Source organism: Lissotriton helveticus, chromosome 2_1, assembly GCF_964261635.1.
Source record: "Lissotriton helveticus chromosome 2_1, aLisHel1.1, whole genome shotgun sequence".
NCBI classification, from domain to species: domain Eukaryota; kingdom Metazoa; phylum Chordata; class Amphibia; order Caudata; family Salamandridae; genus Lissotriton; species Lissotriton helveticus.
This window is the reverse complement of record NC_136059.1, coordinates 1992962161-1993034249: the sequence shown is the minus strand read 5'-3', so window position 1 is coordinate 1993034249 and position 72089 is coordinate 1992962161.

The following is a 72089-nucleotide window of genomic DNA, read 5'->3' as shown; positions in this document are numbered from 1 at the left end:
CATTATTCCTATTGTCTTGAAATATGGGTGGTTTTAATAGGCAACTTTACAAGTCTGTTTTGTTGCAATCTCTCAGTTTTTATTAATTTGATATGTTATGTTTTAAATAAAATATCAATAAGTGATCTTTCACAACTCTTCTTTACAAAGGCATGAAGGAGCAAAGAGTCATAGAGAGTCTGTATTTGTGAAATCTATCTTTCTAGCAAAGTGAGGGAATACCACAACTCCATTGATGAGCCTCTGGAGCCCCCCCCCCCAATTAAATAATGCTTCAGAATAATGTTAATGAATATTTACATACAACAGAATAATAAGGCAAACAGTAAATAATGGTCTGTAAAATCTGAGCACTTTGGAACTCCTTTGTATGCCTGACCAATAACTCCTTGATTCTTCTAAGAGATGAACTCTGTTGGATCCTTGTCCTACGTCTCACTGTTTCTTAAATTAGATTATGCAATGCCTGTCTAGTTTCTCGTTTTTATATCAGTATTGCTGCAATGGAAATTGATCTGATTTGGAACATTCTGGATTCAAGCTTTTCAAAGGCCTTAAATACCTGGGGCCTCATTTATGAGGCCTTGCGTCAGTTTTGTGCTTCCGATGCGTCACTTTTTGTGACGCATCGGCGGCATAAAACATGCCTCCTGTTGCGCACTATTTACAAAGTGACGCATCTAAGCAGATGCGTCACTTTGTAAACCCCTGCGCTACATTATACCTGCGTCAGGTATAATGTATGCAGAGGGGGCGTTCCCCCGCAAAAAGCCTCGTAATAGTGACGCAGTGAAATCTATGAGATTTCACTGCGTCACTTTTAGGACGCTGTTGCGTCAAAATCTTGCACCTGCCTCACAGCAGGCGTAAGACTGACGCAAGCCCTTTCACATGGGGCTTTCCCCATGTGAAAGGACGCATTGCTGGAGTTGCGTCACTTTTGTGACACACCCCAGCAATGCGTGACTTTTGCGCTTACAGATACGTCAGAAAAACTGACGTATCTGTAACTCCTTGCGACATGATGCGTCATACTGTAAATATGACGCATCAATCATGTCGCAAGGAGTGCACACTGAGAAGTGACGCATCGCTGCTTTCACGCAGCGATGCGTCATTTCTCATAAATGAGGCCCTTGATTCTTTTGAAGACTTCGAATTGAACTCTGTGAACAGCAGGGTATTAAGATGTGCTAGCTACATTTGCTCAGATGTGTCACAGGTGTTAAAATGTTATTAGATTACACAATAAGGGTTGCACATAGTTCTCATCTATGAATATGTTATAAAATCCAACATTGATCATTTACCTCAGATAATTTCTTTATATCTGCCCCTTAATTTTAGTGAAATCAATCATCCCCACTCCCTGAATTGGATATTAGAAAGCAATATAAAGGTATCACGTAGAATATATATTTAATACATTTCTAGAAAACATTTATTTGTGTTTTCGGACAATGTGGTACTGAAAATATTGGACCTGTGTCATTCTCATCGTCGTATCATGACGATTTTGATATCAGCAGACCGAAAATGGCCAGTATACTATGCACAAGCATTTTCGTCATATTCGAGTGACGATTTCACCCTGAAATCGTCATTTGCGTCCTGAACCCTTGGGTTCCATTTTGTGTATAGCAGCCATTTTGTGATTGCCCTCCCATAGGCCGGTGGCTAAAGCCAAAACATGATTCTGAAGGACACGTACACCTTTGCTGACTTCTCTGCGACCTGGGCAAGCTGACTCCACTGCCCAAGGCCGAACCTGTTTGGGCAGTTCCTCTCCCAGTGGCCGGGCGAGATAGCATCAAGGCACAACATACCATAAACCTTTCATCGCACACAAACCCTTCCTAATCTTACACACACCTGCCTCTGTTTCTTTCTTTATGACTTGATTTACTAGGAGGAGGTGCCCGTTTTTATTGGGGTCCGTCGATATCTGATGAAAATACTGGGCCTTGCCGGGTAATTGATTGTGGGCTGAACAAACTGAAATGTGGGATTGTCATCATGACTCTGCTTTTTCTTTGTAGTGAAAATATGTGAATGGTCAACGGTAAAAAATATAGGAATGTTTGCCTGAAGCATAATATTTTGTATAAAAAGAGAAGGCTGGCTTTGTAAGATTGAGCAGTCTCCTGAGAATATACACCGTGTTGTACTTCTAGGACGCCTGCTACTTGGTTGCAGCCAATAAACTCAATCTTTGACCTCACCTAGAAGACTCTGTGTTCCTGTAGTCTGAAACAGGAAGGACCCGAAGTCTTAGGGTGTTGTCCCTCGCACCGCTGGGTTACCGGTTCAGTACCGGTTCTGAAAAACCCAGTACTTTAGTTGGCGCCCAACGTAGGGCGATATCAGCGGTACCAGTCCAAGCCAGAGGTTCGTGAGGAGCTTCGTGTGAAAATTCTGGAGGAAGGCCGCCACTTCATCGACCCCTGCATGTCGACGTGGTCCGAAAGTCTTTGCTGCGAGGTTCCCTGCTTCCCGACGGCTACGAAGGACTGCTGCCCTGACTATCGCCTTGTTTTGGACCCTTGATGATTGGTAGAGTGAAACGATAGACGAGTCTTCTGGTGACGTCATCGATACCTCAGTTAAGTATAAGTGGAGCGTCTCCCAGTCCTTAGTTTAGGTATCCCCTTGGGATCTTTGATTTGGAACTTGCAAGTACCAAAGCCGAGGGACTCGTGTATTCACGAGACTATCGTAATCGATAATCCTTTGAAGTTTGAAGCTAGGCTAGTGAGCGAAGATGCCTGGTCTTAGCAGACTTGGAAATTTGTTTTGTCTTGGTTGTAATAGGGATTCCCGATTGGAGGACTCGTGTCCGGTTCCTCCGATTGGAACTCCAACCTATGAACTATATGTGAAACATGGCGTTGGCCCCATCGCATATAATGAAGTATGGATCCGATACACCAGAAAAGATGGTGTTTTAAAATGGCCCCAATATGGTAGCTTTGACACGGAAATCTTAGATAATCTCGAAGTTAGACTTTTTAAGAAGAAAGCCCGGCTGGCGATGTTTGACTCTTTCCGCCTATGGCGAAAGGAAGCCAAACCGAAAGAAATTAAATTAGCTAAAAAGAATAAAAGAGAAAAGGGTATTTCGATAATGCAAGCTGCCATGCAGTTTAAAGAAAACGAAGAAGAACAGATGAATGAGCAGTTGCACAGGCAACGTAAAATGGTGGTCGATAAATGTTATCCGGTTTTGCCGCCTCTTCAGCAAGATGCAGCAAAAGAACTTGAAAAAGATCCCCTAATGTCGCATTTATTGAGTTCGCCACCCCCCTATGCGCAGAATGCTACAGCACCTCCGCAACCTCTAGTCGTGCAACCCCCGATTGTTGTGCCTCAAGTTCTTCCACAGCCACCAGCTGCTCTTCAGTTGGCTCCTACTCTTCCGGTGCAGCCTCCTCAAGGGCCACCGGCTTTGACATCTGTTCTGCCTTTACTTCCTACAACTTTGACCACTATATCGACTACCACTCCTGGTATTCCTTCTGACACTGCCTCTGCATCTGCCTTGCCTCACTCCGCTTTACCGCCTGTCCTTTCATCGACCTCCCCCTCTGTTCGCCAGAGAATGACTAGCACTGTTGCTAGCCTGCTATATCCTCTCTTTGGAGCAACAGGTGTAACTCCTGTCTCAGAGCGTAAACAGTTACGTAGCCAACTGCCTGATTCCAGGGAGAAGGAAACATTGAATTATTTGGCACATAAATGGGTTACTGACCCGGTGAGATATGAGCTAGAGTCTGTTATGGATGTCTTCCATCAGTGGGAAGCACCAAAACAGAGATACGTTTTTGAGAAAATGTGTACTTTCCTTTGTGAGGATTTAGAGGAAAATGATTTAGAGCCTAATCCGCCTGAGTTGTGTCGTGTCCGGTTCGATTTTGCAAAGGCACGATTGTGGGTTCCGATATTGAGAAAGCAGTTGCGACATTGTTATCATTCAGGAGTGAGGGTGTTTCTCGGTCGTTGTTTGAGTCTGATTCCTCTGTTAAAAAAAAGGTAAGACAATATCCCATGAGAGAAGTTCCCCCACAATGGAGAGAAGGGGACCCAAATGCTAATCCAGCCATTCCGCCACATTTTCAGCGTGTTTGGGTACATGTTCCATGGAAAAGAGCTGAAGTCTTGGCCCTTAAACAGACATTGCCTGATCCCCGTAAAAATCCTGCAGGATATTACAAGGAACTGTCACAGACTGCAGGCTCTTGCATTATGAATTTAGCGGATATAGACATGTTGTTTGGAAATGTTGTTCTACAGCCTTTGTGGGGAAAAATTCGTCATGCAGATCATGATCAAGAGTTAGGTGACACATGGGCTAATATTAGTGCTGCAAATGACCGACAAGTTGGTGGTGCTAAACCAGAACCTTTAGTGGCAGACCTCCCTGGTAGGATCATTACTTACATGAAGACTTTAATGCCTGCGATGCGAGTGAATTGGGACAAGTTGTCTGCATGTAAGCAGAAGAAAGATGAAACAGTGTCTGATTTCTTCACTAGGTTTGAAGAGACGTTTGTCGACCACAGTGGTCAAGATATGAGTACAGAAGGTGGTCAACGGTTGTTCGTTGACAAGTTTGTGCATAATTTGCTTCCTGAGTTATGTAAAAAGTTAAAAGATTCAGAAAGTTCGTGGGCCGTTTCCTCTTCAGCACAGATATTGGCTACTGCGCAGTATTACAAAAATAGAGACAAGGACGAGAAAGATAGAGTAGAAAAGAAAACGAAAGAGTTAAAAACGAAGGTCCTACTACAGCAGGCGTACCCGCCTCGTGGTGGTCAGAGTAACTATCAGCAGCCTCAGCAGTTTCAGAGAAACATGCAAAGGACCGAATATCCTCAACAACGCTTTCCTGTAGGCCCTAATCAGTGTGCATATTGTAAAGAGGAGGGCCATTTTAAAAGTAGTTGCCCTGCTCTGCTACAGCGTATGAATGGTGTTTCTAGCGCAAGAGGTCGAGGTACTCCACAAGCGCCTAGAGGTAGAGGACGTGGAAATTTCCCCCAGAACGTGCGATCTTTTCTGCCTCAGAACTCAATAAATAGTTTTGATCAGCAGAATAACGCGTCTGGTAGGACGCCTCAGTATTATGCTGATGACTACTATGCAGAAGATGAGAATATGGAAGGTAATGATTGCAAGGACAGCCATAGACAAAGAGAGGGAGTTGTTTCAGTTCCAGTAGATCAGAGTGGACCTTATGTTGAGGTGATTACATCAGGTGTGTCAGAGCCTTTTCTGTTGGATACTGGTGCTACAAAGAGTTCCATTATGCACTCTAAACTCCCTGGCGCACCTTTGTCTGGCGAAATGAATGTTTCAGTAGGTTTTTCTGGCGCCCCGGTTAGGAACCCGATTTCTAGTCCTATGTCCCTTTCTGTTGGACCTTGTGAATTAGAAGAACCCCTTATTCTGACAACAGGTTGTGGTGAAAATTTGTTGGGATTGGATCTGTTGAAAAGATTGTATGCGACATTGTATTGTTCTCCTTCAGGAGTGCAACTTACACTAGGTAAGAAAGTGGTCTCCCCAATGTATTTGTCAAAGGATAAACTTCCGACAGAATTGTCGCTTCTTCCTGATATTCTTTGGGCTACTGGTCCTAATGATGTGGGTCTTTTGGAAATACTGCCATATGTTGTGACATTGAAAGCCAATGTTAAAATGCCACGAATTCCCCAATATAAAATATCTAGTGAAGGTGAAAAAGCTTTGCTAGCGATCATTTACGATTTGATTGAAAAAGATGTAATTGAAGAGACAAGAGGCAACGTTTGCAATAGTCCTGTTCTGCCTGTTTTGAAACGTACTGACCCTTCTCAGCCACCCGTTTACAGATTTGTGATTGATCTTAGAGAGGTGAATAAAATCGTTGTGCCACAATTCCCAGTTGTCCCTAATATCACTGCCCTATTGACTATGATTCCAGCTTCCGCTACTTGGTTCTCGGTGATTGACTTGAAGAATGCTTTCTTCAGCATCCCGATTGCCGAAGAGAGTAGGGATAATTTCGGCTTCAGTTTAGGAGGTTGAAGCTTCCGCTTCAATCGCGCTCCCCAGGGCTACTGTGAAAGTTCATCGATATATAGTCAAGCTTTAAAAACACAGCTTGACACAATTGTTTTACCTGATGGCGCTACCCTTATTCAGTACGTTGATGATCTGCTTGTTGCTGCAGATACGGAGAAAATCTGTAAAGAAGCCACGTTGTCGTTGTTGCATCACTTGTCTGAGTTACATCACAAAGTGTCCCTTTCGAAATTGCAATATTGTCGACAAGAAGTGACCTACTTAGGTCATCTCTTATCGAAGGAGGGAAGGAAACTGACCCCAGAAAGAATTCAGGCAATAGCGAAATTGAGTGTGCCTAGGACACAGAGAGGAGTGCGTGCTTTCTTGGGTATTACATCATATTGCAGACAATGGATACGAATTTTTCTTTGTTGGCCAAACCTTTTGTGGCATTAACTTGTAAAGATACACCGCATCCCCTCCCATGGCCTGAAGAGTGTCAGAAAAGTTTTTCCGAATTGCGCGATGCATTATGTTCGGTTCCTGTGTTGGGTACCCCCGACTACAGTAAGCCCTTCACATTGTATGTCCATGAGAAAGAAGGTTGTGCATTGTCAGTGTTGACACAGTTGTTCGGAGGCAAACAGCGTCCATGTGCATATTTTTCGTTAACTTTGGATCCGGTAGCTAAAGCGTTGCCGAGTTGCTTAAGAGCCACAGCAGCAGCAGCTGTTTCTATTCGACAGTCTGCTGGTTTAGTCATGAATAATACATTGATTGTGATGGTTCCACATGCAGTGGACACGTTGTTAAACAGGACCAAGACACAGCACTTAACTAGTGCTCGGTTTTCAGGTTACGAGTTAACACTGTTAGCGAGTCATGTGCACATAAAAAGATGCAACACGTTGAATCCAGCCACGTTGTTGCCGATTGAAACAGAGTTAGATACTTCTGAACAGCATGATTGTTTCCTCAGAACAGAAGAAGAAATGAAAGGGAGAATAGATCTTAGTGACACTCCTCTTGCAAAGTGTGATGGTACCTTATGGGTGGATGGTTCATGCTTCAAGCTTCCGAATGGAGATACGACTGCGGCATATGCTGTTACGACTTTGCATACGATTGTTGAAGCTGCACGTATCCCACATAGTTCAGCTCAAGCAGCAGAGTTGATTGCACTTACAAGAGCGTGTGTGTTGTCGAAAGGAATGAAAGTGACTATATATACTGACAGCCAGTATGCATTCGGTGTGGCTCACAGTTTTGGACGATTGTGGAAAGAACGTGGGTTCCTGACTTCGCGTGGAACTAAGATTCAGCATGGTCAATTGGTGAATGAGCTCCTTGAATCACTTACTCTGCCGTTGCAAGTCGCGATTGTAAAATGCAGTGCACACAAGAAGGTGACTGATGATGTTGGTCGTGGAAATGCATTTGCTGACGAAGTCGCAAAAGAAACAGCAAGGGATGTGATGAGTCGAATGTATGTTGCAGGCCCTGCAAGATGGATTGGTGACATTGGAATGTGTGAAGTCACAATAGAGAGTGTAAAGTCTATTCAAATTGAAGCTACAGAGAACGAGTTGAGTACATGGATAGAGAGTAAGGGGAAATTGGATGTGAATGGTTGTTGGGTTGAATTGTCGGAACATCAGAGATGGTTATTACCCGATGCGTATGTGCCTGCAGTTGTTACAATGGCTCATGGAATGGCTCACATCAGTCTGAAAGGGATTTGTAAGTTGTTGGCTCCAGTATGGCAAAATGCTGGAATTCCCAAGTGTGCAGAGAATGTGGTCAAGAATTGTATGGTGTGTCTGAAATACAATCCTGGTAGGGGAACCCCAACTCCAGCTGGTCATTTTGCGCCTCCAACGTATCCGTTCGAGGTTTTGCAGCTAGATTTCATCCACATGGAAAGGTGCAACAATCTAAAATACGTACTCGTTGTTGTTTGTGCCTTTTCAAGATGGGTAGAAGCGTATCCCTTAAAGGACAACACTGCCTTATCCACAGCTAAAGCCCTTGTCAAAGAATTTTTCCCTAGGTTTGGAATGCCGAGAATGGTCTGGAGTGACAATGGGAGTGAATTTGTGGGTCAAGTGATGAAGAAAGTATGTGAAGGGCTAGGCATCCAACAAAAATTTCACGCTGCAAATCACCCTCAATCAGCTGGACTAGTAGAGTGCTACAATGGCACGTTAAAACTGAAATTGGCCAAAATCCAAGCGAGCTCTGGCCTTAAATGGCCTGACGCTCTGCCTTTGGCACTCCTATCAACCAGAATCACTGTGCATTCGCGAGTGGGACTTAGTCCGTATGAAATTGTGTTCGGCCGTCCGGCCAACATATGGGGAGTGCCAAGGCCGAAAAAAATAAGTGAGATCGAACACCCTGTACTGCTTGAGTATTTGTATGAATTGACGGCTAAATTGCGTGTTTTACACCAACAGGTTCACGATACTCTGCCTCAGGTCTCTGAAGCTCCAGGACATCCGATTACTCCTGGATCCTGGGTTTTGGTGAAGAATTTCCAGCGGACAAAGAATGATCAGCCTCGCTGGACAGGCCCCTACCTAGTCCTGCTATCAACCAGATCAGCTGTGCGAGTGGAAGGGAAAACGAACTGGATCCACGGCGTACATTGTAAGAGGGTCCCTTTGCCTCTGCCGTACGACCGGTGGGTCCAGGAGGGTTTTGCTGACTCTGAGACTGAGACTGTGCCTCGTTTTCTGCCCTTCAGCGATGCACGCATAAAAGGAACAATTTCTGAAAAAGAAAGTGACAATCTCTTGCAAGAAGCTGTGCCACCATCAAATCGATTGGACACTACAGAGCCTGAACTCCTGTTTCAAGACCAGACAGTATCTGGAAGCAACGCTATAATCTGAGGCCGAGAACTATGGACAAATAAAACTTTCCTTTTCTTTGCTAAATTTTGAAAGTGCAGCTCTCTCATCTGAGAAACTTTTTTATTTTTGTTTTTCGAACCACCATCCGGGTTCAGCTCTAGGGTCGCGGTTGCCCAAGTCTTTGGGGTGCAGCCGAAGACGTTAGGTCGACGGTTCTGGTTGGTCTAAGGGAGTTGCCCTGGACTGACAGAAGCATCCTTTAGCATAGAACACCCTACCATCGCGAGCAGCATTTTAGAGAGGATGGAGTTTTTCGAGATGGAGAGACCTGCCAAACGAATGAACTTTAAGACTACAATTTGCAGAATGATGACCAAGAAACGTTTTTTGATACTATGCATTTTCATGTTGTTCAGTGTTATGATGTTTTTAATAGGATATGTTTTATTCTCTTTTCGAGTGACATTTGCACCCATACCTCCTCCTACTGTTTCCTCGCATTCTTTCCAACCTCTTCCTGAACATGAATCCGCTAGGAGATTAGAGTTTAATAATAACTCCTTCGTTCAGCTTTTGCACCAACACCAACTAGTAATGAACACAACTAACTGTTGGGTGTGTGGTCTTATGCCTCACACAACGGATAAAGGTATCCCTTATCTGGTCCTGCCTTTCAGCCATAATGGTTCTGTGTGGGCATACAGAACAATGTTCATCTACGCACATGAAGTCTACCCCCTACGTTCTGAAAAAGATAATCCTAAGAATAGTGCTCTAGTTAAGGGTATAGGGACGATACTTCCTATGAGACTATCCCAAGAGATGAGACACTAGCATACATTGGATGGAACGTGACCGGATATGGAGTTACTCTGGGTGAGAAACAGCGAGCTAAGAGATCCTCCCCGATTTGGATAGTACCCCATCAAGGTCACCTATGTCTACAAGGTAATGGCAAGAATCCCAGAGCTCAGTTAGGGAAGAGTACCTGCACTGAAACGTACGTTTTTGCGTCTCAGACTTCCCCTTCGTTCATAGGAGCTAAGGGTACCTATTTCATCTGCCATGACAGAGCCTATACATGGTTGCCCCCTGACTTTTCGGGCACATGTTTTGTTTCGTTCCTGTTGCCTCCCACCTACACCGCTGCGGCAGATTATCACAAGACAAGGATAGTTAGAGGTGTCTTCAGTGGAGAAGACACTGCAGGACAAGAATTGGGAGACTTCTTTAAGGGTTTTCTGCCGTTTTGGGGACCCATGGTTAACAGCAGGAACATAAGGCAATTGACAAGGGTGATTGAATCCACCATAGTTGAAACTACCGGTGCCCTTAGTAACTTGACTGCTGAGCTCCAGTCGGATCGTCTTATGACCCTTCAGAACAGGGTCGCGTTAGACGTCATACTTGCAGACCGAGGTGGGGTATGTAAGGTGATCCAATCGAGTTGCTGTGTTTTCATTCCAGATAACGCTCCAACAGTGTACCAGGCCATCTCCAAACTGCATAAGATTTCCGAATCTATTTATTTATTTATTTATTTAGTGTATTTGTAGAGCGCAAAACCTGTCACCCAAAGGGCATCCTGGAGCTTTGATCAAGAAACCGTACACTTTACCAGCTCAGGCCGTTTATGGAAACAAGTGAGTCTTCAACGCTTTTCTAAACGGAAAGTAGTCCTTGTGACTTCTCAAGGAGAGTGGTAGGGAGTTCCAAAGTTTGGCCGCTGCAACACTGAAAGAGCGGCCACCCATCCTCACTCTATGAAACCTCGGAACTACAAGAAGATGCGCCGAAGAAGAGCGGAGGGGCCGTGAAGCATAGTACCACGTGAACATATTTTGCAAAGGAATAGGGCCCTGTTGGTGTACAGCTTTAAACACCAGACACGCAGCTTTATACTGTACCCGCAAATGTACCGGGAGCCAGTGTAGGTCTCTTAAAGCAAGAGTGGAGGAGCTAGACCAGGGGCGGGAGAGAGCCAGCTTGGCGGCCATGTTCTGCACCCGCTGAAGCTTCCCCGTCAGGTTTTTTGGGGCCTCCAGAAGAAGCCCATTGCAGTAGTCGAGACGACTTAGTATGGTCCCACGAACTACTTCCGGCCTAACTTGAGCGGGGAGAAGGGGCAGAACTTTGCGCAACATGCGCAACAGCATCATACACGTAGAAGTGGTTTTATTGACGTGAATGTCAAGCTGTAGGTTAGGGCCAAAGATCACCCCCAAGTTACGGGCTGATTCCGCCGCCAGCACTGGCTCGAGGAAGGTACTAGGCCAAAAGTTCTCTGGAAGTTCCCGCGGAATCCGGTCGATGGAACAATGGAGCACCTCCGTCTTGGAGCTATTAAATTGTAGGGAGTTAGCTCGTAACCAGTCCGCTGTAGCTGCCATGCAGCGATGGAAAGTACCTAGCAAAACCGCATTATTCCCTTCCAGAGAGAAGACCAGCTGGGTGTCATCGGCATAATTAAATGCCGAGACACCAAAAGATTTTATTAGCTGGACAAGAGGGCGAAGGTACAGGTTGAAAAGTATAGGGCTGATGGCCGAGCCCTGTGGAACCCCCTGTCCTACACTCCTTGGCTCAGAGCTAAATGGCGGAAGTGAAACCAACTGTTGCCTGCCACCAAGATAGGATATCAGCCAGTCTCTTGCCCCCTCGGTGACCCCGCACTCCTCCAGTCTCCTGACAAGGGTCTGATGGCAAACCGTGTCGAACGCGGCCGACATGTCGAGCAGCACTAGAAAGGCTGCCCGGCCACTGTCGACACGCGAACGAAGATTGTCCAATACGGTCACCAGCGCGGACTCCGTCCCGTGTCCGGGGCGGAAGCCAAACTGGGCCTCATCAAACCAACCGATGTTCTCCAGGAAACCTGAGAGTGAGCGAGTCACCCATTTTTCCAGAATTTTAATCGGAAAAGGGAGCAAGGAGATAGGCCTATAGTTGGAGAGACAGGCCGGGTCCAAAGTTGGCTTTTTAAGCAAAGGTGACACTACTGCTAGCTTCCAGCACTCTGGCACCGATGCCGACTCCAAGGATTGGAGACAGATCGAAAACAAAGGCAAGAAAAGTTCTGCGTGGAAAGCCTTCCAGAATTTGGGGGGCAGTGGGTCAAGCGGGGACCCCGAGGACACTGTGTGAGCCACATTACAGAATTCCTCAAAGGAAGGGGGAGGGAAAAACCTTAGTTGGGGTCAACTGGAGGGGGTACCCGGAGCTCCCAAGCAGAGGTCAGGGGCGTTCAGCTGGGGTCGACTGGATGAGCTGCCCGGAGCTCCCAGACCAAGGTCAACGGCACCCGTCAGGGGTCGACTGGGCAAGCCCACCGGAGCTCCCGCACCAGAGACTCCCGATATGCGAGCAAAACCGGTCGGCTGGGGTCGACTGGGTGAACTGCCCGGAGCTCCCAGACTTGGGCCAGAGCCATCAGTCCGGGGTCGACTGGGCAGGCCAACCGGAGCTCCCATACCAGGCGCTCCTGAGAGAAGGGCAGGAACAGTCGGCCGGGGTCGACTGGGTGACTCGGTCGGAGCTCCCAAGCCTATGCTGGAAGCAATTGGCTGGGGTCGACTGAACGAGCCAGCCGGAGCTCCCGAGCCGAAAGCAGTAGGTAAGGGGTGCGTTAGGCCCTCTAGAATCTTAGCAGTCTTCTCCTCGAAAGCAGTTGCCAACGAGTCACAAAGAGCCTGCGACGCACGGACCGTATTAGCCGCACAAGCAGGGTGGGACAAGTCCCTGACAATTTTGAACAGGGCTTGAGATTTGTTGGGCGCCTGAGTCAAGGAAGCTTCCAAGAAGGCCGCCTTGGCCCGCTTAATCTGTACCTTGTAGCCTTGCAGTGCGAGCCTAAACGAGGCTTTTGCCGAGGTGGAGTACTGCTTCCTCCACACTCTTTCAGCACGTTTACAGCTCAGCTTCAATTGTCTTAGCTCTTCCGTGTACCAGGGAAAAGCCCGGTTTACTCTCCCTCTAGATTTACGGAGGGGCACCACCTTGTCAAGCGTATCAGTAATCGCCCGGCACAAAGAGGAATAACTTTCCTCCACCGAGTTACTCAAGCGAAAGTTAGCAGGTATTAGGGAGGGCATAGGGGAGGAGCTGAGTAGTCGGGACCAAGGTCTACCCAGTTTCGAAAGTCCTACCCCGGCGCCTTCAGAGGAGTAGTCCCCTAAGCATAGGGAAAAAGCCACAAGCGCATGATCGGTCCAGCATTGGGCTGAGATGTCGTTAATCACTGCCGATTGAGCGTCAGCGAAAATCAAGTCCAAGACATGACCACCCCTATGTGTCGCCGAGTGGACCAGTTGCTGCAGTTGGATGTCAGCAAGAGCTTGGCAGAGAGACGTGAACGCTCCGTCTGATGGACCCCCCTGCCATAAGTTGAAGTCGCCCAGTACTAACAGCTTCGAGTGGGTATTAGATAAGTCGTACACTAGGTCAAGGAACTCTGATAGAAAGGGAGCCGAGCCCGGCGGCCGATAACACAGCACACCCGAAATCAGTGTTTTCTCCAAGTCTTTAATGGAGAACCCCATCAATTCAAAGCCCGATACCTCGCTGATTTTAAGCTGGAAAAGACCCAGCCTTTCACGATAAATAATACCGATTCCACCACCACGGTTCTTCGGCCGGGGGGTGTGGATGATTTTAAAACCTGGGGGGCAAGCCAAACCCAGTTCAACTAGACAGTCCTCCCGAGTCCAAGTTTCGGTTAGGAACAACACGTCCAGCCCTGAAGAGTCGATCAGGAAGGCAATCTCAGTATTATTATTATTATTATTATTTAGGTTTTTATAGAGCGCGTAGTCACCCTCGAGTATCCCAGCGCTGAAACCTCAGACTCCTAGAGGGGGGGCACAGGGAAGCTTCGAAGAAAAATCAGGGAAAAAGGAGGGTTTTGAGGGACTTCCTAAATCGTAGGAGGTTTGGTTCAGCTCTGAGGTTCGAGGGGAGAGCGTTCCATTTACTGGCCGTGTTTACCGAAAATCTGCGGCCGCCAATGCGGGTTTTCTTCACCCTAGGGACAACGATAAGGTTTCCCTGTTCAGACCGGAGCGCTCTCGGCGGTCTGTATGGAGTGATCCACGTGCTCAGAATGGGGGGACCCGCATTGTGCAGGGCCTTATGTGCCAGGCAGAGGGCCTTGAAGGCGACTCTTTCCCTCACGGGGAGCCAGTGAAGTTTTCTCAGGGCAGGTTTGGCCGATGTTCTTGCTGGGGTGTTTGTGAGCAGGCGGGCTGCGGCATTTTGGGTTTTTTGTAGTATTTGCAAGGTGGCTTCCGGCGCCCCGAGGTAAATAGCGTTGCTATAATCCAGCCTTGCTAGTACTAAGCCTTGAATTAGCAGGAGGCGGGACTGGAATGGTAGAAGGGGGAGCACCTTTCTGCATGATCTAAGGAGCCCATAGCAGATGCCGGCTGTTTTCCTAGCCTGTGTCCTGAAAGTGAGATCTGTCTCTAGCCACACTCCCAGACTCTTAACCTCTGTCTTAGGGGAGGGGGGGTCACCCATACAGGCGAGCCAGATGTTAGGGGGGAGACTCGAAGTTTTGTGACCGAGGAGCAGGATCTCTGTTTTTGACCCGTTAAGCTTTAGGTCAGAGTCGCCCATCCATTGATGGACGGTGGAGAGGCAGTCTCGCAGGTTGGAGGGCTTTAGCTTGGGGTGAGAGAGGGTCACCACCAGCTGAGTGTCGTCAGCTTAGCTGACGATCGTGACTCTGAATGGGGCGACCAGCTCCTCCAGTGGGGCCATATACACGTTGAAAAGCGTGGGGCTCAGTGAGGAGCCCTGGGGCACTCCACACCGGAGGGGGATTGAGGGAGAGCGGCTTTCTCCTTCCCAAACTTGGAAGGAGCGTCGGGAGAGAAAGGATGTGAGCCATCTCAGCGCACTGTCTTGTACGCCAGTGTTCTCTAGGCGCTGGGCTAGGACCTGGTGGCTGACAGTGTCGAATGCCGCGCTAAGGTCCAGGAGGACCACTGCCACTGATCCTCCTGTATCCATGATTTCCCTCGCTTTTTCTACAGCCGCCAGAAGGGCAGTGTCTGTGCCCTGACCTGGTCTGAAACCTGTTTGGGAGTTTTTTAGGAGATGGTTTGTCTCTAAGAAGTGGGACAGCTTTTTATTTGCGAGCTTCTCCGCGACCTTACCTATCCAGGGGAGGAGCGAGATGGGTCGATAGTTGGATAAGTCTGCGGGGTCTAGCGACGGCTTCTTCAGAAGACCTTTAACAACGGCCTCCTTCCAGCTTTGTGGGACTTCTCCTTGGGCAAACGAGGTGTTAATGAGGGCCGTGAGTCTAGCTGTAATGGTCCGAGCGATGTTTTTAGTGAACCGTACGGGAACTGAGTCGCTGGGGGCCCCACTTTTCGTGGCTGCTAAAGTAGTTGCCACTTCTTCTTCTGTGACTGGTCCGAATGAAGCTAAACAGGGGGATTCGGGTTTGTCCATGGGGTTTCCTGACGTGAGGGCACAATCCTTGGCTATTCCAGGGGTGGCCTGATTGGTGGCAGGTAGGGAGGAAAGGATTTTCTTAATTTTATTGTCGAAGAAGTTAGCCAGGTTGACGCATTTCTCCTCGGCTGCTTTGGGGTCCAAGGGTATCTGCGGGGGGGCTGGGACATGGAGAAGCTCTTTAAGAATGGAAAAAGTCTCTTTGGCGGAGCACGAGGAATTCTGTATTCTTTCCTCAAAGAAGGAGCTTTTTGCGCTGTGGAGGGCTTGTTTGTAAGCCTTCATGGCTGTTTGATAAACGTTTTTGTCCTTCGCTGATTTGTTTTTTCTCCATGTTCGCTCCGTCTTTTTGCACTCCTTCCTAAGAATGTTCAGGGGCGGAGTGTACCAAGGAGCATGGTTGATCCTTTTTACATGCTTAAGAGAGCATGTTAATGGAATGAGGCTGTCTAGGGGGTTGGTGAGCCAGCTGTTAAATTCTCTATCAGCGGTGTTAGGGTCAGTTGAGAGGGGGCCGTCGGAATCCCTAAGCTTCACTTCCCATTTTTCTGGACTTAACTTGTGCCAGCGTCGGGTTAAAATCCTGGTTTTCTGTTTAGGGACCGAGGCGGGTTGGTAGGACCAGTGCATAGGGACCAGAAGGTGGTCAGTCCATGGAAGGGGGGTGGGGTCTTGGGTTTGGAGATTCCTAATGTTGGTAAAAACTGGGTCTAGGAGATGTCCTTTCTCGTGAGTGGGTTTCGAGTTCAGGAGCTGGAGGTCAGCTGACATAAGGTCTGCTAGAAGATTCGCGGCAGTGTTGTCTGCCGGGTCTAGAAAGTGTAGGTTCAAGTCCCCTAGAAGAAGAAAGTTGGGCGTTGCTATTGTTTTTAAAAGGATGTGATCCATCAGAGTGCTTGAGAAGTCACCTATCGAGCCTGGTGGTCGGTATACCAGAAGACCCGATAGTGAGGTGGTGGGGGAGATCTAGAGAGTGAAATTACAGTTTTCACAGTCCTTGACCGTACCGTCGTTGATCCTGCAGCTGAGATGGTCTTTATAGAGAATGGCGAGCCCGCCACCTCTTCCGAGTGGTCTATTAAGGCAGCAGATTTGGTAGCCGGGGGGGGTTGCATTGACCAAATCTGAGCCGTTGCTGGGGGTCAGCCATGTTTCGGTCAGAAATAGGGCGTCTAGCGAGAGGGTTAAAGTGAGGAGGTTTATCTCGTGCGAGTGCTTTACTAGCGACCTGCAGTTCAGTAGGCCCAGTCGAAGCGTGTGGCTGAATTCCGTGGCTTCGGGGGTGTCGCAAAGGGGACATCCTGTAAACGGAGAGTCATCCTTGAGGATGAAATCACACTGAGGATTTTTCTTTGTGTTCCAGAGACGGAGGATATCCGGGGGGTAGGATAGGAGGGGCTGTAAATTGGGCATAGTGTCTGGTCCTAGGGCCGTCTGGGCCCGGACGGGCCCAGACGGGCTTGCCTTTGGCGCGCCTTCGGCGCGCTGCCGGCGCGCCCGCTGCGCCCGTCCGCTGCGCGTCCGGAAAATGCACATTGTATATGGATGGAAAAGGGGTGGGTGGGCGTGGCCTCGGAGTAGGCGTGGCCTCTCTACCTCGCCGTCAATGGCGGCCCAATTGTTTGGTTGCAGGTTCCTATGTTGCAGCGAAGGGGTCGCTGTTCGGCGTTTCTATCGCCTGCTTCCGTGATGGCAAGGGGGTGAGTGCAGTTTTTAAAATACAAGAAGTAATCAAGTGGTGACACACAAATACAATTTTAAAAATCAAGAGGTCTCCCGGCTTCCGCCTCAGGAGATTACGAGGTCTAATTACGTGGCGCTGAAGGCAGCGTTTTTATACTGTGGAGGGCGGGTGGGGGTGGCCTCGGAGTAGGCGTGGCCTCTCTACCTCGCCGTCAATGGCGGCCCAATTGTTTGGTTGCAGGTTCCTATGTTGCAGCGAAGGGGTCGCTGTTCGGCGTTTCTATCGCCTGCTTCAGTGATGGCAAGGGGGTGAGTGCAGTTTTTAAAATACAAGAAGTAATCAAGTGGTGACACACAAATACAATTTTAAAAATCAAGAGGTCTCCCGGCTTCCGCCTCAGGAGATTACGAGGTCTAATTACGTGGCGCTGAAGGCAGCGTTTTTATACTGTGGAGGGCGGGTGGGCGTGGCCTCGGAGTAGGCGTGGCCTCTCTACCTCGCCGTCAATGGCGGCCCAATTGTTTGGTTGCAGGTTCCTATGTTGCAGCGAAGGGGTCGCTGTTCGGCGTTTCTATCGCCTGCTTCAGTGATGGCAAGGGGGTGAGTGCAGTTTTTAAAATACAAGAAGTAATCAAGTGGTGACACACAAATACAATTTTAAAAATCAAGAGGTCTCCCGGCTTCCGCCTCAGGAGATTACGAGGTCTAATTACGTGGCGCTGAAGGCAGCGTTTTTATACTGTGGAGGGCGGGTGGGCGTGGCCTCGGAGTAGGCGTGGCCTCTCTACCTCGCCGTCAATGGCGGCCCAATTGTTTGGTTGCAGGTTCCTATGTTGCAGCGAAGGGGTCGCTGTACTGCGTCTCTATCGCCTGCTTGCAAAGCGACCGAACGTCTATTCATGTAGACAAAGGAGATTGGTCATTAATGGGATGGTTCTGGGAACTGGTATCCGGCTGAGGATGGAAAATTCTGATGGTCTTAGCCATTCTTTTCCTGTTCTGTCTATGCATACAGTGTGCTCCTGCTATATGTGGCCTCTGTGCTACATCGTGTGCAAGGAAACCTGTATCGAGGGACGAGCTAAGTAATAGGATGATGCTACAGCAACATCTCAATGATTTTAGGAATACAGACCTGGACTCAGATTAGCATGAGTATAGGTTATTGCCTATGTAAGGGCAAAAGGAGGGTATGTGGTACTGAAAATGTTGGACCTGTGTCATTCTCATCGTCGTATCATGACGATTTTGATATCAGCAGACCGAAAATGGCCAGTATACTATGCACAAGCATTTTCGTCATATTCGAGTGACGATTTCGCCCAGTGGCCGGGCGAGATAGCATCAAGGCACAACATGCCATAAACCTTTCATCGCACACAAACCCTTCCTAATCTTACACACACCTGCCTCTGTTTCTTTCTTTATGACTTGCTTTACTAGGAGGAGGTGCCCGTTTTTATTGGGGTCCGTCGATATCTGATGAAAATACTGGGCCTTGCCGGGTAATTGATTGTGGGCTGAACAAACTGAAATGTGGGATTTTATTCATAACTCTGCTTTTTCTTTGTAGTGAAAATATGTGAATGGTCAACTGTAAAAAAAAAATAGGAATGTTTGCCTGAAGCATAATATTTTGTATTAAAAGAGAAGGCTGGCTTTGTAAGATTGAGCAGTCTCCTGAGAATATACACCGTGTTGTACTTCTAGGACGCCTGTTACTTGGTTGCAGCCAATAAACTCGATCTTTGACCTCACCTAGAAGACTCTGTGTTTCTGTAGTCTGAAACAGGAAGGACCTGAAGTCTTAGGGTGTTGTCCCTGGCACCGCTGGGTTACCGGTTCAGTACCGGTTCTGAAAAACCCAGTACTTCAACAATTACAATGTGCAAACTGACAATCAGTTGAAAAACATTTTTAACTAAAATATACAATTATTACTCCTAGGTTAGATGGCAGCAAGAAATTGTGCATTGCAAATCCATTCCTATTCAACAAGGTATTGGGGAAGCCTTCATCCAAGATTGAATTTGAAAAGAAGACAACCAACAATGTTCTTTTCAGCATTGTTAAGCAGAATGCATGTTCAATCAGTTATGATGAAGGATGTGCCAAAATGCAAAGGTACAAATATTAGTCAAGATATTCTAGGAGTCAAAATAGATTTACAGCCTACTGATATATGACAATCTATTGAATAAGGTCTATAATTCTGTGTGGCAAATGGTGGCACTAGAAACATTAACATGAATTCCACTCGTTCATCAGTACCCTACGTTTCAAACAGAAAAGCAAACATCAGTTTCACTGAGTCACCCATGAGTCGCAGAGTGTAAAGAAGGGTTTCTACAGCACTAAGCATTTTCCCAATCTTACTGGAGTCTTAGACAACTAGCACATCCTATTGCTCCATCCAGCTGCAGTAGAATACATATCGATAGAAATATTAGGAGCCAATATTCAACGAACATGCAGGTTGTTTGTCATGCTAGTTATATCATCATGGCATGATACTGACATTGTACATATTTCCTGTATTTTTTGTCACAGAGCAATGCATCGTTGGCTGGTAGGCTTGGTGATGGGTGGCTTTTTAGTAAGAGCTGACATGAATATGAATTTTGACGGCCATCCGTTGCCTGCACATATTTAATGACAATTTACTCTTTCCAAGTAACAGCACTTATAGTATATGTGAATATCCTTACAGCCTTCTTACAACCTTCCAGGTGCTGGCAGTACAAGTACAACAGTGTACGAAGAAGGATAACAAGTGTGGTTGAGCATGACTTTGGATTCTTTGCACCCTTATTTAGTTATCTTCACAAGCCTGGTAATGCATTGCAGTTCGTCTCTGAACAAAATCAGAGCTTCATGTGTTATCTTACACTGAAATAGACAATACGTTGTAGGAGGAGAACATTTTCTGAACAGACATGCGCATGATCAGGGTGATAGATTCATGGAGTAATGTACTATGAGGAATGAAGTTTCAGGAAATTATTTCTGAGGTAAGTGGAAATGCAGTGTATGACTTGCACTCACTTTCTGGATTCTGTACATGCAGGAATAGTGTTGTTTCCGTTATTTTTTTTTAATATACTTTATTGGGATTTTCAATAAATAGAACATATATATAAGCAACAGTTTGACCAGTATAAATCTTAGAATTTGCAGTTTCCATCTTACTGTTTGTACAATACCAATTGTTAAACCATATCTTCATCAATAGGCTTCCGAAGCATTGCTTCATACTGTCCACAATAAACAAGGACAATAACTCCCCCCTTCCCCTAGTCGGCATCCCGTTCGTCTACTGAACTCCCTGTCCTCCATATGCGGTCTCTGTGTTCTGAGTCACTTGTTCTATTAACCTCATTTAGTGTGTTCCTTAGAGTCTGTGCACTGTCTGTCCCCGTCTGTGAGGTCTCTACCTAAGGGGTTGTAGTTCGGTTATCATCATCGACCATGCCTGGAGAGCGTCCTCTAGTTTTTCATCTCTCCTAACGTGCGCTATTCGTACTCTCTCGGCTATTGCCCATTCATTCATGTCTTTCAGCCATCGGTCTATCATTGGGGTGACGTTTTTTGCCACTCAATGGCAATGCGTCTCTTTGCAGGTTTTAGGCCCAAAATCACAAATTTCCTGCTCAATTTTCTGTTTTTCGGCATTGGTAAAATTCCCAATGTTACTGTCCGTGCTTCTTTGGGAACCTCCCACCCTGTGGCAATTCTTATTTTTTGTAGAACTTCCACCCAAAACGGTTCCACTGGCGGGCATGTCCATACCATGTGTAAGAAGTCAGCCCCTGAGGCTTGGCATCGGAGACACGCATTGGAGCTCTCTGGGTAAATCTTTCTTAAGTTTTTGGAGTAAGATAGACCTGGTGGATATAATTATATTGTATTACTTTAAAGCGGGCATTGGAGCTCCCTTGTTTTACCCCTTCATGAATCCTACCCCACTCTTTCTCTGTCACATGCTCACCTGTCGTTTCTTCCCATCTCGCCTGGATTGGGAGTGGTTTCTGTGGTGAGTCCTTGCTGATTGCCTTGTAGAGGTGGGTTATCATATGTCTTCCTTGCGCCATAGACAACATCACCTGTAGGGTTCTGGTTACTGGTGGTTCCTTTGGGAATGTTGGCCATATCTTTCTGGCCACCTGAGAGATCTTTGCCTATTGTAAATACTGACCCGCTCTTAACGCAAAGGCGGCCTCTGCGGTTTCCCTTGTGATAAACTACCCATTATGATATAAATCCCCCATAGACAAACAGCCGCCCCCTTTCCATTTGTGAATCAACATTGATTCCGCCATTTTAGCAAATCCTGGAATTGCCCATAGGGGGGCTTCTGGTGCAAACGGTGCATGTCCCACAACTTTTCTAACCATATTTTCCCAGACCTCCGCTACCTGTCGAATAAGGTATGGCGCGGTTTCAGGATTTCCTCTAACCTTCATTAACAGTTCTGGAAGAGAGCCTCCCTTGTATGACCACTCCAACAAACTCTTTTCCCAGTTCTCCTGTTCATCCAACCAGTGGATTGAATGATGTAGGTGTGCGGCCATATAGTAAAATTCCATACAGGGGACTTCCACCCCTCCCATCTGCCATGGTCGCTTCAGCGTTGACAACCTAACACGCTTGCATTTGGAACCACACAACAGCTCTATTTTCAGGATATCTAGTTCTCGAAAAATACTAGGCGGGATTGCATACAGCGAGTTTTGCAGTACATATAAACATCTTGGTACTATGATCATTTTCGTGATTACTACCTTTCCCATCAACGACAGGGGCAAATCCCTCAAGAAGCGCACCGAGCCCCGAATCCCTTCTACCACTCTATTCATATTGAGTCCCAGAAATCGTTACGCCGATTGTGCCAATCTGATCCCTGGATATTTAGGGGGACTGTCGACCAGGGCAGGCCCACCACAGGTAACGTATCTGCCGGCCGGCGCGCTAAATCCCCCATTGTCAGCAGTTTCGATTTTTATGGATTCACCCGGAGGTGGGATACCCTCCCAAACTCCTCCAATACCGTCAACAAGACCGGGAGCGCATCGGTCAGTTGTTTGTAAATCACCAGGGTATCGTCGGCATACATGGAGACCACATGGCTAGTATTCCCTACCTTAATGCCCCATTCAGCTAACTGATTCCTGAGCGTCCCTGCCAGCGGCTCTATTAGCACCAAACGGGAGAGGGGACAACCCTGCCTCATGCCCCTCTCCAAGTGGAACGCCTTAGAGATTCTCCCTCCGGTCTTTACCCTCGCGCTGCACCTAGTATAGAGCAGCTGTACCCAGTTTCTGAACCCCGGGCCCAGTCCCATGTTTTCCAATACTGCCCATATAAAGACCCATGCCACTGAATTGAACTCTTGTTCGATATCCAGAAGAACTAGGGCATGGTCCCCCTGTATCAAATTGGGATCATGCCATACATGGGCTAAACGTCTCAGGTTATGCATTGTGTTTCATCTTGGGATGAATCCTGCCTGATCTGGATGGATCAAGTGTGGCATGTGGGGAAGGAGTCTGCTCACCAAAACGCCACTTAACAACTTCACATCTATATTAAGAAGTGAGATTGGTCTATATGAATTGGCTAGTTGTGTGTCTCTGTCTTGTTTTGGGATCTTAATCACTAAAGCTTCACTCATAGAGTCTGGCAGCCTCTTCTCTTGCAGGGCCTCGTTATATACCTCCACTAATCAGGCTTCTAAATGTGGTGCGAATTTTTGATAGAATTCCACCGGGAAACAATCATTTCCCGGTGGTTTCCCTGATTTGAGCCATTTAATACCACCCAGAATGTCTTCCCTCGTGATCGGACCCTTAGCGATTCTTCCATCCCTTCTGCCAGTCGGGGTAAGTCCACCAGCGCCAAAAATTCCTCTATTGCGGCAGTCGCAGGCTCGTTCCCCCCATATATTTTAGCCAGGTGTTCTGCAAATAGGGCTGTCATCTCCATTTGTGTATACACTAGCTTCCCAGCTCCATCCATAAGAGGCAATTCCCTTTTCAATAGTCTCGCTAACATGGCTCCCGATTTATCTCCCTCCCGGTGAAGTCGCTGCCGGTACACCGTATAGTCATGCTTTTCCAGCCGCTTCCATACCTCCAACAATGCAACCCTGGTCTCGCACCACTCCCGCCTTCTCTGCGGGGTTTTTTGTAGCCTCTTCTCATGCTTGGCCAGTCTATGTTCCTGCTCCTCTATGTCTCTTATTAGGTGCTGCCTTACCCTGTATGTTGTGTGCATACAGACCCCCCGGAGGACCACCTTCATGGCATACCATTCATATGCTCTGTTCGAGGCCAACCCCCAGTTTTCTGTGAAATATTTGTCTAGCACCATCTTCACGGCCCTCTTGAATTGAGTCCTGTAAAGCTTCTGCCCTAAGGCACCAAGTAGGAATAACCTTTCGTGGTCTACAGCCCCCAAGGCATAGTAAAAGATGAGAGTGGTCCAAGAGATATCGTGCTTGATATGCTACCCCCTTTACTTCTTGAGCTAGTGATGGGGAGACAAAGCAGTAATCTAGACGACTCTGTGTGTTCGTGGCTGGTGTATGGCTTGAGAATGTTTTTTGTGTGGGGTTGCGTTCTCTCCATGTATCCGTGAGCTGCATGTCCCTCAGCATGTCCGTCAGTGTACCAGTCATGTGAGGTTTTGTACGGAGCCGTGGCAGCTCCCGGTCAAGGTTACCATCAATGACACAATTTACATCCCCAACCATAATGGTCACCTCACCTATATACGGTGCGGCAGGTTGTTTCTGTTACATTTGCACAATTGATCAAATTAAGCCTGAATCGAAATGGACATTTGTTCAATGATGACGGCTTTGGTGGTACAAATTCACCCAAAATGTTAAACTTTGCTAAATCAAATGTAACCCTAAATAATTTGTAAATGGAAAATATATGGAATTATCGTTTTCCTCAGCGATGCATGACTAGGCCAACACATGCATTGGTTACTTTGAATTTGGTGCAGTGGGCCATGGTGACTGGCTGTGCAGACGGTGTAGTGGTCTGCTGGGGACCTCCCTCGCACCTGGTGTGGATGCAGTGTCATGGGTTGCAGATATTGCTGCAGTGAGCTGGGTGATGTAGTCGAACCCTCTTTCCCAATCTTTTCACCTAACAATATCCTCAGCAGCGTTGATTGTGTGGCTGTTCCAGATGGCAGGTGCGTTGGCTGCTTGACACACAGAAGTAGCGGGTCCTCATTTGTTTCTTCTATGAAGGTGTGCAATTGGAGAGCTAGTTGTCATACTTATCTAGACCTGCTTAATTCCCTGTAATGCCTCATGCATGTGCTGAAGGGCATACTTTCTGTCAGTGTATACACCTATGAAAGCTGAGGCCATGTCATTCCCTAGCCTACGAATGGCATTCAGAGATATATATTGCATTGATGTTCGAAACACTGAAAGTTCAGAATTGCTCAGCAACTGGAAGTGTTCATTGCAGTGGGATGCCTTGGCCAGGTACCACCCTTTGTGTTCAGATTTGTGTATGACCACTTCCTGCGTCTGCTCTTGTGGTACAGGATATGGGACTGCTTCCTTTGGAATAAAGCCCTCTATCTCCATGGTGACTCCTTCCATTGCCTCAGCCACGGGTACACTATCACGGGCCGGGGTTGTATGTGGACATTTGCTACAAGTACTATTCCCTTTCAATACTGGTATTTATATTTATGATGTGAGGTGTCTGTGGCCATTGCAGTATCTGTTTAATTTACTTTCATGTATCATTATAATGCTATCGTGTCCTGCCTGGATTGAACCCCACTTTAACATGTCGATTTCCGGTACATTTGGTCTCTGTTGGTATAATAATAAGAAGCACAGTCACCGGCTATGGAAGCTGATGGGCCCATAGGTTTCACAGCAGATGTGTCCACACAAGAACGTACATGCGCCGCTGCCAATAGCAGTGCACCCTCTCCTGTGACCTCTGTTGTTGCGGTAGGACGTACCGGAAGGGCTTCCACATGTTCTGCTGTAGTCACCTACATTGATCGTAAACTTCTCTTTGACACAGGACAGGAACGTACCACTGCTTTTGTGGGTCATCCATGTCATGGTGTGTGGTGGTCATGACATTCATTTTCATCTGGAGCCTTTTCTAGGTCACTTGTTTGTGCTCAGGTGCCCATAGCGAAGTTTTAACGAAATAGTTTGTCATTTTCATTCTCCACCAAAATGTCATCATGTAATCGTCGCTTTGTGTTACTTGCTTGGCTCACCGTTATCATGGTGACCATGTCCACTCAATTCCCTTACATTCAGGTTATTTGTGGGCACTTCTGTCTACTTGAATCTAATAAGTCTGAGATGCAATGAGGTCATAAGGCTCTAATTTCATACTGTCTGTATTTTTATATCTATGATGACTTTTATCAGACATCCATTTCGGTTAACATGTGTAGGTCAGTGGAATGAAGGCCAACTCATTTTGACAACGGAAAAGAGACACAAGCAGAAAAGGACGAAAGGAGGAAGAGAAAGGTATGAAATTAGTGGCAACTGCTGAAAGCAGGGATGAAAAGAACATGCAAGAGTGAGGTAAAGAGGCTGGAAGTGTAGAGCCGTGAGAGAAACAGCAAGTTCCTCACAAGGAGGAGACAGATTAGTCAAAAGTCATCAAGTCCAATGATTTCAGGGACCTGCGCACCTGCAGTGTCTATTAAGGAAGAAGCTGCGAGCTTGGCCAACCTCTAGATGAACACAAGATGCTGGAGTTTCTTTCAGCAGAACACATTTTGAAACAGTTAGGGCATGATTACGAGCTTGGCGGTCCGAGGACCGCTAGACTAGTGGTGGCATGCCGGTCTAGTCATGGCCGCTCCAGTGGTCCGACTGCCCCATTACGAGTCAGGCAGTTAGGCCGCCCTGAGACCACCACCGCCCTCAAGGGACCACTGTTCCCTGGAGGTGGCACAGCAGTCAGAGGCCACAATATGACGGTGGTCCTGCCAAGTATATTACGATTTTTCTCTCTGCCGGCAGTGACATGAAGGTTCCTCCTCCATGTCTACCCTGGTGGAATGGAAACAAAAGCTAGGGTCCTCTGTGCCTCCTCCACTTATGCATGCACACAGGGGGGGCATAACATGTGCCCACCTGTGTGCATGAACAGCAGACCCTGCATGGCATGGACTTTTAAGCCCATGCTGTGCAGGTTCCTTGTGAAGTATTCCCATTGGGGTGCCTTAAAGACACCATGGACTTTGAGAGAGGTACCGCCCTGGGAACACCACTTTGCCCGTCAGGCTACAAATAAGTTGTAATCTGGTGGGCAGTAGCGGCGAAGCTTGGCAGTGGGGGGAATGGTGGTGGACTACCACCCCCCTCGCACAGCTGAAACTTATAATCGGGCCCTTAAAGTGAATGCCCAGAGGGGCCTGGCATGAGTTTTCGACAGCCGCGGTTGGTAGTGGGAGTACCTGCCGGGCGGTGACGTCGGAAGTGGGAGGGGCAGGGTGGGGGGTAGTAATCTATGGAATACGGAGCTTTACAGGTGAGTAAACATATAAATAAATAAAATGAATTTTGTTGCGCGCACTGCATCGCATTTGGGGATGCAGTGCCTGCAACAAAATTCGTTTTATTTATTTATATGTTTACTTACCTGTAAAGCTCCGTAATCCATAGATTACTACCCCCACCCGGCCCCTCCCGCTCCCCACATCACCGCCAGGCAGGTACTCCCACTACCGACTGCGGCTGGTTTTCGACCCTCTGAAACACCCGAGAAACAGACATGAGGTCGAATCAAAGTTAGGTAGCCTCTAATCAGCAACCTCGTCTCCGGCTTTGGCCACAGCGAGGTCCTGAGACACACTTTAGGCTATTGCCTGTATTTAATTTTTACAAATAAGCTTTGGAATTGCCGTTCGAAATGTTGAGATGGAATTATTTTACTCAACAAGGGATAGATGACAGACAGTTGGTAAATTGTTTTTATATACTAGATAGGACAAGATGCGGGTATCAATTCGGCCTGGTGAAACTTCAGTTACACCAGCATAACCTTGTGCAATTTTAGGAATTTCACTTTACAGTTGTTATGCAAACTTCCCATAATTACACCTTGGAGTTTTAGTACGGGACATTTGGAACAACTTGCCTGTTGCTCATGTCACTTGCGTTTTTTGTGTGTTTTTTTAGTGCGCAGTACAACCTCGCATCCAAAATAGACACAAGGACATATTTCACCATATTATATAGCACATAATACCAAATTTGGCTTTCACATAATTTGCCAAACTTTTTGCTATGGCTCGCTTAAGTACACAAACACATATTTCGCTAATTTCACACACCCCTATTAAAATATGATTTTAGTTATTTCCTGCAGTGAAATATTAGATGTTTACTAAATGAGTCATGAACTTTCAAAATAACAACTAATTGAGGAATCAAAGGACCAAGTCGTAATGAGAGGTAAGCAGAGAATGAAGAATTGGGAAAAAGTTTTCATAATTACATTTGTTCTAATTTACAGGGGAGAAAAGCTAAAAATGTATAGGAGCTTTGACAAATTGCATACTATTCCTAGCAATAAATCATGGATGGATAGGGTCTCAACCGACTCCACCAGAGGTCTGACGCATGGCACTCAATGGGATTCCCGAAGTGAAACTTAAATGCCTTACTCAATTTTCCCCTCCGCCTTCAAGGGACATTTAAAAATGAGTTCATGGATGTGGGAGAGAAGGATTCCAAGAATGATTTGGAAGCTGTTTGAAGAGCTTGAAAAGAGGGGAAGAAAGAGGAAGCACGTGTGTTCGATAAATCATGCAAAACGAGCTCAGAGCACGGCGACTATTAATAAGTTAAAGCAGAATTATTACCATGGCGAATATTGAAAGAGAAGATTGTTTGGAATGCTGAAAAAGATAAATCTCTTTGCGGGTTTGAAAGTATTTTTTCAAATCCAACTGACCTTTCCCGTTAATTCTCCATTCTCCATTTACAGTAGAACCAACATATTCTTTGTATTCTGACCTCTGGAAACAGATGTCAAAGCCTATTGTATTTACTGAAGAGGAGTTTAAAGAATGATATCATGTAACCTTCCCAGAAAAGTATTTTGTTTTTTTTTAATGCTGGAGACCATAAGGATGTCGTAAAAGAGTGATGATTTGCATGAATACAGAATCAGAAGCAACTGGGAATGAAAAATGTCCTACAATTGCAAATAAAAATGCGCACATTTGGCAGTCCTTATAACCGTTATATTCTGCAACTGACCGTGCAATAATGAAGCCGCTTCTCATTAGACTCAGCAAGAGACAGAAAGGAAAAATATATCCAGGTTCCAAGATTTCATTAATAGTCAATTGCTCTGTATTTCATGATTAATTTGCAGTCAAATTCACATTTGACCACAATAAATGATTCCACACCGTTACACGGAGCACTGCCACTTATATGCTCACTTACACTATTAAAATATATCAACATTAATTGCTCTCCGTAAAAAGGTAACGTCCCCACAGCCTGTTTCTGGATTTTCAGGAGCTTGTGGGGTAGGATGTAGTGAGAAACTTACCTTTGACATTTTTTAGAAACATGCCATTCCACTGGTCCACAGTATGGATTGCTTTGAGACCCTTGGAAGGCGGAAACTGGCAGAGGGAAACCCTTTCAAAGTCAAGTTATTAATTGTTCAACTTTGAAATTCGCTTTCACTAAGCCAATGGTCTTCACATTTTTAAATGCTGTAACCTCCCCCCATGAAAATATAAAAAAATTATTGGACCCACTGAGAATGACAACATTATTTCCCACAATAATTGTATAACATCGACAGCTATTAACACATGTGACAGATCAAACATTTTAGTTATCCCTTTTAAGAATGGAATCAAATATGTGATTTCCAACACGCTGTTGGCAGCCTTGTCTCTCGACCAGTGTAAAAGTATTCACAGTATGAGGGACTTTGAGGGTTATTTAGATCTCCCGCCCTGCTTTGACGCCTACAAGACAAAAGCATTACTGATGACACGGTTTTCTTCCACTTAAAACACAGCACTGTTTTGAGCAATGATGTTGTCTTAGTTCCACAAGGGCATAGTACATGCTCCACAAGGCTAGAGCCTGGTGTCACACTCTCTTTCCCCAATAATTCAGAACCCCTTCCGGGGCGGTGGAAGGACTCACATTTTGGTGATCTCTGCACTAAGACATCTTCAGTTTTCTGCCAGAGGAAAGAAATGCATGTTTTAACTTCTTCATTGAAGATGTAAAACAAAAAAACAGTTGAGGAACCCTAATCTCAAAAAATACTTTTTATACAGTGTTAGACCTGTCAGCTTTATGATGGTCTTACCCAAAACTGTTTGCTTTAATCCCCTACTTTTTTTACTGATCTTGTTTCTCGTTTTGTTGGCCTTAGACTCTGTGCACTATTTTGCTGCTAAATAGTGCTAAGGTACACATCCTTGCTCCCTAAAACTTAGTAACATTGGTTTACACCCAATTGGTATATTTAGGGCCTATTCCGATCTCGGTCGGAAGGGCTCCGAATCGGGTTCGGGATTAGCGGGTCGGATTTGGAGGCTGAATTTCCGACCGGTTCGTACACGGGTCCGGACGATGAAGTACGATGCAAACAAGTGCGAATTCTCCGGCCGAATCGTTTCCGGGTCCAAACCGCTCCATACGTCTCGACTGTAAGCTAACAGTGGCGTGCAATGGAGGCGAATTCCGACCGAGCCAGTGCGATGCGCGATTCGGACAGCCGGATCGAGTCGGAGCTTCCGTCTCGCAATAGCTCCTGGAGCTAGTCTTTGGGGGTCCGCATCGGACCCCTTTGTACCGGCAGCCTTACGGCTCGGACACAGGGAGAGACCCATGGGTCTTCCCAACACCGGCATGTACGGTGCGGATGGCACTGGAGCGTACACATTGTAGGGGGCGCACTTGTCCGGAACGTATCCATTCAGTCAATGGGAGCCCATGTACGCGATGTACGACCGGCTCCCATTGACTTCAATGGGAGTCCGACCGAAACGAGTCTGACAGCATACGGCCGCATCGTACTCACTCTGTCGGACACCAGGAGTACGGATCGGTCAGAAAACACCCCGTATCCGGCTTGGTCGGAGTGATTTCTGACCCAGATCGGAATCGGACCCTTAATGTACTTATAAGTCCCTAGTAAAGTGGCACTACACGTACCAAGGGCCTGTAAATTAAAAGCCACTAGTGAGCAGCAGCACTCCTTGTGCCACCCAATTAAGTAGCCTGTCAAACATGTTTCAGGTCTGCCATCACAGCCAGTGAGTGCAGTTTTTCAAACTGCCATCTGGACCTGGCAAGATAAACTTCCTGCCAGGTCTAAACCTTTCTTTTTAATACATATAAGTCATCCCTAGGTTAGGCCCTAAACATCTAACAGGGCAGGGTGTAGTGCATTTAAAAAGTTGGACATGTACTTTTAAGTTGATCATGTCTTGGTAATAAAAAACTCTTACATTCATTTGTCACTACTGCAAGGCCTACCTCTCGTAAATTAACATTGGATGACTGTGATGTCTAGGCACAACCAATTCTGTCTCGGCTGTGCAATCTTGTGGGAGTGAGATGAAGATATCAGAAGAGGATTCCCTATGCCACCAAAGCCCTGCTACCACTTGAGATATGATATAACCCCAAGCTATAACAGCACCATGGGGAAAGGTGAAGTGTAAAAAAAACAGAGATGTCATCCTAGTGTCCCTTCGAGGTGACCGCATCAGTTCTCAGCACTGCAGATTTGTTGAGTGTTCTAGTGTTGTGGTATTTAGGACCGTTTCAAGTATAAACATAGAACCAGTTTTGTCTGTACTTTTAGCAAGGGAGGGGCGTTCAGGGTATAAACAGACAAACACTCACTCACACTCAAGTATTCACACATGAACACACACACACACACACATCCATTCACCACACTAACTCACAAATATTCATGCACCAATCATTAAAAATAAAATCATATTTACCTGTGCAGCGCACTGCCTCAGAGATTCCTGAAGGTCAGCCAGTGACAGAAGGCATCAGTCCGTCACTCATCACAGAGTAGGATGGGGTTAGTGAGAGTGCTGACCCCACTCCTCTGTGATGAGGTGTCAGTGATTGACACTCAATCCTAGGCACTTCAGCGCTTCGAACTGATGCACCTAGGTCCAAGACAATCAGTGATGCCCCCCCTCAAGGTGTTTTGCCAGGCTGAAGAGGCTACGTCCACAGGAGCTGTGAATTTTTCAGTCCAGAAAAGTTCACAACAGGTAGCCAGAAGCCTGCACATTTAGTGCATGTCTAGCTCCTGGCTGTCTAACTTGAAAATAAAGAGTGTCTATCAGGCTGACCTTTGCTCAGCCTAACAGACACTTTTTATGCTGGACAAAAGGTGAAGGGGGATAGCCCCTCAGCCCATTAGGATAAGCTGCAGCTGCATAGAACATAACTGGTATGTATATGCTATTTCCTAATACCTCCCACTTTAAATCTAGCAGCTGGAATCCTAGAGAATGCAGTAAAAACCTGGAGAGACTGAAGCAAATACAGGAGACAGAGAAAATAAAGAACCAGAATATCACTAAGAAAGGCAAAAGGTTTTGAGGCAGATCAGAAAAAGAATTACATAATTCCTTAACTGTTTAGCAAAAACAATCCCATTTGCGATGTGAATGAACCCAATGAACTCCAGAAACAAGTCTTCGAAAAATAATTGTCTTTTAAATGCCAATGAGTGTTGTTAGTGAAATAGCAATAAATAATAGTATTTTCCTTCTTTTGTAGAGTATAAATATCACCACCCACAAGGCTCATGGATGCGCAGCACTTGACAGTGAGTATATATCCAACAATATTTGCATGCATTGCACCTTACCAACTTAGCGCCTTGATGCCTTTGGGCATTTGTTTTGCCCTTTTGCCCTTAATAAGTTGGTCATTCATTCATTCATTCAGAAGAGCAGTCAGCTGTTGGTATACCTTTATTACTCTATCTCTGCAGGTTCCACAGGAAAGACACAACAAAAGCAGAATTCATCATTAGACAGCCTGTACATTCATGGAACAGCTGCCGAATGAAATCAGGGATCTGGAACAGCAGCTATTGGAAGTAGCAGGACTTAGGCCGTAGGGGGAATAAAGGTTAATATAGGGATTTTTAAGCAATTGCGGCCACTGCGGATCTCTCGAGTGCAGCTTTTATACAGTTGCACTTGAGAAAACCTGACAGAACCCAGCGCGGTCTTCTGGGGGATGGATAAATGCCGGGGAACATGGAAGACTAGACATCGTCCCCTGCCTCGACTGCTCCGCCTACTTTCAGATATTCGGCTCTAGCAGCTGTGACAGTTACCTTGCAACATTTCATAAGAGATAATGTTCAATTAGGAGACGGTCTGAACATTGAGTTTGGTGTGAAAGAATTGCAATTTAAAACCCTCTTTCATGGCAAAGTCAGATTTTAAGTCACAATTATGCAAATGCCACTTCTAGAAAGTTGGTGTTTTCTTGTCCCAGCCATTTGGTGCCTGTAGCTTGTATCCTCAGTCACATGATTAAGTGTATCAGGCCGTTGGCCTTTGAGTATTGCTCCCAAAAAGGGAGGCAAAGAGGGAATAGATGTTGTCAGGATGGGCCATCTCTGACTTAATTAGGGGAAGGAACTGTCACCTACCACACTTGCACATTGCAAAGGCTTTGCCTGAGCACAATCCCAAAAGATTTGGTACTAGTATTTTGTGCCCCCAGACAAGCTGGGGCCAGGGCAGGGAGGAAGGAAATTCCAAACACCTCTGGGGGTTGAAACCTCCAGTTCCTTCTCGTAATTCAAATCTGGCTCTAAATGAAAATATTGGACGCTCAGATATAACTCTTCAGTGTACCTCAGGACCTGTGGAGGACTTAGATGGACTGCTGTGCTACTTTGCAAGAAGGACTGCTACTCTGCTGCCCTGAAACTTGAGAGAGAAGGACTGGACATGCACGTTGAATCCAGGACCACCAGAATGACTCGAAGGGCTAGTTGGTTGTCCTCCTGATCAAAGTGTCAGCCACAGAAAAGGCTCCAACCACCTTGAGCCCAGCACCTGGATTCTACCTGCTGTGAGTCTTGTCCCCCAAGTGGCCACCCTAGTCCTGGACCCTTGGAAGTGGGCCTGAAGATGCTCAGCCAGCCTAGCTGTGGTCCAAGAAGAACACAGGCAGCACAAAGAATCACCTTGCAGTTCTGTATCTGAACTACCGCTGTGTGATACATCCCGACTCAGGACCCTACAGCTCTTTGGAACAGCTGCTGTGAAATGCCTCCTCTACATAGGACCTTGCATCTCAGCCTATTGGACCTGTCACTGTGCAATACATCCTCCATGTTGGATCTCGCAAAGCCTCGCAATCTGGATCTAAGGTACTTTGTTCAGTGGTCCTAATTGGTTCCTGTATTCGGCCCACTCTCCATCGCAGTCTGCTGAACTTGGGACTTTTTCCCAGTCCAGCACAACCAGATAACCACAGTTGATAGCTTGTGCTTCTAGACACTATTTTCACTTACATCTTTAGAATTGTATGTCTCCAGTTCTATTGATTGGATTTTTGTTGTTTTGCTCTCAAATAATTTATTAAAATTCACTCTATTTTTCTAAATGAGTGTGGGATTTTTCTTGTGTTGTGTTTTCACTTCATCTCAGTTTGAATTCAATTTCTTTTTTTATTGAATTTTGAAACCCAGGATACACAGTACATGTGCATAAAGTACATTTGCAAAATAAATAAATACACAGGCAGCAAGTACTCTTGGCAATGGGGTACAACGATGGGGAGAAGCGGAGGCTGTGTAGGAATCGACTTGAAGACATAGATGTTATGCAGATACTTTGGTTTGAAGTGAGCATACATTCTTTATACTTTGCCTCTAAGTTAAGCCTGAGTGTTTTTGTGCCAAGCTACCAGAAGGTTGAGGACAAGTCTAGTTGGGGGGTTCATGTGACTTCACCCTGACAGCAATCGTGATTTCTGCTTGAGTAAGGTTCCACCCCCTTAACCAGTTACACAATTTCTCAAATACAGGAATGAATTCATAATAAAGTAATTTAGGGCCAACTCTGTCATGTGGCTTGAAGCCCTCGAGGAGTGCCCACTCTAAAATGCTTGTTTTGATTCAGTGCATGTGTCATAAAAAGACAGAAGTGTGTACCTCACCCTACTTCCAACAGAAGGGTTCTTTGTCCTCATGTAATCAGGAACATGTTCTTGTTAAGTGTTTGTGCTTCTAGCTTGGCTTGCTGTGTGCTCTTTCCACTTCTGCCTCATTTCCTTCAAGGTGACTGTACCACACATGAATTCCTTCTACGCTTTGTCAGGGATTATTTGATATGTGACTCAAAGGTTTCTTCTGTGTTTGTAATATTGGCACTGCCCTTATTTCTTGCAAAAATTGCTTAAACTTAAAGTTTGTTGATCCTTCTTGCCAAATTTGGTAAAAGCCAAGAAACATGATGCAGAATACGATACCCCACAGGTATTTGGCCGCTGAAGATGCAATGGCATGTATCCATCTCCCTTTCACTGTTCTCTTTACTCATTACAAATGTTAGTTGCCTCCTCTGAAATCTCCTATACCTGCTAGGTTTAAATATTTTGATTACTATTTACTGTATGTATGTGCCCTGTGCAACTGGGCCAATAAAGCTCAGAGGGTCGCCAGGAAGGAGCAATGCCATAGAGAGTTTAAATTATAGTAGAGCTCCCCCCATGCCGCAAGATCATAGAAGATTTTCAGAATCAGAAATATAAGAAATATTTTGAATTGAAATAGTTAAGCCCCTGTCAACCATGTTCGGTATCACACATATGTACCAAGCTATTCATTGTGAAATGTGAGATAAATATCATAGTTGTTTTTGTATATTGTTTTATACGTGGATCTCTGTGACAAATCTTGATGTAAATGGAGCCTGTTTAAAACACCAACAGCATCATTAGTTTACCTGGAAATAGAAACAAAGATCAGATACCTCCACTGACATGATGACCATGTAGGGATTGTTAATTCTACTGAATCTCAGGTTTACCCTCAGCACACTTGTGTGGTCGGCGGACGCCGTACAATTTCCAGAGAATGTGATGATCCACGCAGCAGCACTGATACCGAACACTGCATCAGTAGAAAAAGAATCAATAAAATACTGCCGCGTGAAACCACATTCCCTTCGGCTGCAATAATTCTTGAGAAGCAAAAAGGATTTTTTAAATCTTATTTTTACTGAGTTTTATATTGCGCGAACTTGACCCGAATCGGGTATCAGAACGCTTTACATAGTTCCAGTTGCATTACAAGAGGACACATTCATGTTTGTTAGGCACAGGGGGGCAGATTTATGAAGGCCTTGCGCCGCCGTGGCGTCACTTTTTCCCACGTTAAAAATGACGCACCGGCGGCGCAAGGCCTTCATAAATCTGCCCCAGGGAGATTAGGTGATTTTCCCAGAATCACAGGATGTTCAGCATCATTGTCAAGACTCGAATCCGGTTGCCCAGATTCGAGGTCGACCGCCCTAGCCGTTAGGCCAACTCCTACAGCTTTGCTGCTATGAATATCTGTTTGAAGTTTGTGATGTGTATAACTTGAATGGATTTTATAAATCCGAAAATAACTAAGAAGGATTTGAAAAGCTTTAATATCTTTATAGGCATGCGAGTGTGGGTGAGTTTTAATTTGGTAAATGAACATGTTGACTACCATGTCTTAGTTTGTGCCTATATTTAAGGTACGCTTATATTTTTGGACTATTATATTGTGCTTAATCTTAAATTGATTAGTTCTTTCTCTTCAGTGTTGACATTAAGGGGTCTATTAGTATGGCGGGTGGATCACCACCGCCCAAATAGCGGAGGCGATCCGCCCACGATAACACACCACCCGCATTCCATTTACCTTCCGCCATATTATGATGGCGGGGGTACCGCGGCAGACGGGAAGACCCTCCGCCGCTTTTCCAGTCAACCGGGCGGAAAAGGGGTATAATATGATGGCGTGTCTGCAAGACACCGCCATCCATATTGTAATGCAGGCAGGGATGTGCCTTTCCATGGCAGCGTTGCAGCCATGGAAAGGCATGCAGTTTCTGCATGTGGGGGTCCATTGCGGGCCCCCAGGGTGTTGGGAAATGGGAGTGCACATCCCCCTGCATTTGCATGCACAACGTGGCAGGCAATTGAAAAAATTGGGACTTTGATCGGCCTTATTGTGAATTATATAACTGAAAGAAAGAAAAAGTACTGACTATATGGAGTACAAGGAATACATTAAGTTTGGAAGAAAAACAAGTGTGTAAGCATGACTTTGTGGCTGTGCGATCCGAAATGCAGTACCAAGTTGCTGTTAAGGTTCTTGAGGCATTGCCCGGTGCCTGTCACATTGTGCATGCAAATGCACAACATGCCTGTTTAACATTGTGGCAGGTGCTGAATACAGCACCGCCCGCCACAATGTTAAATATACAGGATGGGACCGCCATGGTGGCAGTTGCATCCTGATAGGCACAGCGGGACCGCCGCACCTCTTGTGGTCGGTCCCGCTGACCGTTACGGTGGCAGGCAGACATTGTCCTCCCACATCGTAATAGACCCCTTAGTCTCTGGCTACACAGGAGCATATTATGGCATCAGTATGGCATCTATTGACATACTGTGCCTTTGGATGAAGAAAAATGTGATGAATAATTCTGCCTCTGGTGATTGCAGGATGTGAGACGTTGGTCATTTGGCCAGGTGCCACTCTATGGAATTTGTTGTGGGCTGCACAGAAGTTTCGAACAGAAATCTTCTCCACACAAAATTTTGTAACTTCCATTTAGGTGGGAGAATATGCTCTATAGGTAGGAGTTGGAGCAAATATTATGCAATATATATGCTACTAGCATTGAAATGATGGCAGATTAACTATGCACGTAGTACTAAGAATGGCTGGTTCATTAACATACTAAAGAAATGATATGAGACGGCATTCCTGTTACATAATGTGGGAAGGCTAGGTAGGGCATTATGCACCTTAGGATAAGAAGGAGGCAGAAGTAGGGTTTTATTGCTCAGTTTGTTTGGAAGATCGGGGTAGGAATGGGGCCTAAGTGTGCTCATGGAGTTTTATGATTGTGGCAGTGAATGGCATGGGCGCTAGGGATGATTAACAAGTTAATGAGGGAGGGCATTGCCAAGGATGTCTAATAAGTTTCAGGCGACTGCAGGAATGCTGTGCATCAACTGGTATTAGGCAGTTTTGGTGTCTACAAGTATTTTTGGTTTCCATGATGATTTGGGTACAATGTGCACAGTGTAGAAGGGTCTAACAAATATCAAATGAGGTTTGTTTGGGGGACCAGTTATGCCCTAAATGTTTTGAGATTTTTGACTTTGGTTCAAGCAGTATTACTATCTTTGCTCCTCCTTTCAAGAACATTATTGAGATTGTCTACAATGAAGGTCAGCATTAAATAAAAAACAAGAAAAAACTGTGGTGGCGTTGACATGGAGCAGGGGCCAAGAGAATGGGGGCCGACCAAAAAGAATAAAGAAAGCATTTTTATTTATAGACATAGACATATTTGTTTATACATAACCGTCTAAAAAAACAGGCAAGTACTGCCATATATCACACATGCACCAAGCTACTCATTGTGGAGCTTGAGACAACTATCATAGTTGCGCTTGTATATTGTGTTATGCATCGTTCTCTGTGACAAATCAGGGTGTTAAACCTGTTTAAAACACCAACAGCCTCATTAGTTTACTTGCAAATAGCAACAAGGATCACATACCACCACTGACATAATGACCATGTAGCTATTGCTAATTCCACTGAATCCTAGGATTACCCTCAGCACACTTGTGTGGTCACCGGAAGTGATGCAGTTTCCAGAGAAAATAATGATCCATGCAGCATAGTGAACTAAGGGTCATTGTGTTATGTTATAGAGTTTAAAAAAGGCCAGGGGAGGGTGTCCTGTCACTAGGCAAATTTACCATGCTTGTAGTAAAAAAGGCAGCTGAAAAAGCCAGATTTTAATGAAGGGAGTTGGTAGATCTGAGATCGAGTGGAAGTGAATTCCATTTCTTGGAAGATAGGACGGAGCAGCCCTGTGATACTCCATAAGTGACTGGAATGTTAGCAAAATATTAAGGTGAAAGCATTACCAACTGCTTGAGGTTGGATACAAAAGATTTGATCCAGCCAAGGGCTTGTCAACATTTATCATTTTCAGTGAGGTATTGAATCAGAATGGAGTGGGAAAATGTGTCAAATAAAGAGGATAAGTCAAGTAAGAGCAGGGCTGCAGATCTGCCCTGTTCTCAGATGGTTTGACGAACATCCACAACTAGTATAGCCAATTCTGTACAATGAAGAGGTCTGCATGCGGACTGTCTGAAATTAGAAAGAGAGGTCAATTAGAGATACTGGGAGAGTTGAGTCTTGACTTCTTTCTCCAAGATTTTCAAAGGGACAGGCAGCAAGGAGATTGGCCGGTAGTTACTCTGCAGTAGGTATTTTGAGTAGCAGGCATACTCTAGCATGTATCCAGGCCATTGGCACATTGGCCGAAGATGGTGAGAGGTTGAGAAGAATTATGAGGAATGAGAGAAGCACATATGAGGCAAGACCAAACATGTGTGCTGGGATCCGGAGAGCCAGTTGTAATACTGAAGTAAGTATATAACTGATCGGGTAGTGATGGCTGCAAAGGGTTCCAAAAAGGATCCATTTTTGGAAGTGGTAGGAGCTGAAGAACATTCAGGAGGATCAACATAAGGCTGTGTATCAAAGTAAACCTGGAGTTTAGCTCTTTCCTCGTAATAAAATTAGATATTTTTGCCTAATGACTGGGATGGAATAATTACTTTTTTCAAGCCTGAATCCATGAATCCAGGTAGAGCATACTGCTCATGGTAATGAAAACGTCTTTGGCAGAGTTTCTGGCATGCTCAAATGTGTGGCTAAGTATAAAGTTTGTGTTTAGCAAATATGTTTCTGGCCGTTTTCTAATCATCTTTCTGTATGTGGCCTTCTACACTGGGCAGTAGGTTTCCCCCCACAATCTTTCGGGTGTTTCGGAAACCCTTTTTAAAATGAGAGGTTCATCGTCAACATAAGGCATGGAATAGGGAATTCTACTGGATCTTACTGTCTTGAGAGGAGAAATTTGGTCAAGAAGTAATCCAATTATTGAATGAGAGTGATGCTGTTATTATATGGGGGGTGCTATTATTAGAAGGAACAGATGTGGTTAAAGGATGCGGGGAGGTGGACAAGCCCACTAAATGAGCGACCTTAAATGAGTTGACAGCCTTGGTCTGGTTCCGGGTTGTTACATGTGATAATGTGAAAAGTAAAAGAAAATTGGAACTGTATAATGATCTCTTCACAAAAGTAGAATAAGTAGATCCTTACCAAGAGTTTCTAATTAGTAAAAATTGGGTTTGGGATGTGGCCTGCTTTGTTAGTAGAGGTTGTTACCATCCTAGTGAAACCTAAGACTTTGAGTAAATCAGGCAGCGAGATGGAGTCACAGTCAAATGTGGAGTCTAGATAGAATTTGAAGAACTGTGAAGTTAGCGCCTTTCATAATGAAATGAGCAAAATATTCATCCAGTTCTACACAGAAATTACACCTTGGGCCGCTGAGGCGATATATTGGAGATGTTGAGAGGGAGGAAGTTGCATTAAGTACAAGATGGAATAATAGGCATTCTGATCTGTTGAATGGGATTTAGGTAGAGTAAAGACCGGGTGAGACTTGTGAACTATGATCCCAGTTCATGGGCACAGTCCTTCCTGATTATGGAATATCTCGATGGTATGAAGATGGTGAAGTCAGGTTTGTAAGTTTCAGTTAATTAAGTTTCCTTTAGGAAAAAAAAATCTGGTTCATGAGAACTGATGAAATTGATGATGTCAATTTGGTGCCTATATAAGGATTTTTCATCGATCTAGTAAAATGTTTCTTATATTTAGAAGGAGGAATTAAGAATGGGAATATGGTGTGTTGAACCAGAAGTGGTTAACAGAAACAGAGGTAAAACCACAATTCAAGCAGAAGACAAGATTGTGTGGCATGGGCACAGAGGACAGTAGGGTGCGTCCTAGATATGGCCAGTCATTGACTAAGGGGGAGGACCAAAAGGATGCTAGACTGCCTCACCTTCTAAGTGCCTCGTCCAAGTAAAATGGTGGCAGTGTTGGCTCCCGCATTGTGGTGTGGGGGCGTCGCTACACTGCTTTCTCTCAGTGTGAGAAGGCAGAAACATAAATGGTAAAAACTACCATTTTATGTTTCGGCTTCTCGCACTGCAAGAAAGCATAAGTGCCTGGTTTGGGGCGGGAGGGTGGGCGGTCCTGCTCGAGGGCAGGAGGGGGTGGCTTGCTCACTGTTGTGGGTTCTGACTGTTTGATTGCCCTCCTCTCCCTTTTTCTGCATGCAGCAGCCTACATAGAAAAAATGGCCCAGCTGGGGTGCTCTCCGCTATGCCTCACCAATCACAATGCTGCCATTGCAGCATTGTGATTGGTGGAGGGGGGGAGGTAAGCTGCCTTTCCTGATGACAATGAGAGCTGCAGGAATTGGAAAACGCAGGTCGGCGGGTGTTGGACCCACCCAGAAGCTGAGGTGGTGCGGGACAGTACGTTTTTATTTTTTAATTAAAGCCCTCCCGCCTCCCCCCATCCCCATGCAACGACCCCATTTCCAGCCCCCCACCCGCCCGTCATGCCTGCCGCGACTGAACCTGAGCTAGATTTAACAACGGAAACTCCTGCTGGGTTCAATGAGGTGTTGTGTGCACGTGTGCAGGAGTGACGAATGCCCCTGTGTCTCTATAAATAAAAATGTTGGCAGTTATACCATTCTCAGGCCTTGGAGATCATAATATATCGTGGGCAGGATGCACAAGTAGCAAAGGATTGATTTCCAGAATTCTTTGGTGCGGGTGTTGTGCTGATTACCACCAGTGGCGGCTCCCCAATGGGGCATGGGGGCATCGTCCCACTGCTTTTTCACAGTGCGAGAAGACAGAAACATGAATGGTGAAACTACCATTTTATGTTTCTGCTTCTCTCACTGCGAGAAAGCATTAGTGCCTGGCTGGGGGCGGGAGGGTGGCCAGTCCTGCTCAAGGGTAGGTCGGGAGTGGCTTGCTCACTCTTGTGGGTACTGACTGTTTGGTCGGCGCTGGGGCCGACCAAACAGTCAGTACCCACAACAGTGGGCAAGCCACTTCCCCCCTGCCCTCGAGCAGGACCACTCCCTCTCCCTTTTTCTCTATGGAGGCTGCTGCATGCAGCAGCCTACATAGAGAAAATGGCCCAGTTGGTGCACTCTCCACTGCGCCTCATCAATCACAATGCTGCCATTGCAGCGTTGTGATTGGCGGAGGGGAGAGAGGGAGGCTGCCTTTCCTGATGACGATGAGAGCTGCAGGAATTGGAAAATGCAGGAAGGCGGGAGTCAGGACCCATCCAGAGGCTCAGATGGTGCGGGACGGTAAGTTTTATTTTTTATATTTTTTTAACTAAACCCCTCCCGCCTCCCCTCATCCCCCCGTGACGACCACATTTCCCCCACCCATCTTGCCGGCGGTGACTAAAGCTGAGCTAGATTTAACAACGAGAACTCTTGCTGGGTTCAATGAGGTGTTGTGTGCATGTGTGCAGGAGTGACAAATGCTCTTGTGTCTCTATAAATTAAATTTTTGGCAGATTAAGCCATTCTCAGACCTTGGAGATCATTATATATCGTGGGCAGGTCCCTGTTCGGTTCGCCAACCGGACACCAACCATGTGCCCCAAGCACTCTCAGTGAGTTTCATACAGCCGTCTTTTTCATGTGGTTCTGCTGACTACTTTCAAGAGGCAGGTCCATGCACTATACACTTCCTAAGCTGAGAGGCTGTGGCCTATCGACCAGAGCTGCCGACTTTAAAGCTGGAGAGCTGGGTGCCAGTCTTGGCGTCAGCTTGGCATCTTGTGATTCTGGTAAAATCTTTTGATCTCCTGTGCTCACTAAAAATTAACCTATCCGTGGCCCAACAATTTTGAAAGGATAGCACACCTTTAATGTTTCATCTGTTTTTTTGTCCATTCTTTCGAACCACAGTTTTGTTCGGCGTGCTCACTGCTTGACATGCCAAGCCCCCATTGCATGTGACGAACATAGTATATCAAAATTGTGGGGCTTCTTCTTAACCCCACTCCAGTGGCGACAGCCTATTTACTCTGCATTTGCATCATTTTTTTCTTCATTTGCTTGTATAGATCTTCATTTTTAAACCATCCACTTTGCACAATATTTTGTTAAATAAACATCCTTCTTAATCCATCCTCAAGCAAGAAGCTGCACATTTACGAGGTTTCTCATGCTTTGGTGGGCCAAACGAACCTCTCTCCCCAAAACACGCACTGAAGCGTGGTTCTTTTTTCAGCAGTTTATTTCTATCCAATGCATTTCGAACCCTTACATGGGTTCTTCGTCAGGGAAAACTGTAGACAAACAATAAAACGTATATTTACAATCATCTTCGTGTCATGTTAATTTCATCTGTTACATTCACTTCAATACAATCTGCTTACAATATATAAATGCTTTCCTTCCCCCTCATGGTCCGTTTTTCTAATCGATTTAATTTCATACTGATGCCCCCTCCACTTTTGACTTGATGCTTTCTGTCCATGTTATCAAAAAACTTTTCCACTTTGTGTAAGTTAAACCTGCTAAGCTCCCTGTTTCAATGGCTATTACTCTCTCTTCCCACCACGACGTCTTCCTCTTTACTATTCTACCAGATTCCAGCTTCCCTCACTCTCTCTCTTCTCCCAGCCTTTGTGTGCTGCGTTAACTATCCTCTCTTCTCCCTCCCAATCTCCCAGCTTTTTTCTCTTTACCTGCTGAAACTGCTGTCTCCCTTTGCTCTCGTGAAACTGGAACCATTCCTTTCGACTCGTGTCCTTCTTATAAAGATGAAAACTCCCCTTGCACGCTCGGTTCTGAAAACCCGGCCTCTTCAATCAACATTAATAATATCCACCTGGTTTTCTGCTGTCTTTTTTTCAATCTCTTACACGTCCCAAACTCCTCCTAGTTTACAACCTCCTACAACTCCCACATTCCTCCTTTTTGGCATCCTTCATGCCGGGTTTGTTTTTTCCACAGCCACCTCTAAATCGAACTATTTAAAACTCTATTCAAACTAATTGACCATTACGAGGAAAAATAAACACAGTGTCAATCCTATGTCCAATGAAATCTTTTTTTTTTTTTTTTTTTTTTTTTTTTTGCAGGTTTAACTTACACAAAGTGGAAAAGTTTTTTGATAACATGGACAGAAAGCATCAAGTCAAAAGTGGAGGGGGCATCAGTATGAAATTAAATCGATTAGAAAAACGGACCATGAGGGGGAAGGAAAGCATTTATATATTGTAAGCAGATTGTATTGAAGTGAATGTAACAGATGAAATTAACATGACACGAAGATGATTGTAAATATACGTTTTATTGTTTGTCTACAGTTTTCCCTGACGAAGAACCCATGTAAGGGTTCGAAATGCATTGGATAGAAATAAACTGCTGAAAAAAGAACCATGCTTCAGTGCGTGTTTTGGGGAGAGAGGTTCGTTTGGCCCACCAAAGCATGAGAAACCTCGTAAATGTGCAGCTTCTTGCTTGAGGATGGATTAAGAAGGATGTTTATTTAACAAAATATTGCGCAAAGTGGATGGTTTAAAAATGAAGATCTATACAAGCAAATGAAGAAAAAAATGATGCAAATGCAGAGTAAGTAGGCTGTCGCCACTGGAGTGGGGTTAAGAAGAAGCCCCACAATTTTGATATACCAACAATTTTGAAGCCGTAAAAATGTGAAAACCAATCAGGTGAGGCTGCACAAGTGTTCTCTGATTTGCTTGTGAGTGTGACTAGAGGGGTTGGTGATGTATCTGTGGCATTGTGGTGTTGATACACATGTGTTGTTTGAGGTGGTGGCATTGGTTTGGGACACAATTTCCATGTTTCATCATGTCAGTGCTTGAACTGGACAGGTACTGAGTACCTACACCTCTTTAATTTGAAAGGGAGCATGCAACACTTCATAGTGGCATACATATAGGGAGTATAAGCACTTCTTTATTTTTTATTTTATGCACTAGTTGTGTACTGTTATTGTTTGTGCAGTGCACACGGGGCACGTGCAGTGCATAATATGCTACGTAGAACTCAGAACCAGGGAGCTGGGGAAAACTGGGGGCGCTGGGGAAAACCAGAGAAAACAACATACAATAGGTACAGTCTAGAGACAATAATAATGCTGTGAGATGCAGTGCCGCACATCGGACTTCTAAGTGTATACTAGTTTAGGGCCTGCTAATTGCAGGCCTCTGCATATATTTAGTGGGTGTGGGGAGGACATGTGCCTAGTGGGTGCGGGGAGGACAATTGCTGCTGTCCTCAGTCTGGACACATGTTCCCAACTGAGGGCTGCACTGAAAACAAAGATCCCACCACCGGCCTTCATTTTCTTTCGCCCCACAACTTTCCAAGTTCACCAGCCGCTACTGAATGGTGGGCAAATGAACAACCGAATAAGGGCCCCACTACTTATAACTAAGGCCGGAAGCTGTCTTTTTGCTTGGTTCTAAGAAATAAAGGTGAGTGAGTAATGAGACAAATCACATAAATATTAAAATGGATTATTTTCTGTGTCACTATGACGATTGTGTGAGCCCGAGGAGGGGTGGAAACAAGCACCGTAAATCTAAGTTCAAGGAAAGAAAAAGGTGGATTCCAATCAGCTAGCGCAAGCAGCACCTGCGGAGACATCCAGGAAGTGGATCAATTGCATTCAAATGTACGAACGCCACTGAAATATAGCCCACCATTGGCCAGGGGGCATGGCTCAGAGGATTTTAAGACAGCTCACCTTGGGGGTGTCTCGTCAAAGGAATATGGTGGGTAAATGAACTGATGAACTAGAACCAGATACTCTCAACTCAGATGGAAAGCTGACTTCTCGCTTGGTCTACTGGATAATGAAATAAACATTAAAATAAAGTTGAACAATGAGGCAGATAATAAAAACATTAAAACAGATTATTCAGCACCAAGGTTTGAAGAGGGTCTCCCAATCTCTACGATGACCTTATGAGCCTCAGGGGGGATGGAGATCGACACTTCCAACCTAAATATAAGAAAAGAAAAAGTTGAATTCCAATATCTCTACAATGACCCTGTGAGCCTAATGAGGAGTGGAGCTCGGCACTTCCAACCTAAATACAAGGAAAGAAAAAAGGTGGATTCCAATAGGCTAGCACTTGCATACATCACCCACGCGGCATTGAGAAGTGGGCCATGGAGCAAGCCCATGATCTAGTGATTGAGGGGTGAATTGCTAAGTAGTACAAAGCCTATAACCCCCTAAATCGCAGACTTTTTGATTGAAAAACCTCAAACTGCAATGTACCAAAGACACACTGGGTGTCCAAAATGTCTTTCTGACTTTTTACAATGTGCACTTGTGTCACATTGAGATTCGTAATGACGTCTAACGAAGCTTTCCGAACATGATTGAACCGCAGACCGTTGGTGCTATATTGCTTCCTCAAAAGAGATGATGTGGGATCTGCAAAGTGGAAGATGTCGGTATGGAACAGCTTTCACTATGCGGATACGGTTTCAAGCATTGAGCAAAGCAGTGAGCAGGCCAGGGGGCAGATGCATGCTCCTGCTTGTAACAACATGCTGGTTTTATTATTTTAATGGAACTCTTGCTCCTTAAAAGGAAAGGGGCTGCAAGTTAAAAAGTAGCCATTCTGCAACAGCAGTGATGGAGGTCGGTTGTCACATGCAGGCCTCCATAGCAGTATCAAAACAGGCCACCCTTTATGTCACGAGGATTCAAAGCCAATTAATAATAATGAAGTGAAGTGTTTGCAACCTTTTGCCTCTTGTTTGCGGTATAAGGTCTTTGTACTCTCCGTGCACTGCAAAGGGAGAGGTTGGTCACAGAGTAATTCAAAAATTGTGCTATGACCTTCTTTTTTGTATATCAGGCTTTTAATTTTCACCGAGAATACGAGTTACAAGCCTGGCTTTGTGACTAGTCTTGGCAGGACAAAGTCTGCTGGAACCCAAAGCACCTGGAGTTGTGGTGAGGCTCGGCTCAGCAAACTCGCAAACATATTTTCAGATGCGAGTTCAGATTTGATTTCAGATTTGTTTTGAAAGTCTCTATCTGAGGCAGATGGCCCCCAGTCTTGGAAAAGCATTAGGGAAGGTTGGATGTTGATGGGCAGATCTTGGATGTTCTCCTGCCCCATTTCATTTCCTTTCAACACTAGCAATGCTCAGAAACATGCCATACTAATATTAAGAACACTACAAACAAGCACTGGCAAAAGCAACAGGGCTTGCTTATAAGTTAAAGTCAAAAACCAAAGGGGATGATGGACGGAGTGTTGAACATTGCAAACACTCACCCCCAGTCAACTGATCTGGGTTTAATCCATCATCATTCTTTAGCTCACTCGCCACCCCAGTTCAGACATGGCCATATGCAAATCAGTCTGACCCTGTGCCTGGGAACAGTCCAGCACGAACTGTAAAGCCATGTCTTCCCTGGACCAGAAACAAGCATCCTGGGACCGGCTTCTGGCTAATCAGCTGTCATCAGCCAGGCTTGCTTGAATCCAGTGGCAAAGTGTGTAAAGGGGCCACGTCTGGGCATACCCTGCCAACTTAGGGCGAACAAAGCAAACCCAAAGGAGATGATGGACAGAGTGTTGAACATTGCAAGCACTCACCCCCAGTCAACTGATCTGGGTTTAATCCATCATCATTCTTTAGCTCACTCGCCACCCCAGTTCAGACATGACCATATGCAAATCAGTCTGACCCTGTGCCTCGTGGGAACAGTCCAGCCAGAACTGCCAAGCCATGTCTTCCCTGGACTGGGAACAAGCATCCTGGGACTGGTTTCTGGCTAATCAGGCATCATCAGCCAGGCTAGCTTGAATCCATTGGCAAAGTGAGGAAGAGACCCACATCTGGGCATATCCTGCCAAATTAGGGAGAACATAGCAAAACCAAAGGGAATGATGGACGGAGTGTTGAACATTACAAGCACTCACCCCCAGTCAACTGATCTGGGTTTAATCCATCATCATTCTTTAGCTCACTCGCCACCCCAGTTCAGACATGACCATATGCAAATCAGTCTGACCCTGTGCCTCGTGGGAACAGTCCAGCCCGAAATGCCAAGCCATGTCTTCCCTGGACCGGAAACAAGCATCCTGGGACCGGTTTTTGGCTAATCTGCCGTCATCAGCCAGGCTAGCTTGAATCCAGTGGCAAAGTGAGTAAGGACCCCAGGTCTGGGCATACCCTGCCAATTTAGGGTGAACAAAGCAAAACCAAAGGAGATGATGGACAAAGTGTTTAACATTGCAAGTACTCACCCACAGTCAACCGGAAACCGGTCCTAGGATGCTTGTGTCCGGTCCAGGGAGGACCTGGCTTGGCAGTTCAGGCTGGACTGTTCCCATGAGGCACAGGGTCAAGACTGATTTACATATGGCCTGGCCTGAACTGGGGTGGCATGGTGAGCAAAAGAATGATGAATTTAACCCAGATCTCTTGACTGGGGGTGAATGTTTTGATTTGTTCTGCATCCCGTCCATCAATTGTGTGTCTTTTGCTATAAGTTAAAGTCCTTCTTAACTGATTGTTTGTATGGCTGGTTGTGTTGATGTGTAAGTGAATAAATGTGAGCTTATGAGCACAGATTTAAGAGTGCATGACTCAGGGCATGTATAGCAAAATGAATGGAGGAATGCATGAATGGATGAAGGGGCATTAGCAGACTGTGGAATCAAATGTATGTTGGTGAGGCTGATGCAGTAGATGTCAGTGTGGGGGAAGGGTCAGTAACTGGGTGAGTGAGTGCAAGGGTGAAAGATGGGAGTGTTTAAATGGATTCATGGGGAAAGGGCAATGTTGGTGATAACCGAGCCTGTCCACAGCCCCCGGAAATCAACCTGTCCAGATTCTATGAGGTGGGGAAGGTTTCAATATTCAGTCTGTGATGATAGCAACAACAACAATAGTTCCATACCTGCCAGTGAAAGAGCCCTAATCTAGGCCCATGCGGTCCTGTCAATCTCAGGAGATCACAGAGGTGTGATGATGCAGTGAGCATGTGTTTGTAGCTAGGGCCGCAAGGCAGGGGAATGAGTAATGCCAGCATTCAGCCTTTCGTGAGCTGCACCCGAGTCCACTAACAGAGCTTGTGTAGTACAAATAATGGCAATCCATACTCTGTACCCACATCCACATCCCAAATCCCAACATAGACGTGGCTGTGCCATGCAGGTCCTCTGCAGCTAAATACCCACAGACACTGCCTAGTTATAGCCACAGGAGTTGAGCTCTCCAAGAAGTTGCACTGCAGTAACGTAGTTGGGACAACTCTGCATTCCTAAGGGATGGAGGGGAACTGCAAAGATGACCCCTGATAAATGGGATTCTCCAGTACTGCCTTCCACCGACGAGGAGGAACCCGAGGGAACAAGCAATAACTGGTGTGTTGAAAAAAATAAATGAACCTGCAGTCTGGGTTAGGATCAGATCAGACACACCGTGTGGGATACGGCACCGCAGCAGGAAGTGATGTCACATAACCTATTTATTCTGCATCTAACGAAACACGATAGGTGGTTCCTCCTGCTCTGGCAAGAGCGGCAAGATGTTCAGAAATAGAAGTACATTGTTTACATATTGAACTTCCATTGCGTTGTCGAGACTGAGAGATGCTTGGCAAAAAGCAGAAATCAGAATACCGTAAAATCATTTTCCAAATCAGAATACTGTAAAATTAATGTCCCACATGAATGCAAAAATTGAAGATGCAGAAGAGTAGAATGGGCACTGGTGTCTGTTTCGACAGGCATAATGGCTTCCTGTGACACTGCCACGAGACATGTTATGCAAAGTTCACTCTGCAAAAAACTGATCCCAAAAGCAATTTTACTCCAAGTTATGTTCTTTTGTACGGTCCTATTTACTGAGATCACCTATTATTTGTTTCATGCCTCTCTTTTCTCTCACCCCTTCAAGAGTGCACCCTCCACAGATTTGTGCATGTTTCTATTTGTGACCTCATTACGTCTAAAAGTATAGTGAAGATAATTGTGCAGCCACACTGATGAGACATTAGATAGGTAAGAGACCAGCACAAAAGAACAGCTTCTGATCAAATCACACCTACGCTGAAAAACACTGAGAAGTCATCTGTCTACAAAACATACTAGGGTTTTTGGTCAGTAACGGTAATCACAAAGAACATGAATGCATGTTTAGATGTTGCAATATATCACTGTTAGCAAGAGCAGGTTTGTGTTAAGAAAAAAAAATACGAGCTAAAACTCACCATCACGGATGCAGTGTGGGTGGAGACAAGGGTATACGGGAGACAATTTCTGGAAGGGACACGAGCAGCCTTGCAGAGATGCGAACCAGGGTCTAGCTTGACTCTGAGAGCCAAAGCACAACCAAGTCATCAAAAGATAAAAAAAAAAAAAAATAGGCAACAAACGTCATGAAAAAAAATGACAAAGACTTTAAAATGGAAAAAATATTTTTTTTAGCTTTTCTCACTTTCTCAGGTATGTATGATTATATCACTGAGTCCAGGACATTTTTTGGAAGCATTATTTTTTCAATAGGAAGCACACAAGAATGCCCCTCTGCCCTAGCAACGCTCAATTGTTATCCAAAATGTGTCTAGCATTTTTACTATATATATAGTCTACATTGTTATTAAATTAGAAGAAAGATTGTTTTATTAGGCATATTTAAGTGTGTTTTTTTGCAGGCCACAGGAGCTCTACTGCATAACTTCAATGTTCTCTAAAACTGGACCGTTCAGGAAAATGGTGCATAGTGAAGTAAGGCGGTAGACCGGGGATCATGCTATTTGGTCAAGTGGGGAAGTGGTGAAACTGGGATTTTAGTCCATGTTTGCAAATTACGCTCCGTTTAACCCAAAAGGCATGTGCTTTGTGTTCCATATCCACATATGGTTATGCAATTAGGGGCAGATTTATGAGGCACTTGCGCCACGTTTACGCCGCTGTTGCGTCACGCAAGGCGGCGTAAACGTGGCGCATCCCTACGAACGATTTACAACGTGACGCATCTAGGCAGATGCGTCACGTTGTAAAGCCCTGCGCCGCTTGTGGGCGTTCCGGCGCAGGGTGGGCGTTCCGGGGCAGGTGCGCCTCGCAAAAGTGGCTGAGTGAAATCTATAAGATTTCACTCAGTCACTTTCAGGCCAATGCTGCGTCAAAAGCCTGCGCCTGCTTGAAGCAGGCGTAGGTCTTGACGCAGCATTGTGGAGATGGGGCACCCCATAGCCTTGCTGGAGCTGCGTCGCGCTTGCGACACAACTCCAGCAATGCGTCACCTTTACGGCACAGATGCGTCACGCATCTGTGCCGTTTTTGCCCCATGGTGCGCCGCATCATAAATGCGGCGCACCATGGGTGGCGGAGCTGTGGCGCACTGTGGCGCATGTTAACTGGCGCATTCCTGGGGATGCGCCAGTTAACATAAATCTGCCCCTTAGTGTTTATTAAGTCAAAAAATATAGTGTAAAAAAATGGAGAATTAGTTGAGGGGGGTTAGAACCCACTCAAAAAAAATACAGCCCTAGTCAGGATGAAAAATGTAGTCACTAAATGCACCAGTGTTTAAACGTCTGGTGACCTGGCACATAGCAATCATACTTAACTTAGAGGCAAAGTGTAAAGTATTTATGCAGTACTCAAACAGTAATAAAGCAAAAACACAACACAATAAAAGTCCTAAACTCATTTGGAAAAATAAAGAATATTCTAATTAATGAAATGACACCAAAACAACAAAAATTCAATAAGTAGGACTAGTGATATGAATTAAATAAACAAAAATAAAAAATAGCACCAAAATGCACAAAGCACTAAGCACTGTTTTCTGGTCACGCTGGAACATGTCAAAGTGAAACGTTAAGGCTGACTGTGATTGAGCCCTGGGGTCAGATACAAGCACCAGATTTATCCTGGTGGAAAGTTTACTTTCAGACTTTGAAACATTTACAGAGAAAAAGTACTTGTTGAAGATTTTTCGTGGGGCAAGCTGCATGCTGGGTCTGAAGTGGGGCTTGCAGATGGTGGCTGAAGCACGGGGTCCCGCCATGGTTGTCAACGAAGAAGGGAAAGCTCCAAGCGGGCAAAGTCTGGAGTATGTGCGTAGGTAGGCCTCGACAGTAAAAAGCTTCAGTTCAGTGTCAGTATCGGTGACGACTTCTCATTCGGACTTAGAAACTATTCTCGAAGTCAGATGTCCAAACCAGCTAGCTCAGGCAGAGCAACAAAGGCTCACTAGGCAGAAAGTTTTCAAAAAGTTTCCAAGTCGAAGATCTTGCAGTTTGAGGACAGAAGTAGTACACTCTAACACCAGCCAAGGGTCCAGTACCTGGGGCGGACCACTTGGTAGCTAGGACTCACTCCACCAGAGGCCAGCAGTAGGGTCCAGGGCCGGTCCAGTTCGTACTGGTCAGCTGGACAATTGCTTGGAAAGCCCTTTGGAATCTTGTAGTGTACCTGCACCTCAAACAGGAGGTCAACCAACTGACCTTTGGAGTCACTTCTGTGGTCCTTGGTTCAAGGCAAGCAGGTCTAATCGCCCTTTAGATTTCAGACAGTAGGGCAGTCCTTCTTTTGATCTCCATAGGTCCCGGAGTGTATTGTGGAATGGTCGGTGGGGATCAAAATGTATGCCCAGAGCCAGACAGTGTGTGGAGAGTAATACAGTGTACAGCCCCTATACCAGTTATAGTCAGGTCCTTTATCCCCACTGGGTTTGATGACATCCTGACTAGAGAGACAAAGGGGAGGCAGGCCTAGATGTGAGCTTAATCAGCCAGTGACAAGGTAGGCATCCTTTGAAGCTCAGGAAGGGGTTGAGCAAAGCATCCAGGCCATCCTGGCAAGAGAAGAGTCTAGCACCCTACACCCAGAGCCCTTTGTCCACTTTCTGGGAGCAATACACATCTCACCACAGTCTGGTATTGTCGGTCAAAAATATAGAACCATAAGTATGTACCGCGATAGATAACATAATTAGTTCCAATTCTCTCCCGCTCTATCTCAAACCTACTGAGCTATCCCGTTTTTGTCCCTGAACAAGCTGCTAGGAGCTGCATCACAGGTCTTCCATGGCACACCAGCCCCTCTTTCACAGTTCTATTCCAGCCCTGAACCAAGGCCCTCACACTGACCCCTCCAACAGCTGAATATACAAACCACTCCAAGACCTCCATGCCATTCCTGTCTCTCACATTAGTTCAGGCTGTCAGGACAGTCCGCAAGCAAGGTTATAGCTTCCTTTGACTGCGTACACTGTACATCTGTTTCTTTTTTTTTTTTTTTTAAATATATTTTTATTTTAATGTACATCTGTTTCTTATGTTTTGCTTGTACGGCATTTCAACATGTTATATTTGGCACAATCGTATGCTCTCTTTTGCTGCATTTCTATTTTCTACATGTTTGCCCATATTGTGCACTGGTCTTTCCTATGGTTTCTACTGGTGTGGCATTTCTGTACAGTATATAACGCTTACACCTTGGTCACTTGGGAGAAGGAGCGTGATTGTAAGACAGTGGTTGGATTGTACATTTGCCATTCTCCTTAATAAGCATCGGTACCTAAAAATACATTGCATCTGTTCCTGAGCAACTGCTGTGTCTGGTGTTTCCTTTCGTTGCTCCGGGGAGGGTTGCAAGAGTTTTTCCCTGACAACTGGTGAGTGAAGTGTCCCACGAGCTAGAGTGAGTACCTTGCTGCCATGACACTTCAGCGCTTTCAATAAAGTAGGTTGTTACCTTCCTCTCGGGCGTTAAACAGGAGACTAAGGATTTAACTAAGAGTTACTTTGTGCCAGTAAGTTGGCTGGTAGTGGCTGAACTCTACAGGGAAACATAACCCACTCAGAAGAGCCTGCACTGAAGAGGATCTGGGAATCTCAGCACAGGCACCCTTCCATAGTAGGGCAACAGTGACATATGATTATTAGGTGGTGCCAGAACAGAGGGAAATTATTTTGAAATGTGCACAGAAAGAACTGGTTATTGATCAATAATGCAGCTGTGTGTTCCTTGAAATGCCTATTTGAATTATATGTGAAGTAGTGTATTACTGCATTGAATAAGTGAACTGTTTTACGTTTTGTCTCTGAACTGTCAACAGCTGTTGATTTTCCTTTCTCTCTCTCTCTCTGACAACTACCTAACATCTTTTTCTTGCAGGATACTTTAGTTGTGTTTACCTTTCAGGGTGTAAGTAAATATTAAATTGGAAGGGCACCAATGGGCAATGGAAATTCTAAAGGAAACAGAATGCTGGTAAGCCCCCGTATGCATTACAAGACTAAAAAGTAGTTTAAACAGCTGGCATGACAGAAAGGTTTCAAATTACCACCAGAAAACCCTGCATCTCAGTGAGTTGAGGAGACAAATTGTCTAAAACATTTAAATCAACTTTCTGCGCTAGTATGGACATGGACTGAGAATGAGAAATGGCCTAAATTTGGTCCCCTTGAGAAATATGACATTAAATATTTGTCCCAGACTATAGAATTAAGGAGGGACTTGTCATGGGACTACATTATATCAGTGATGGTGTACAGCATTGGCTTCCAAATGATAAAAAGAGAGCTCTCCTTTCAAAGAAGAAAGACCAGGGAAATGCAAAACCACCACAGACTCCTAGAACATAGTCTGGGGACTGTTCTTCAGTAGCAGCGGTGAACAATGAGTGCATGGCACCTACCAATAAAAAGGAGCTAGATTGGAGAAGAGTTTGCCCACCACATATAGCCAATGTCTATTAGTACTAAGCAATTGTGTGTTAACAGAGCAACTTTTTTTGTCACTGTGCAAACACTGTGGCTTTACAATAGCAGAAGTAGACGGGGTTAAAGCTGTACCAAAAGCCACTACTTCTAGAATGGGCCACTCTGATATGCATTTGGATTCATAGACAAGTGCATGTTGACATAAATAAAGTGAAGAAACTGTTCAATGCAGCAAAACCTCAAGGCCTTTTTGTCAAGTTAGGAGAAAGGAGAAATAGTGGGCAAATAAAAGCTAGTATATTGACTGAGGAGGAGATTTTGTTAACTGAGGAAAAAGACAGAGATTAAATGCGAGGAGTAAATTCAATTCCAGGCTTGAATGTAAAAACTGTTGCGGGAGTAGCCACCTGACAGTGAGTCAAAGCATCCATTCTGCAGGGCCTATTTCATCTACACTTCATTTGTCAGCCCCTCCTCAAACAACTTTAGTTCACCCATCGCTTCCAAGCCCCTACATACACTGTGAAAAGAATAACACACACGACAAGAAGGCACTCACAGCAAAACAGGGCTTATCACGTGCCCTCTATTTTCATATATTCCTGGAAGGTGATTTAACTAGGGTATCTGACATGCCACTGAGCCCCAGAGAAAGTGGTTTCCTGAATGGATACCTATCATTTGGAGACAACATGCCACATGCTTTAAAAACCCTGGCTCCAACTTTGACTTTTGGCCTTAGAGAGGATTAGAGCTAAGTGCAAAAGAGAACGACATTGAGGAGGAGCGGAAGCAGTTAGCTCACCTGTGGAAGGAGGCTAGGAAGATCCAGGAGGAGCAAAACACTGATAGGGGGAAATACAACACTCCAATAATAAACTTCAGGGTATGCTAGATAACAGAGAACATCTGATACGTACAAGGGCATGCACACATGGGCTAAAAGGAAAGGGTGAGCACACATTTACTGATGAAATACTATTGAACACTAAAATAGTTTTGGGTGGGAAAGCTATGTTAAAATGGTGCACAGGTAACTAAAGAGGATGAAACAGATATGGGGGCACTACTAGTGATTGGACGAGAACCCCCACTCACACGAGGGTGACATGCTTCATCATTGGGTCCCTCCACACATAGGGACAGCAAGGTACCCAGTGCGGGCTACAACATCCCCTCAGGAAAGGAGCAGGAGTGTTTTAAGGTAGCACGTCAAAATATTGATACCTCTAGGGAAAAGTGAGGGGAAGAGTGCAACAAAAAAGTGTATTAAAACTATGTCACTAGGAACACTACAACTTTATTTATGTGTCTTAGTCGATAGAGGTTAAAAGCATAGTGATACAGGGTTATGAATATTCACCTTGTGTTACAGTCAGCATGTTTCTGCCGTATATGACTTTAGTTGTTCCAGGTATTCTTCAGAACCATAATATAGTGCCACTCTGCTGCAATACCATCTACAAACAATAAAAGTAAGGAACATTTAGGAAAAATGTATACTCCAAACACTAGTATTGCCCTCATATCTGTTTCATCCTCTTTAGTTCCCTGTGCACCATGCTACCCTATGCTCTGTGTGAGCAGTATGATTCCTAGAAGTAGCATAGGATAGAGTTCTCAAATGTTTTAGCTTATAATTCCCATTGACCCCTTTTGTGAGATACACACAGCTATGTTAAAGCCATGGCCCTTGGATGCAGCTCCAATGATTAGGGACATGCCTGACCCGTTCACAGACAGTGTGAAATATTGTGAATGGCTTCATAAAATATGCATCCCCTTCCTAGAGATGTAGATTTGCTACTGAAGATTGGATACGGGAGCAGATGCCTTTGATAAAAAAAGTGTGTTCCACATTACACATGAAAGAGATTTGACAGTACTGACTAATAATATGAATGTCACAGAACGTAAGATGATTAATTGGTTAGAGTCTGTAAGGGACACATTTAATCGCTTAGCAGTGAAACATGGTGGTTTTTCAAAGGTTACGGCCACATGGCAGAAATCAGGCGAGTCAGTGGCTGATTGCATTTTAAGGTACAATGAAGCATGAGATAATAGTGCAGGGGTACCGTGCACTATCGATGCATGCAAAGTGTTAGCCACTCAGACACTTATGTATGGATTGTTACCTTATGTGGCCCAGAGATGTTACCACGTCAACCTGATTGGTATATCAAAGGATAAAGGACACAGCTAAAAATGACAAAGGGATAATGTTGCATTAAAAGCAAATCGAGGAGAGCCCTGAGGGAATGTACTACCAGGTGGCGAGAAGGTGATCACTGTGATTTGAATGGAATGCCGATTCATGAAGAGTTAACAGAATCCCTACCAATTTCTGTTGATGATTATAAGATTACCCATCACTTTCCCTTGTCACCAGATGTGCCCATCAATTTTCTGTGGAGAGATCTCCTCTGCAAATTGCATGCAACATTATATTTTTCACAAAATAGGATGTACTTACAAGTACCTGAGGACAGGTCAGAATTGGCTAATAGAGCGTTAACTGCCGAAAATTAAGTGAGGATTATCTGTTATGTGCACCCCGTCTCTTTCTTTCCAACACGATACGTTTTCTATCATTTCATGTTTCAAGAACTGTCTAAGTACAGCCCTGACACTGAAATTGATTTGGTCGCACATATGGTACAAGTGGCATTAATAACAGGGACTGTACACTGTACTGCAGCATTTTTCACAAGGTCAGTGAGTAACTGGTACACCTACATAGTGGACAAACATTTTTATTGGATAATGTAGTTGCTAGAGGACACATTGTATGCAGGCAAGGAAGGGTGTACAGTGAGTATTTGGCTAGGACCACAAGAAGAGAGAGTATTTCAAGTGTCGGCTTAAGAACCACGTCTATAGCTATAGTTTTTACCCTAGAGATTTAGGCCCCATGGTGAAACACCTTCAGGAATTACCAAGAACGAAGGCTTTTACATTTCCATTGGGTGTTGTGTATGTGATGGTGAAGGATGGTGTTGGGCTTTGTGCACGCTCAGAAATGACAGTATGGCAGTTTCTGACAAGCTGCAAGGGAATACAGCTTTACAGATGTATACAAACAAGGCCCTGGAACAAGTGAACTCTGATGTTTGGACAAAACACACAAAAAATTAGGCAACATTGTTGAAAACATGCACTCTCAAAAAAATGGTACTCAAGGAAATTGTAGAATTACCTTATGTGCATTAGTACAGACTGTCCACTCAGGCAAAGAAGGGGAATACATATATGATTGAGTCTCTCTTACTACAGGGTATCAAATCAAATCAAACAAGCTTTATTCGGTATATAAATATATAACCATGAAAGCTAAGGGTATCATTAAAAAGACCACTAGCCCCATGTAATAGTCCTATTATTCCACTGCACAAGGGTAATACATGACAATATAGGCTCATACAGGATTTATGCTAGAGAAACAACTTTGTGGTTCCCTTAGCGCTTGCTGTGTCTGACACAATACTATATTATCTTCCATACCTGTAGAGTTAGAGTATTTTTGGTCATAGATCTCCTCTCTGCATTTATCAGTATTAGAGTCCATCCAGAGAGTGAGTTCCTCTTTGCCTTCACAGTAAAAGTATCAGCATACACTTTTACTTGATTAGCTCAAGGCTTCACTGAGAGTCCCACGGTCTATTCGCAGGTAGTAAAGGAAAACCTAGACAGACCACACCTGGAAGGTGGTAGCATCATCTTGCAGTATGCTGATGAACTCCTTGTTGCATGTCCATCCCTTGAGGCCTGTAAAAAAACACTGCATCTCTGCTGAAATACCTTCAGGAGAGAGGACACATTGTCAAAATGTCAGTACTGCCAAACAGAAGTGACTTAACTGGGTTATGTGTTTTGCAAAGGTTCACGCCGCATATCACATGACAGAATAACATGGATTCAGAGCATGCAGCCCCCCTCGCCAAGAAAGGAATGCTATTCTTCCTGGGGATGATGAACTACTGCCACCAGTGGATCCCTTCAAACTATTTAAAGGAGTTGAAAGACACATTGTGTACTGTGCCAGCAATGAAGCTGCATGATTGCAAACTTCCCTTCCATCTCTATGTTTCTGGGCAAAATGGCATTGCAAATGGTGTGCAGATCAGCAGCATGGCTCTGGAAAAAGACCTGTGGTGTATTACTCTGTGACTTTGCCTCCGGTAGTGACTGGCCATCCCATCCGGGTTGTTTGACAGCAGTGGTTGCAGCAGCTGTGATGGTAGAGAGAAAGGCTCCCATTGTGTTGGACTCCCCTTGTATTGTATATGTGCCACATTCTCTATAGTTGTTGCTGCCATTTGCATCAAGACACCATTGTTTGGCTGCTAGGCACACAGGTTATGAGGTAACCTTGTTGTCTAACACTGATATCACCATTAAAAGATGCCCACATGTTAATTTGGCAACTTTATTGCTTGCAACCGGCAATTCTGATGAGACATATGACCATGACTGTGTTGAGGTTGTAGAAACATGCACCACACCAAGACCAGATTTACAGTAGACACCATTGGAAAAGGCAGACTATGAGTTGTGCACTAATGGTTCCCAAACAGACTAACAGGGACTGATTACAGACTACTATGCTCTGTAATCAGTAACACCATAGTTGAAAGTGCAGCTATGCTACCCGGCATGTCTGCCCAGCAAGCTGAGCTGTATGCTGTAACAAGAGCATACATCCTGGTTAAAGGGAAGAATGTTAACAATTTACACTGACTCAGGTTATGCCTTTACAGTTGTCCAGTGCGAGTACATTACTTCTGAAACTACAATCCTTCCATACGAAGAGAACTGGCTGCAGAGCATTCTCAGGGATTGCTCCAAAGATTTGGAACTCCTTACCTCCAGTGGTACGTGGAATCTCTTCCTTCATAGCATTGAAAAAAGAAGTAAAATACTACTAAAGAACAAATTCATGTCCTAAGACTTAATTTTTATGCTGACATTGAGTCACCTATTTGATCCTCTTGTCACTGCCTACCTCCGGTGGAATGAAGGAGAATATTGTATGTATGTTTATTACCACATCCACTAGATGCTCATTAACTATAGTCAGTTTAAAGTTCTGTTGGCCACTGGTCTCCTATATTATCCATAGACCTCATACCTATGGTGGATCACCTATGGCGGACATCACCTAATGCTCAATAACTGTATATAGAGCAATGTCCTGCTGGAGACGGGTCATCTATGTTATTCGTATACTATACACCCCTTCTGTACGTAATGACAAATATCAAATGTTTGTATACTACCTCCCTTTTTTAAAATTATTATATTGTTATACTGTATACTGTAAAGCGCTCTGATACCCTTGTGGGTCACATTTGCACTATATAAAATTTTATAAATAAATAACTTCTTACATGCTCATGACGAGCTCAGCTCGTCATGAGCTACAGTGCTCCTGTGCTCATGACGAGCTGAGCTCGTCATGGCCTTTAGAACGCTCCCACGCTGGGCTAATTCCCCTGCTGTGCGAACGTTCTAAAGAAACGGGAGCTGAGCTCGTCATGAGCATGGGGGCACTGTGCGTGCCCCCAGCCCCCCAGCACAGCAGGGGAATGTGCACAGCAGGGAAGGGGCTAAATAGCCAACTGTGGCAATATTGTGGTTTCATAACTGCTGCAGGCCTTCCCATTCAAAATGGTCCTTTAGTAGAGAACTTGTTAAAGGCAATATTTCTACCCTAAAGGATAGTGCCAATAGCAAGTGAAACTCCCACAGGAGCTAATACTGAGATCACCAGAGGTAACATTATGGCTGACACAGCTGCGAAAGAGAGCATATTACATCCAGTACAGATTGTGCTTTTAATGGCTAAATTATGACAAAAAACAAAACATTCAAAGACAATTGTTTCTAGTGGATGTGAAAAATTGTTGCTAGTGGATGTGAAGGAAGCACAATGGTCTGCAACACCAGTTGAGGAGAGAGTGTGGGTTGATGCTGGATGTGAGTAAAATGAAGAGGGATTGTGGGTTAACTGTGATGAGGGGCCTGTGGTCCCACACACTATGTACCTTACCCTTACAACGCGGGTGCATGAACCCACAAACATGGCAAAAGGGAGAATTATTGCAGTCATTAGATAGGGGTGATTTGCACAAGGGATAACAGCTTTTACTGCCCATTTCTGCTTCCAATGTCTTGTCTCTGCCCAACATTCTAAAGGTCGATCCCCTGCTACACATGTTCACTTGGCAGTACCATAGGGTCCCTTTAACAATGTACAGATTGATTTTCCTTATGTGTCCCCACAGAATGGATTGAAATATTTTCTAATGTATGTGGATGAATTCTCAAAATGGGTGGAGGCATTTCCCACAAGGAACAACAACAGCTGTTGTGCAATGCTTGATGAAAGACATCATGCCCAGATTTGATGTCACACAGAGCATAAATAGAGACAGAGTTTGTGACTACAGTTGTGCACAATATGTGTGGCTGTTTGGGAATAGAGTGGAAACTGCATGCCCCTTACCACCCCCAAAGCTCAGGCCAGGTATAGAGGATGAACGCCGCAATAACAAATTGATTAGCGAAGACAACTGATGCAGCAGGTCTTAAATGACCTGATGATCTGCTTTAGTCCTACGGCCAATTTGAGCGACATCATCTAGAATGATTCTGTTGTCCGCCACTGAAGTACTGATGGTGCAGCTTTTGTAATTGGTGGCGAGGTTGCCTCTCACAGCATCCCAAGCAGCACTGCGGTGGACTGATGAAAACATGACTGACCACGCTAAACAGTTGTCAGCAGTCTTGAGGCATCACCATCACCAGTTGAGGTAATCTTTGCACCATCCTGAGAGCCCAAACATCTTGTTAAAGCTGGAGACATGACAATGGTGAGAAACATAAAGGTGCTTCTCTTAGTTCAAGGTCAACAGTACCACACCTCATAATCCTGGCAGTGTGGACAGTGGACAGCGATCAAAGTGAAAGGACGTCCTGAGTGGAGTCACGGGGCAAGATAGAGAGCTGCACTAACAATGCCTTAGATGGAGGCACCAGTAACTATTGAGCATTTGACACTGGAGGACAAGCACAACATACCAGAAAAGGGCAACACAGACCAAACCATTTCTAGGAGCCACGTTGAGGGCCCATCACCAAGTGTCACAGGGACAGTGACACCAACTGATGCTACTAAGTGAAGCACACAACAAAGTCTCGAAGAAAGGTAATGGTCAGCACCTGCAGAAAAATAGACTGAAGAGGAAACCGCATTGGCAGGTCCAGGAAACCGCCCCTAGACAAGATGATAGCGGACCAGAAAGAGAAGCAGATCACAGCACACTATGCGCTTTTCAATTACTGACAAATAGAGAAAGTGTCCTAGAACTGAGTGACAGAAAGACACTATTGTGATATATACTATTTGCTTTTGACTTCCATATCTATATATTATCATGTTCCCTAGAATGCATCACATAGTGTCAACTATAATTTTGAATTCCTTAATTATGTCTGTACTACCTGTACTACGTCCACCATGTGACCATCCCTTCATTGCAGTACTTGAGAAAGTAGCCCAAGTTTTAGGTCTTCAAGATTGCTGGATTTGTAGATAGCTTTCCAGACATCCCAGCGACCATGTTGAATTATACGAATCACCTTTGCCTATACAGAAATACACGCAAGGAAAAGGTTGCCTAATAGCAAATGTTACATGGGCTTGTGGTGAAAGAAGGATAAACTAGTGCCTTCACAGTACTCTGTTGCTAAATATTCAGTCCCAATACGAAGTGTCACCTGTGATGGAAGACAATGCTAAAGACAATGCATTTCATGTATGTATTAAGTATCGTGTTTCCGGTTGTAACCCAGCTTCCAGATACTTAGGAAATTTAGCACGTAGCAAGCGTCTAACATTTTGGAATTTGATAATACCATGAGAAATTGGAATATATGGGACAGACAGTTTGTGAGTAGGAACTGGACCACTAAGGTACAAGGGAAACAAGTCAACTACAGTGTACATTACTCTACCATCACTATAGAAGGAGAGACATTGTTAATAACACCTGATGCTCTTTTATATGACCCACTAATTGAGACAGGAAATAATGTTACTGTAGCACCAACTGTGATTTCTAAAATATTAGAATCTCCGTTATGGTCAGCTTGATGCTCTTACATGGCACTATGGGCAAATATTACACTTATACATTCAGAATGGATTGTTTGCAAATGGTGTGATCAATTTCAAAACACATTTCCTGAGGGGGTAGGCCTACCTCTCAGTAAATATCTCACATTGGACTTACAGTATGCAAGGTGTTTCTCCATCATTGGGAAGGTATGTGTTGGGACGGGAAGTCTCCTGCATGTCTATGGAGTGAGTGCTTCCCCTGCCTTATGCTAATCTCCAGGCAAGTCGCTCAAAAGCTACTGTATAGTTTCTAGATCCATACTTCAGTGAGCATGACAATCATACATGTCCACTGAGGGTCTCCCTGTTTACATGGATTGGGACGCTAGAGCTTGGCTCTGAGGTCGAGGGGGCATGGCTAGTGCACCCCTATTTTTTAGAGAGTGGCTACTGCCCTCTCTATTAAGGCTGTCGTAGACTGACAGTGGTGGCAGCAATAAATCTATAGTCAGGAGGGGTGAGTCCCTTGGCACCCTCCTGACTAAGTCTGTGTAGTTTGCCATGCCTATGGGCCTATTGCCTTTTTCTGACTGATGTATGTTTGAGAGCCTGTGGATATACAGGGGAAGAATGGTGATTTGAGCCAGTGTGAGGAATGCGAGCTGTTCTGCTGGACATCCCAGCTCCCCTGTGCCCCTCTCTACCTTGGAAAGGCCTGGTGGGCTGGGGTAGACACTCAGCTCTTATCTGGGTTTAGCTGCACTAACCTTGTGGAGAGGACCCTCCCCCACTGGTCAGGGCCTCCTGGGCTGGAGTTAATTAAAATTCCTCTCTAGGGAGTTGCACAGCCTGATACCAGGAAGGGACCTGGTGCATGCTTTACCCATGCATTTAACACGCCGTGAATGGTTTGTGATTGGAGGTGTATTCAGGATGCGAAAGTAGAAGACCCTCTGATTGGATCAGCCTATCAATCAGAGGTGATAAAAGTCTGGCCTGAGTGGTCAGCTGTTGTTCAAGACTGGTCTATGACTGACGAGGCGGCCACACCAGAGCCCTCTGAAGATAGCCAGGCATGACCCGCAGTGTGAAGGCAGGAGATAAGACTCTGTTCACTGTGTCTGGAAGGAAGGCATCAGCAACATTAAGGACCAGCTGTTCTGTGAGGCTTGGGGGAGCCTGCGCTTTGGACCAAGGAAATTACAGACAGCTGCCCAAGGTGTGGAAAGGAAGCTTGCAGCACTACACACAAGGTTTGGAAAGAAGCTTGCGGCACATCAAGAAAAGCTGGTGGAAAGAAGCTTGCAGCACATGAAGAGAGCCAGAGAGAAGGAAGCTTGATTCTAGTCTTTGAAGGTGAGATCAAATCCCCTCTAGGCTCCTCCCTTGTGCTGTGGGAGCCTATACAAGCAGTAACTGGGAATAGAGGCCAGTGAAGCAGCCCCCCACCTTTCTTTTTGTGATCTCTGAGGGTATTAGGGTGAACTGGCACTCTGTCCAGCCACTAACCTCCTACAGCTAGCCAGTGGCTACTGGACTAGTGGGACTCCAGTAAACTGTGCCCAGACATCAGGCACCTGTGATCAGGTCCCTGACACCACTAGAGCAGTGTCCTCACTCACAACGGGAGGGCACTTCTGTTGCTTTGGGTGGGGGGCTATGGGCCTGATCAAGAACATTTGACTTCTCATCATATGCTGAAACTATATCCTTTTAATCCAAAGTTTGGTATCAAGGCTCTAGGGAATGAGAGCAGCCCTGTGTAACATGATCTGTAATATGCAATGCTTACTGTGTGTTTTCATGTTAACTGTGTTTTTATAGTGCTTGGCGTCTAGGCGCTCTAATACTGTTTGGGGTCAGAAGTCTGTCCCAGAGGATTGTAGAGACTTCTGGTTTTCACTGTTTATCCTAGTTTTATGTGTAGTATAATTATCTTATGTGTATTAAAGTACTTTTCTTTCATAAAAAGTAAAGCACTGGCTGGACATTGAGTTTATCAGCTGGTGGTACGGTTTACACTGTATTCTGAATGTCTAACCCCACCTCACCTCCTTGAGTAAGCCTTGGACTGCTCTGTCTCGCTACTCTGAGAGAGTCAAGTGCTGGAGAGGAGTACTTGGTTATCCAGTTTTGGGTCCACTAGTACTGAGGCCCTAGAACACCAGTGAGGGAACAATCCAGTTGATGGGATTGGAGCCCAGTTACCCCTGAGTGCCCTGGTGCCCAGGATGCAGAGTCTAATAGTATGTGTACTATTTCATATCTTATACTAAACATTTCAATTGTACCGTACGTTGCACTACATGATCCATTAACTTTGGGGAATTTTGCTCATAGGTATATGAGAGATATACATGCACCTATTGAGGAGACGATAGAATGTCTATTTTTTAACGAATGCATATATTATTTCCTGGATATGGTATATATAACTTAGAAATGGTATTGTCAACATATCTGTTGAGTTAGCCATAGTAAACAATATAACTAGAGATGTACTTCAAGAGCTGCAGGTGAAAATTAATTTAGTGGCTGCCATGACTATTCAGCATAGAATTGCACTAAACCTCCTTACCCTATAACTAGGAGGACTGTGTATTTTACTGAATTCTTCTTTCTGTTATTTATTTTAATAAAGTGAAAACATAGCAAGGATTTTACACAAATTGACCATGTGGTTCAAATATTCAGGGGAGCCGAGAACATTAGAGATTCTGGGGATTGATCCCGGTTGTGGGCATGGCTACCAACAGCATAGTTGAAGAAATTAGTTCTAGGACTAATGGGGATCTTTATAGCAATAGGTGTACTTTTTTTGCTGTGTTCAGTGTTTTTGCTCAATGGGACAGCAATTGTGTAGTAGGAGCATCATTTCAACTTCTGCAGTCAAAGTTCTACCTCCCACAGAGCAGGAGCTATCGTAGAATATAACAAGAAGTAGAGGAAACACATGAAGAAAGATTTGACTTAAAGGTCGTTGACCTATAGCATAGAGATACAATGAATACTAGTATATCATTGTGTCTATGTTTGAATAATGATTACCTCATAGGTGTGTTGATTTGTCAATATATGCATGTTCTTTAAGCAATGTGTAATGCCATCCAAAGCTATGTTCTTTATCTATCAAGTGGTATTTTCTCAAACGGTTTGTTTGGCCTCCGGTACCATAGTTTGTACCAAGTTTACCCCGACTAACACTTGCTCCGCAAATGGAGCATATGGCAATGTTTACCTCCTTTTTGCTAATAGTAAAGAAGTCCAAAACTGGGAAGGTGCACTTTCTGATGCTGGTGGCACTGCCAATGTTGGAAGAACTGGTACAAAAGGGGGTGGTGATGGACGGAGCATCTGAACCAATCAAACACTCACACCCAGTCAAAAGATCTGGGTTTGATCAATCACCGTTCTTTAGCCCACTCTGCCACCCCAGTTCAGACATGGCTATATGCAAATCAGTCTGACCCTGTGCCTCATGAGAACAGTCCAGCCCGAGCTGCCAAGCCATGCCTTCCCTGGACCGGAAACAAGCTTCCGAGGACCGGTTTCTGGCATTCCAGCCGTCTTCAGCCTGGCTTGCTTGAATCCAGTGGCAAAGTGAGCAAGGGACTCACGTCTGAGCATACCCTGCCACACATATGGAGGCCAAAGCGGTACAAAAGGGGGTGGTGATGGACGGAGCATCTGAACCAATCAAACACTCACACCCAGTCAAAAGATCTGGGTTTGATCCATCACCATTCTTTAGCCCACTCTACCACCCCAGTTCAGACATGGCTATATACAAATCAGTCTGACCCTGGGCCTCATGGGAACAGTCCAGCCCGAACTGCCAATCCATGCCTTCCCTGGACCGGAAACAAGCTTCCGAGGACCGGTTTCTGGCATTCCAGCCGTCTTCAGCCCGACTTGCTTGAATCCAGGGGCAAAGTGAGCAAGGAACTCACGTCTGAGCATACCCTGCCACACTTATGGCGGCCAAAGCGGTACAAAAGGGGGTGGTGATGGACGGAGCATCTGAACCAATCAAACACTCACACCCAGTCAAAAGATCTGGGTTTGATCCATCACCGTTCTTTAGCCCACTCTGCCACCCCAGTTCAGACATGGCTATATGCAAATCAGTCTGACCCTGTGCCTCATGGGAACAGTCCAGCCCGAACTGCCAAGCCATGCCTTCCCTGGATCGGAAGCAAGCTTCCGAGGACCGGTTTCTGGCATTCCAGCTGTCTTCAGCCCGGCTTGCTTGAATCCAGTGGCAAAGTGAGAAAGGGACTCACGTCTGAGCATACCCTGCCACACTTATGGCAGCCAAAGTGGTACAAAAGGGGGTGGTGATGGATGGAGCATCTGAACCAATCAAACACTCACACCCAGTCAAAAGATCTGTGTTTGATCCATCACCGTTCTTCAGCCCACTCTGCCACCCCAGTTCAGACATGGCTATATGCAAATCAGTCTGACCCTGTGCCTCACGGGAGCAGTCCAGCCCAAACTGCCAAGCCATGCCTTCCCTGGACCGGAACCAAGCTTCCGAGGATCGGTTTCTGGCATTCCAGCCGTCTTCAGCCCGGCTTGCTTGAATCCAGTGGCAAAGTGAGCAAGGAACTCACGTCTGAGCATACCCTGCCACACTTATGGCGGCCAAAGCGGTACAAAAGGGGGTGGCCCATATAAATGAATGGGTAATTTGAGATTAACAATTTGCTAATCGCAAATTAGGAATGGTAAGGAATTTAGTACATATATACCGTTTTGCAAATTCTAAATAGCGATTCCTTAAAAATCGCTATTTGGAATTTGCAAAACGGAACTATGATACATATGGCCCTATGTCATTCTCAACCCAGTACAAATCCATAAATCTACCTGGAGGAAAGAAGAAAGATATAGGGAAAGGACTTAAAATATCCAAACAATCAATGTTTTATTGTGGACAGCACATATTATGCAAATATGGTCTCTGCATATCATAGTATTATGCAGTGCCACGGTGTGTTGTCCGAGCTCTACGTTAGCTCTTCTATTGCCGAGTGCCACCAGTGCTGAAATCACTCTTGAAATCACTGTGTGACAGCAAGCGTTATTAAAAATAAAAAAGAGACTACACAAACAGGAACTCAAAACATACAGTGTTATTGTTACAGATAAAAATGCATTTTCATTACTAGCTCCCATGCAGCATATGTATTTCTTACCCCCACTCATAGGCCATAATGTGCCCTAGGTCAAGGCAGAGGACCGCAAGATTATTGCGGTTTCTGTAAAAGATTGATATCAAGGGCGGAGGTGGTCAATGCATATTTTCACCAATTACATACTCAAATGTGTCACTTTCCCCTCGAGATAAATATCATACTCACAGTTCCAAGCACGGTCAGCAGCCCATAACCTACTTTCTATCCGGCCTGCCTGCAGATGAGGTGCATGGTCAAAAGAGCTTGCTCAAGTACAGAGAGTCCGGTTAAAGAGGCTCACCTGCAACTGAGACCCGGAAGTGCTCTCTGCATCAAAAAGCGTTGTGGGTACATGTGAGACCAAGGTGGTTAGGGCGTATGGTGGTGGCCATCTTGGAGAGGCTCTGTTCTCTGTAGAGGATGTTCTACGGAGTTAACGTAAATTGGTAGCGGCCATCTTGAGATGGTCAGAAGGGTTCTACGGAGCTCCAGTTAATCAGTGGGCTCTCTGAAATTTCTGATGTTAGATAAGGCCAATCTTTGTTAATTCACTACAATGGTCGGCATATCTTCAATAGTAGCCATGATGCAATTGTTATGGAGGATCTTATGTCAAGCTTGATATTCTGTGTATATTGAGATGTGTTCCATGTAATACTGGTTTGACTATTCCCAGTAAGCTGGGTTGCTGCGATGTTTAGACCAGGGTGGTCGGAACCTAGGTCCCCATACTATCCGGCGTAGTATATGGTCAAGCTAATAAAAGTGACTATGGTGCTCGGGGCATATAATGGCGTCCATGTTGAAGTAGTTGGGAAAATCTTAAATCAATCAGGGTATTTAGTTGATAGGGGATGGTTTTCTATTGTAGTCTATGTTAGGCATGTGAGGTGACCTCTTCATAATGTTAATGATTTTTGATTGTTAAACTGCCCCCAATAAAGGAAATGGCTATGGTATCTGAACCTAGAAAGGCTATGGTAGTCTTGTGAGATAAGATCTCAAGTATTTTCTGGTATTGGATACTTGGCAGGTTATCATAAATAAGGTAAATGGCAATGGTATCTGAATTCTAGGTGGTTGGGACCTCCAATAGCCGCCATGTAATTTACTCATTGAAAATGTTCATGATCCACCCAGGAGTCCCTGATGGTACAGATTTATTGTTAAATAAATGAAGTGTGGAATGGGGGGAATTTAGCCCTCTTACATCATGGTGTTCTCCTTACCTTGGTATCTGACTCTGAGCTCATAGAGAAGTGTCCTATGTAGTTTTAAATGTTACAATCAAGCCATGGGATGTTGTCATTTACTCCATGTATATAGTTTATCAGAAGGAACACCCACTGTTGGTCTTTCATGAATAGCGACCGCTGGTCCCAGTGGTCATTTGCTTCAAGTATTGTCCATCTAATGTCATCTGGAGCATGATTGATGTTTGCAAAGTGTGTGGACATCTTAGTTGTGATGCGCATACAACGGATGTTGCTGTGGGGCTCTGTGATTCTCTTTTTGATAGGTCTGGTGATCATCCCTACATATTGAAGATCGCATGGGTAGGTAATAAGATTAACACAATTCCTTGAATTACAATTGGTATGCTCTCTCTGAACCCATGGACGATTTTCTCCAAGGTTGATCTCTTAGCTCATTTTAGTCAGTTTGCACACTGTGCAGTTTCCACATGGGTAGTGTCATTTTATTGGAGATATACCCCAAAGGGTCTGTGGGTAGTTTTTTTTTTTTTCAGTGGGAGTGTGTGGACAAAAAAATCTCTAAGATTTTGCGTCCATTTGAAAGTGAACCCAGGTTCTGGAATATCAAGGGTACCACTTTTGAGAATTGACCACTGTTTTTTTTATGATCTTTTGGATCTTGTTGGATGAAGGTGTAAAAGTAATCACAGAGGTAAGAGAATTATTCATCTCCTTATTCCGTGCCTCCAGTAGGACTTCCCATAGGTAATTTCCGGCCCTTTTATATGCCCATTTGTCTATTCTTGTTGGATAATCCCGGGTGGTCAGATTAGTATGTTTTTTAGCTTGGACATCATACTCCGCGAGAGTATCGCAGTTGTTTCTTAGACGAAGAAACTGGCTGAAAGGGAGATTATCCCTAAGTGCTTTAGGATAATGGCTACCATAGAGTAGGAGACTGTTGAGATCAGTAGCTTTTTTTTTTTTATAAATAATGTAATGTAATGTAATGTGTATACTTGTAAAGCGCACTGTTGCCAGCCGGTGTCCTGGCGCTGTATACCGCTGGGGAACCCGTCCTGGCTTTCCCTGTGGGATGGTCCCTGCTGGGAATCCCCAAGGTGGAGCCAGGTATCCCCGGCGTTGATGGGGCCGTTGTGGAGATTAGGAAAGCTAATTCCCAGGGTTGCCGAGTGTGACCCCTGGTTAGAGTAGGCACCGAGGCGAGAATTATCGAGTCCGCTGACCCTGGTCCACGACCCTGCCGTGTCAGGAATCGAACCCCGGTCCCGGGCCGACTTCTGCTTCCGGGTCTGCCACCTCTAACCAGTGAGCCACACCACTCCACAAATAGTGGTTGACAATCCACCATCACTACTGGAAATGAGCAGGTCTCGAAATGGTACTGCTCTCTTTGACATGATACTGGTAAAGTGTAGATATGAATTGAGACTGTTGATCCAGGTGCAAAATGCTTCACATGTCCCTATCTTGCCATGCCATGGTATCAATATATCATCAATTAATCGTTTACACATTCTGATGTTGTCATGATAGTGGTTGGACTCTGCAATTATGTGTTTGTTCTCGACATCAGCCACATAAAGGCAAGCTAGGCTAGGAGCAAAGGTGCTCCCCATAGACGTGCCCTGTATCTGGTGATATATTTGATCCCTAAATTGGAAGAAATTTTCTTTCAAAGCTAGGGTTACACATTCTACAATAAAGTTGGCCGGAGTATCTGACTCCAAGTGTGGTTTAGCCAGTAGGCATCTTGACGGTTATTAGTGTACAATGCTTCTACATCTAAGGCCACCAGTAGATCTATCTCCTGTGGGTGCTCCAGATCTTTGAGTAGATTTAGAACTTTATTGTAGAATTTCATGTCCTTTAAGTGAATTTAAGATCATACTCTCCCCCTCAATATTTTAACTACATACCCATAGTGCTTTGCAGCGCCGGCCCCTTGAGGACTAAAACACCCAATGATGAAGTATGACACCCACAACCACACCTTTTCTTTAACATTTCTATACGCTTCCCCACATAGGAAAAAGTACCCACACTGATTAGACTACTCAATATGACCACAAGCCACATGGTCACAACAGCAACCAGCAAGAAGGCGTGGTCACACAAAGAACACATGCAGGCCTAAGGGCAAAGCACACTGGTTGGCTATGCAAAATGGACACCAGCCACATGGTCACAAAAAGTAGCAAGAGGCCTGGAAAACAAAGAACACATGTAGGTCTAAGGACACTGGCTGTACAAAATGGCCCCTGGCCACATGGCATGGGGAACAAAGGCAAATGGTGGCCTATTGCGAACACACACACACACCTGCCAGACAAAGGAGACATTGGTTATACAGAAAACACAGCATTAATTCAGCAATGCCAAAACCGAAAATTAACAGGGCTAAAAATCTTTACAACAATACACATCCTCCAAAGGCATTACCCCACCTACACTGTTTGCAGGGAAAAAAACACATTTTTTATTATAATCAAATGTCATCTGTGTCCTAAATGATGTTTAAATTCAACAGACAACACAAAAACAGTTGCTTCAAGCACCAATATCTAGCAATAGGCCTACTACCTGGAAGGCCCATTGGCAGACTAGGCCACATAGTGAATTAAATCAATATTGCAAATTTATTAAAAAAACATGCATAAAATGTGATGACGTGTGCAACATTTCCCTTTATACAAGATTACAAATTACATGCAAAGAAATAACTAGGCCCCTAATGAAAATGCAGGTCACCCACCACAATACATTTAAAAAATTGATTAAAAGTACAATTAAATCCAGGTGTGTGCCCCCAATCCAACAAAGAACACCCATATACATGAGTTTTTCAACTTGTGAAATCTCAAATACAAAGGCCTTAAATTTAATAGTATATCTGCAGCAGACAAGGAGAGTAATCTTTCCAGTTCCAAATCCCAATGAAAAGTGACCAGGTGAGGAACAAAGCACTGATTGGAGCCTGCTGGATAGAAACAGGAATTTGGAGACTCTGGGGCACTTCCATCCTGTTGAAAAAAAAGTTTTAAAAAAAAGTTTGACTCACCCAAATATAAAACAATGCCAACCATCCATTTGAGGAGATGTTTTACTTCACATCGTTATTTCGGGAAGATTTTGATGCTTCTTGAGGAGAGAATTTTCTCCAGATTGCGGCCTCATTAGATCCGTAAGTCAGAAAACATCTGCCGAAGGCCGCTGGCGTGCTTGAATGACGTGCTGGTGACCACAAGATCTCGTGGGAGAATGCAGCTAATTAGCAAATCTTGTGGTGCCCCCAAACGGCTCTGAAATCTCATGGGCGATCACGAGTACCGGCAAGTTGCTCCCGCACATGTAAATGGATGTTTTTTTTTCAGATCAAAATTTTATTGTTTTCTTGAGAGAGATTGCATGTAAATCACAGTACTCCGAACACCAGAGTGGCTGTGAGCATATATTCAAAATGCACAGAGTTGCAATCAATACATTCGTTCAAAGAAGCATATTTACCACAACTCTCCCACCCCCCTGCCCCTTATTAACTACCCCCACCCGGATCCCACACTAGCCCCTTG